The following is a 72,089-nucleotide window of genomic DNA, read 5'->3' on the forward strand; positions in this document are numbered from 1 at the left end:
CAGCTGAGCAAACCTGCTTCCTAAGAAGCTCATGAAATACATCCAACTTTGCTCTAACTTCGCCCATCTGCCCCGTCCCTAGGGATGCAATAGACTTCTTCCTTTCAAAGTCAATGTTCTTGGTGTTGCTGCTGTTTGCTAGATTTTCTATCAGTCTTATAGCTTCCACCGGATTTCTGGTGTTGAAGTTTCCCTCACTAGCTGTATAAAGAACCATCTGATACCTCAAGGCGATACCTCTGAAGAAAGTGCTCAGCAGTTGCACTTCATTGAATCCGTGGTGTGGACAGTCTCGCTGGAAGAACTTGAATCTGATCCACGCATCTTTGAAAGACTCTCCAGTCTCCTGCGCGAATGTAGCAATTTTGCTCCTCAAGTCTTCAGCGTGTGCCTCATCAAAAAATTTTCGCAAGAAAGCATTGTTGATGTCGGCCCATGATGTTAGAGATCCTGTGGGTAGATGCCTAAGCCAGTGCAGCGCTTCTCCAGTCAGTGTATATTTGAAGAGCTTGCACAATAGGTAGTCCTTAGGGATTCCATCCATACGAATAGCAGCGATAAGATCCTCGAACCTCTCCAGATGGTTCATAGGATGCTCGTGCGGTAACCCAGAGTAGGGTAGCTGTGACACGAGTGTGTAGTACTGAAGCTTCAGCTCGAAGTTCTGCTTCTGAATCTCTGGAAGTCGAATAGCTGATCTGTTGGCGTAGTACTCATCTGGACGATTGTAGTCAGCCAGTGCCTTTGGTTGAGCAGTCTCTTCTACAGGCTGAGCAGCTCCTGTAGCATCAGCATCAGGGATTACATTACCCTGAGCGTCTAGTTTCTGACTTGTTGCATTACGCAAATGACCATCCTGGTCATACAGGTCTCCATTTTTATCTTGTCTGAGAATAACAATCGCAACAATGTTTCGCGACTGAGGATCGATCAATGTACGCGGTGTAGTATCGATCGATGTTGAACGATGTAGATCGGTCGACGATGAAGTTCGGGTGTCGGTCGACGGTTGGGTGCGAGAATCAGTCGACGTGAAAGCTGTTGCGTCGAGCGATGTGGAACGTTGGTCTTTGCGGATCGTGCGTTCCAAGTGAACAGGATCTTCTGAGGATAGCAAGCATTTATCGTTGTTCCGTCTGGTACTGTTGGACATGTACCTGAAAAGACAAGAAAAAAAGTTTTGTGTCATAATGGGGGTAGAGAAAAGAATAAGAATCAATAACACTAAATCTAAAGGCGATCAAAGCTCCAACGGCGCCAAATTTGATACCACTCAAATTACCCTAAGAAGTGAATTACTCTCTCAAATAAGAGGTTCAATTGTAGTACTTAGGGATCGAATCCACAAGGAGCTAGGGAACCTATTAAAAGTGTTTGTTGTTTTATGGGTTTAAAAGTAAATGGCAATCCTAATTGAGCAAGTCTATTGCTCGACTAACAAGATGATTGGGGGTGTAACTTATTGGAAAGGTATTATATGCAGGTTTTCTATTCAGGTGTTTGAGATTATAATCCTATAGATGCATATAAGTTGCATGCACGATATATTGGAGCTTAACTCCTTAATCACAGTGATCAGCGATGGCAATTTTTTACTGGTTAACTAACTAGATCTTGGATCTCAACGGTTTGTCTTTTGATCGCAAGAAAGTGTCGATCGATGATCCTATATGGATATCGATCGATACACCTTTCGCAATGTCGATCTATTGTTAGAAGACAATAACGATCGATGCTTCTAGCTAAGCCCTAGGCGCAGGTTGATAATGCTCACTAGATTTCTAGATCAGCGGTTAGCCTTTTTCTACCAGTCCTATTATGATAGACTAAATTCAGGACAAGATGGTCAAGGATGCTTGACTCATGCAAATTTCTAGGTTCAATTTCTAGTTAGCAATGCTAAAACAAGCAGTAAGAACAATCAGTCAATGAATACCACAACTTAGCAAATCTATAGTTGAGGCTAATCCTTCTAACCTATTTGAACCCTGAATCTAACAAGTAAACTACTCAGACATAGCTAAGCAATTCATAACTCAAAATATAGATAAAAACTGCATAGAATAAAATAGATGAATCAATAGAGTTCCAATCACAAATCTCTCTATGATCTTCTCTCCTAAGAATACAATAGTAAAACTCTGATAAAAACTGTCTCTCCCTTGCCTCATAACACTTAGGTAAGTATATAACTATTAGGTTAAAAACTTGTCAGGAGTAATCTTGTAATTTGGTGACCCAGTCGGCTGGAACCAAGTCGCGCGCTCCGCGTCTCGACAACGATCGATGGTACAGGATGTACATCGATCGATTTCATCTTCTTCGTATTGACCTCTTATGGCCAGCCCGGATGAAATCTCTTTTAAGATCCTAAATGCTCCATAATCATCACTTTACTCCAAGATACTTTTGAATCTGAAAATATACCTAATAGTATAGAATATATAGTATATAGATAATAAAATACTTATATACGATGGGTGAAAATGGGTCAAATCCATGGTATATTATTTCTCTTAGTTAGGATAGAAGGGAGGAACATGTTCAGAGTCCTCCTGGAAATCCATTGGCTTTGTTTTCTATATCTATTGCAATTTTATATCTATTCATCTATGAATTCTTTGACAAACTTCATGCTTGAATAGATCCACCTATTAGGTTTAGGGTTCAAATAAGTATGGGAGATTAGCCCCAACTATAGATTGCTAGTTGTGATATTCATCATTAGGATTGTCATTAATGCATGTTTCTAGTTTAGCAAGCTAGAACTTGACCTAGGAATTGTAGACTCAATTTATCACTTGCATCTCACTCTGAATCCGTCCTAATTGAACTTATATTGCTAGAGTAAAGAGAAAGGTGATCTAGGAAGCCTAGTGGGCATTATTCAACCTATGCGTAAATCTTGACTAACGCTCGTCGGAATAATCAATCGACGATGCAATAGGTGAATCGATCGATATTCCTCTAGAATCATCGATCGACACATCATCTAGTCAATCGACAAACCTAGTGTATATCTAGTCGGAGTTATGGTGATAAATAAATCATAAGTACTTAATTTAACAAGTGAACGATTTACTTGACCAGATTAAATGTCGATCGATGGGAAGGAGTTACATTGGTCATTGCAAGTAATGTACTGTCGATCGATATCAACATGCTCTCATCGGTCGATATGATGGGCATTCGTCTACTCTGATCTCTTTTTTTCTGATATAGCTAACTAAAACACAATATTAGTAGAACCTTTCCTAGATTTAAACAACACTGTGACCAGTGTTATATAGTCTAAGATTGATGGGAAAATAAATCATAAGGACAATATTAACAAGTTTCACGAATATACATGCCATTGATGCGAGTATCGATCAATACAGTTAAGTGGCGATCGATACTTGTGATGCTCTGTCGAGCGACACCGGCCGGTTGTCTATCAATGATGGTGCAGAACTAGTCTTCGTCGTATCTATTTCCTTTTACCTAACATAAATAAAACACTAAGAGATAGTAATATATAAATAATAAACCAATTATCTAAAAAAAAGTTTCTCGATGAACAGTGACTGCTATCGTATCATAACTACAATAACTCCCGATTTTCTGCTACAGTGTCTGTCGATATTCTTGCTATAATGTCGCTTTTTTTTCTTGCTACAGTGTCGCTCGGTGCTGCTACAGTACTGCCTTTACTATTCACCTTTTTTTTGTTTTTTTACCTGCATAAAAATAAAAACAAAAATCAGTAACAATCTAACATAAACTGAATTAAATTACCTAATAGTGGTTTGCCTCCTACTCAGCGCTTTGTTATAGTCATTTAGCTTGATTTTGGAGATCTGATTTAGTCCGGATGAAAATTCGTCTCGGGTCTAGCTCGGCTGTTTGCCGAACTGGACTGGTTCAGCTCGGCGAACAACCAAGCTGATATCGTGCTGGGTACAGCTCGGCGAACGGCCGAGCTGAATCTGGGGTGGGTCCAGCTGGCGAACGGCCGAGCTGAATCCGTGTTCGTTGATCGAGTTTGTTTGTTCCGACGAACTGATCTTTAGACCTTTGATCATTTTTTTCCATTGTCTCCCGACCTCATTTTTTCATGAAGAGAAAGTTTTCTTAGACGTCTTTTCTGACGTTGATTTCGTCGTAACCGATTTTGACCCCAACAATCGCTAGTACTGTCATACGCTTTTATGCTCAGAAAGGAGAACTTCCTAGGCATCTCGATCAGTTGATCTCATCTGTGAAAGAGTGTCAGCGTAGGAGTCGGGGTTGCTTTTTCGGATAGGGGGAGCTACCCCTGGGAGCCTTTCCACCATAGATTGCATGGCGTCGAGCCTTTTGGAGAATAACTGCTCTAGGTAAGCGGCCAAATGGGACTCCGTGTTTGCTACTCCCTCGGGTGTTTCCTTGTCGGGTTTCGGCTCATATCCGCTGTCTTCTACATCGTAGATCTGAGCACCCTTAGTCTGAAAGGTGTATCGATCGACAGATCGTTGATAGCGTCGATCGACACTTTCTAAAGATCAATATGCGAGAGTTGAGATCTTAGATCTAATAATATATAAACTAAACATGCGAAATTTGATAGATTATTCCTTAGTTTGAGTTTTAGAATATCCAACCTTAGTCTCTATACAACTATAATCATGATTGCCTGAATAGAAACCCTAAGTCTAGCAAACTATCCTTCCATCAAATCCCAATCAATCAATCGAGCAATTAACTTGCTCACAAACCTGTCTTTTACATTGAAAACCATAAAATCAACCTAGCTAAATCAATCTAACTAGATTTAGTTCCCTAGCTCCCTGTGAGTTCGATCCATAAGTACTACAACTCGACCTCTTATTTGAGAGAGTATAAATCATTCCTTAGAGTAATTTGAATGATATCAAATCTGATACCGTTGCCGGGGAGCTTTGATCGCCATTAGATCTTGTTTAGTTAGATTTAGTCTAGGTTTTACTATTGTTCTAAAAAACTGATAAAAAATTTTCTTCTGTTTCAGTTACATACATCTTAGTACCAGGAACAACAATGAAGAGAGGATTTCTAGGTCCTTCAAAGAAGGAGCCTGCTGATTCGCTCACGATCCGTAAGTCTACGAGGGAAGCATCAATCGACACCCTCCAAAGAACAGCGATCGACAGCGTGAACCAGAAATCGATCGACAGCAACACAATGCCATCGATCGACATTACTTGCGAGAAGGTAGAGAAGGTTGAGGTACTGATGCCAAGTATTGCTGAGAGGGAACCTATATACATAACTATTATAGAACAGCGTCCCTTTCATGGCTATTCTCACGAACAACCAATGGATCATATCAACATGTTTGAGGAATTGGTATTTGATACCACTCAAATTACCCTAAGGAGTGTTACTCTCATCAAAAGAGGTTCAGATGTAGTACTTAGGGATCAAATCCACAAGGAGCTAGGGAATAATTAAATCTAGTGTTTATTAATTCTAAGAGTTGTAAATGTTTAAATGAAATAGCAATAGTAACAAGCGAAGTAAATAGTAAATGTAACTTGGTTGGAAATGATATTAGATGCAGGGCCACTATTCAGGTGTTGGAGATTATAATACCTATAGATACCTAATTGTTGCATGCATGATATGATAGAGCTCAACCGCTTAACTCAGTGATCAGCTGTCGCATGTTTCACTAGTTAACAGGCTAGATCTCGTGTCTCAACGGTTAGTATGTTGACAACGAAAGAGTGTCGATCGATGGTCCTATTGGGACGTCGACCGATACACCTTTGCCTACGTCGACCGATAGTCAGTTGAGGACATCGATCGACGGGTTCTAGCCAGGCCTATGCGCGAGTATGATATGCCCTATTAAGATACTAAATTGGCGGTTAGCCCTCTCTAGCAGTCCTAATATGATAGATAGATGTCAGGATGGGATAACAAGGGTGCTTGAGTATGCAATCCTATGATCAAAATCTAGTTAGCAAGGCTAAAACAAGCAATGAATACAAATCTATCATGAATATCACAACAAGGTAGATCTATAGTTTGGAGCTAATCCCACAAACCTATCTGAACCCTGGATCTAATAAATGAACTACTCAGACATAGCAAAGCAATTCATAACAATGAAGAAATGGAAATTCATAGTATATATGAAAAGAGATGAAAACAAGGAGTTCTAATCACAAGGGATCTTCTCTCCAAAACTCTCTCTTCTCTCTCAAAGTGAAACTGTAACCAAAAAACTCTCCTCTGCCGTCAAAACACTTAGGCAGTATATAGTCTACTAAGTTAAAAACTCTTCAGGGTATTTTCGTAATTTGGGTTGGCCTTGGGTTTTAAGTCCGCTGGATCCAAAATGTCGCGTGTCCAATGTCTCGACATCGATCGATGGTACTTGCGTACATCGATCGATATTAATCTTCTTCTGTCGAGGCATCTCTTGGTGTCGATCGACAGCACTGGATGCGCATCGATCGATTGTTCTTCCTCTCGTCGACCTCTACATGGTCAGCTCGGGTGAAATGTCTTTTAAGCTCCAAAATGCTCCAAAGTCATAGCTTTACTCCGAAATGTACCTGAACCTGAAAACATACCTAGAAGAGTAGAAAACATAGATATATATATAGTAAAACACATATATACCATGGATGAAAACGGGTCAAATCCAAGGTATATCAACTCCCCCAGACTTACCCTTTTGCTTGTCCTCAAGCAAAACATACATGCAGTCTTTCTGAAAGAGGTTTGAAAATATTAGGGACTTCAGATTTTAAACCATAGAAATCTTTTCCTCAACAATTTTGCAACCACATTTAAAAAGTCCTAATTAATCATAGAAGCACACTATGCAATATCCTAGCTTAGCAACCATTTCTAACATAACACAACTCAGCAATTCACGTCTGACATCCCCTCTACTGACTTCATTTCTTAGCATAAATATAAAGTGAATGCTTTACCTTGGGAGTATCGATCATAGGATGCAAGGATTTCAGACAAGTATCTGGAGCTGCAGGTAAAAGTTAGTTCCTAGTTTCTCTCTCTCTAATTTTCTCTCTAGAGTCAAAGTCTGCTTCCATTGCAGGATCAGTGACAAAGATTGGACAGGCTTCCATGAATCAAAACTTAATGGTGGTTGCCACCAAGCTCTATTCACTTCTTTTTGACCTATATCCAAGAGTTCTTTGCGAAAGCGAGCTTTGAAGATTGCCGTCTCCAAGTCTTGTTTCGAACTCGTTTATTGGAGTCTTTATGAATCAAGCCTTAATGGTTTTAGCCACCAAGTCCTGTTCAGACTCATCCTAAGTAAACAATAGATCTTATTTTATTTTTTATTTTTTTTATAGTAAATCACTAACTATTCTAGGGTCGAAATTTAGAGAGAGAAAATGTGATAAATAATCTACACAAGGCGTTACCTTCCAGACCTGTCTGAAGAATCCGATCCCATGTACACCAAGCCCCAAGACAAGCGGTTATGTCAGGTTTAGTGTTGGAAATCAGCTTTGGTTACTTCATACGTTCAAGGCAAGTGTGTAGTTGATAGGTTGATCTGCTTTAGCATCTATAGTGCTATCTGCAATCAGTAAATCTAAAATGGTGCTAAAGATTGGTTAGATATTCAAGTTTAAATCAATATAAGATTATAGTCCCATTTTCAATAGCTAAGCATAATTTTCTAAAATTCCTTTTATAAGAATAAAATAAATAATATCAGTAAATCTCCCCCCAGACTTAAATTACACTGTCCCAGTGTAACTCAGCCGGAGTTATGATGGAATAGTTCATAGGTACGAAATGTAACAAGTAGGGAAGATACATCTGACCGGATTAGATATCGATTGATGGGAAAATGTTACATCGATCGTCGTGTGGTTGTCTATGTCGAGCGATGTCGACGTCTCGTCGGCGGTCGATATTCAGGTCCTCTTACTTGGGTCTCCTAAATCTGAAAGAAATAAAACGAAAGTAAATAAATGTTAGCTAATAAAACCAAAATAAAATACATAATAGTGGGTTGCCTCCCACTTAGCGCTTGGTTATAGTCATTTAGCTTGACTGTGGTAGTGATTGGCTATTTGGTGGAAAAACAGCTGCTTTTTGGAAAACAAGCATCCACGTCATCTCTGCACATTCTGGACCAAGATACAATGAAACTTCTTGTGGCCTCATCATTTCTTGTCCATTTGTCATCCATCTTTTCAAGTAGATTGGAGATGTTCTATAGCCTATCCTGAACGTTGTCAATGCTGACCTGGTGCCAGCCTATGTTGTCATAGGCGTATGCTGAAAGTTCTGTCAGTTCCTTGTGCATTGACTCTATCGTCTTGTGTATCAGCTGCACGCCGGCTGGTGTAGACTCGGCGTCGATCGATGCGATTATGTGTTCGTCGGTCGATCTCGGCGACTTACCATCGAGCGATTTCGCTCGCTTCCTGTCGATCGATGCTGATATCTGGTGCTGAGCTGCGAGTTGCCTCTGATTGGCTTTGACTTCTTTCTGTAGCCATTCTGCGTGGCTGTCTAGTCCACTGATTCAGTTGTCGAATGTAAAGTAGATGTCATCGCAGCGTTTGTCAAGTCGTTCCTCCATGGTGTCTATAGCAGTGTAGATCTTGGATGTGATCTTGTCAACCTCTGCTGCTGTGTAGGGAAGTAACTCCTCAGAATACTTACCATCGATTCAAGGCCCTCGTAGCCTGTCGATCGAAGACGAGTTTGCGTGCAAAAAAATTTGATTAGTAATGTTATCAATATCCCTTTGGGCATGAAGTATTTGACTAGACAATTTATTTAAATCTAGCATGACTGGTGATACGAAGCGGTCATGCATGATTTCGTAAGTCTGCAGCCTATTATCCATGGCTGAGATCTTCGCGTCGAGCGATGTGATGGTACAGACGTCGACCGATGTGGCTGGTTGTTGGTCCTTCTTACGAATGGTGTCCAGATCTTGCTTTAATAGCTCGATTTTAGTGCTCAGCCAGTCCACGTTGTTGTTGAGAGGGTAGTACACGTCGTTTATCCTCGTGTCGATGTATGAGATTTCTCATTCATCCTTGTATTCTGCTGAACATTGCGGTTCTGCAGGGATCTGGGCTTTAGGAAGACTGACGTCGATCGATGGTGCATGTGGTGCCTTGATCAATGCTGAGGTCGTGGCTTCCTTCTCAAGTTGCTGACGTAAACTCTCAATTTGTGTCCTCATTTCTACCATACTTCTGAAAAGCTCATTGTAGCCTCTATCCAAAGGTTGATGTATATCTTCTACCAATGATTTGAGCTCCTCTCCCAATTTTTCCTGAGCTCCACAAATACCAGTCACCATCTCGTTGATTTCATCTTTGGTGTAGAGTTCTGGTGCCAGTCTTGTGAGTGTGAAGGAAGTGGCATGTTCTGGAAGACAGATGTGGCTCTCTTCAAAAAGAGATGCTCTTTCCAGTATTTTCCTGATGTCATCCTTTGTGACATGTATCATCTCACCAGCTACGCCTCGTGCGTGTCCACACTCATCTCTGTAGACTGCATACTCGTTCCTTCGTTCCCAAGTGAACTTTCTGGCTCCATACATGTCAAAAGCGCGGTTTCCAAATTCATAACGTCTGTCGATCGACGTCGTGTAATCCTTATCGATCGACGTTGGTGTTACCCTGTCGATCGATGTCTCAGTTGTCCCGTCGATCGATGCTTGACCTTTTGGTTGGCATGATAGATCTGGATTGATTTCTGTTGCGGCGACTCCTACGTGTTTGTTTGGATCGGTTTGAATGACGTCTGGAGTGCCACGTTGCTGTGAGAATAGGTTGTCAGGTCCATTGGCCACTTGAAGGATATCTGCTATGTCCTCTCTGGAGACTTCTAAGATCCTTCCATCTATTGCACGTGCATTGCCATCTGGGTCCCTGAAAATACCAAATTCATCAGGTGTTAGAAAACCATAATCAATGTTTGCATTATCATTCAATTTAGAAAAAGAAAGATTAGGGTTAAGAGTGGTATCGATCGATGTTGATACAGATACATCGATCGAGTGCAGAATAATTTCTGCAGAACTTGTGTTCTTGAGATGATTGCTTTTCATGGATTTTCCTGTTGATGTAGATGGAAGAGAGTTCATCTTTTCTGCTTGTGTGTCTGCTCTGGTGTATAGAGGTGGTTTCAGGGGTGCAAAACGTTTTAAATAGGTATCTTTTAACCTAGTTGGAGAGGGAATATTCTCCTGCTCCTGGATTTTCGCTGCGGCGCGAATATCGATCGATGTTCCTGTATGGGTGTCGATCGATGTGAGCGGTTGTTTTGCTGGACGAGGGTGGGTATCGACCGATGTGGAGTGCACTTCGTCGAGCGATGTTGGAAACATGGTGGTGAACTTATGTGTTTCAAGACTTTCATCCTGCAAAGACATTTCTATTGCACGCTCTTTCCAATAATCCTCATCGTATTCCTCTGTATGTTCCTCGTTAGATGAAGTAATTACAGTGTCAACTGCAAAACTTTCATGGAAACTACTGTCTGCCCAACTGCCTATGGAATAATCATCACGTCCTCTCTTGCTTGGAGGTTGGAAGGCAAAGTGTGGGTAATAATGATTAGGTGGAGCGGAATGGTCAACCGGCTGATCAACGTCGAGCGACGTGTTGTTGCGGTCTTCGGTCACCGTTGACTCATTGGAATCGATCGATGGAAAAGTGGGGGTGTCGATTGATTCCGAGTACTCTGTTTCGTACTCCGATTCGTACTCTGCTCCACAATGGCATGCGCCAATGAAGCCAAGTTATTTCCCGTAATCCACATAATTAATAACCTTTCGTTTAGGTTGGATAAGGTCGTAGTTGATGTTGGGGTCTATCAGCGTCAGACACAATTTGTTTTTGTTCATGTCACATACAGCTCCTACTGTAGCTAGGAGAGATCTTCCAAGCAGAAGAGAAGAGTTCCAGTTAAGCTTGATGTCCAGGACATGAAAATCTACCGGGACAAGGGCATTACCAATCTGTACCTCCAGATCTCTTATGATACCTCCTGATCGTTTTTCTGAAAGATCCACGAAGGTGAAGGATTCTGTTGAAGGTTCGATGGTCAAACCAAGCTGGTCTGTGTTGGGGTCAAAAATGGTCGTGATGGAATTAACACCCGAAAATCCTCGGAAATCGTATTTCCAAAATGATAGTAAAAGAAAAATATGTTTTTCGTAAAAATTAACCAATACAAAGTTTTTACGAAAAAGTGTCCTTGAAGGCTTAAAGTGGACAAACCAAGCTCGGTCATTGCGCAACTACCGCACATGCACGCTATCCAGTCGCTACGTAGCAACCAAGTCCGAGCCAAGCTCGGTCGCTACGTAGTGACCAAGTGTTCATCCCGCTCGGTCGCTACATAGCGACCGAGCTCGAGCCAAAGCTTGGTCGCTACGTAGCGACCGAGCGTTCATCCCGCTCGGTCGCTACGTAGCGACCGGGCTCAAGCCAAATCTCGGTCGCTACGTAGCGACCGAGCTCTTCTGAAACGTCGATACGACACCAGTCCATGCATTCTTGTCGAACCTTCGATGCTATCTCCCGAAGACCGTAGCTAACTCAGTTCATGTTTTCCGCTATTCTAAATCATCGATCAAACTTTGCGGATTGAAATGGCGGAAAGTTTGTTCTTTATCGAAAGAAGTCGCAGTAAACGCTTCGAGTCGGATGACGGCCCAAAGAGACCTAAAATACGACTCGAGGCCCACTCTACGATTTCTTAACCAAAAAGCCCGTAAACCGTAGCACGGTTTACGTTTGGCGCGCAAGGAAGGATAAATGTCAAGTTTCCGCGGATAAATACGAAATTTTGAGGATAATTACGAAGATCGGAAAAAATGGAATATCTCCATTTTATGCTATAACGGGTTAAGGGCAGAAGAGTAAAAAGCGTAAACCGACCTTGGAGCGAGTATATAAGGAGTCCTAGGCGAGAGGCATGGAAAGGGACTTTTTCAGAGAAAACTTATCACTTAGAGCAATTAGGCAAGTTTCCGTTTTTGTTATTTCGAGCTGCGACTCAATTAGGTTTATCCGTCTTAGGGTTGCTAGAACTAGGAATCACGCCGACAGCTCTCGAGCCCAGGCTTGTACCTTGTTGTAAACGCTCATACGCAAATTTGGAATAAGACTTCTCTTTGCTCTCTTTTTACGATTTTTATACTTTGTCGTTGTAATCTTGTGTTCTGATTGCTTAGCGTGTGGTATTAGCAGATATCCGGGATCTCTGGGAAATTAGGGTTTTCCTAGTTTCCTTATTTAAACGGAAATCGACAGTGCGAATTTTGGTTCCCACAGTTTGGCGCTAGAAGGAGGGGGTATGGATCAATCTAACCCGCAAAAGCCACATCACGCTCAATCAGACATGTCAACTAACGACGCGGATAACGTGCAGACTCCTCTTAACGGAGGCAGCGGCACCGATCTCCACACTCCAGCAGCAGACGTATCCGCGGCCAACACACCAGCCAACACTGCGGCGCTCGAGGAGTTTAAAAAGATGTTCGCCACCTATGAAAAAAGGTCGGAAGAACAGGACAAGCTCGTGAGCACCTTAACCAAACAGGTTGAAACTTTAACGGCAAGGACTCGAGCAATCCGTCCACGCGGAACCACTAAAGTCCACGGGAAAAGACTCGACTTCGCTACCCCACTCGATAAATCTGGAGTTGCGCGGGAACGACCTTCGGGTCAAAACCTAGGGAGAAATCTCCCGTCGAAAAGGGGAACCCCGAAAGTCCTCCGCCTCCCGCAAAGGATTCGAAGGATAATGAAGCCGAACACATTGACCTGGATCCTAGCAATGTCTCCAACAACACCGATGAGGACGTCGACAGACATCCGAGAAGGACCAGAAGCCGATCTGCTCGGGAAAGCTCTCCGTTCGATAAACCAATGACGGAAGAGGAGGAATTCGTCTATTGGAACGAACAAGAAGAGCTGGCTGAAAAACAAACCGAGCTTATTCACAGTAAACGCCGACAGGCTCGGAAATCTACTGACGAGACGTCGGATATCCGCGATCTTCGCGAGTACATCACCAAGAATGCAGCAGAAGTAAGAGCCGTAAAGTCTCAAATCCATCACGCTACTAGACTCGACTTCGCTACCCCACTCGATAAATCTGGAGTGGCGCGGGAACGACCTTCGGGTCAAAACCTAGCGAGAAATCTCCCGTCGAAAAGGGGAACCCCGAAAGTCCTCCGCCTCCCGCAAAGGATTCGAAGGATAATGAAGCCGAACACATTGACCTGGATCCTAGCAAAGTCTCCAACAACACCGATGAGGACGTCGACAGACATCCAAGAAGGACCAGAAGCCGATCTGCTTGGGAAAGCTCTCCGTTCGATAAACCAATGACGGAAGAGGAGGAATTCGTCTATTGGAACGAACAAGAAGAGCTGGCTGAAAAGCAAACCGAGCTCACTCACAGTAAACGCCGACAGGCTCGGAAATCTACTGACGAGACGTCGTATATCCGCGATCTTCGCAACTACATCACCAAGACTGCAGCAGAAGTAAGAGCCGTAAAGTCTCAAATCCATCACGCTACTAGCGCTGCCCCCGAGATCGACAGGCTGCTGGAAGGGGCTTGGAAGACCCCCTTCACCACTCGCATCTCAGATATGAGGGTTTCCGATCCGGGAAAGATCAAAGTACCGAAGTATGACGGTACAACCAATCCAAAGGCGTACCTTCAGGCTTTCCACATTACGACGGGAAGAGCGAGACTGAAGGATGGCGAAAAAGAGGCCGGCTATTGCCGCCTGTTCGTTTAGAATCTGGAAGGAGCAGCCCTCGAATGGTTTGCACGCCTTAGCGAAACTCTATCGGGAGTTTCCGACAGCTCGCGTTGGAATTTCTCAAACAATACTCTATGTTCATAGATAGAGAAACTTCTGATGTCGATCTCTGGAGTCTATCCTAGAGGGAAGACGAACCCCTCCGCGAGTTTATCAGCCGATTCAAGCTGGTGATGTCCAGGGTCAGCGGGATAAGCGACAAAGTGGCCATCGACGCGCTCAGGAAAACGCTCTGGTACAAGTCAAAATTCAGAAAATAGATAACCCTCGACAAACCGCGGACGATCCAGGACGCCCTCCACAAGGCAACGGATTACATCATAATCGAGGAAGAAACGAAAGTTTTGTCGCAAAAACATAAGTCGGCAAGACCATCCTTGAAAGACGTAGATCCAAAAGCAAAAAAGAAGAACTCTCGTAACGACAAGTATGTCTACCACGAGGGGGAAGATCTTCAAGGAGCGCATAACTATGCGATCAATTCGGACCAAGGCCGAACCACGGGTAATACGTGGACCCGCAATCAAGGGTATGACGAAAACACCTTATGCGAGTTCCACCAGTCCCGAGGACACTCCACGACTAACTACAAAGTCTTGGGAGCAAGGCTGGCCGCAAAGCTACTCGCTGGAGAGCTCTCGGAAGTAACCAGCATCAAGGATCTCATCCTCGACTCCGATCGCCCTCCAAAGACGGACAGAGATCCGCCCGCTGAAAAATCCCCTCAACGAAACCAGCCCGGGGATAAATGCGGCAGGAGGCCGGACGACAAGGGGAATGATAACAATCGTCGCAGAGTTAACATGATCATCGGAGGATCACAATACTGCGGCGATACTGTTTCGGCCATCAAGGCTTACCAGCGGAAGGCAGAGTCGAGTGCAAACTGGCCTACATGGTTTCCTCCCCGAGATGGCCAAAATTGCTGGATCACCTTCACAAAGGAGGAAGCTGGCGGCATTGATCAACCTCACTGCGATCTGCTCGTCATAGATCTCATCATACGAGACTTAGAAATCGGAAGGGTACTCGTCGACACGGGAAGCACGGTCAATGTAATCTTCCGCGATACTCTTAATCGGATGAGCATCGAACTCGGAGAAGTAATCCCGACCCCGAAACCACTCACAGATTTTTCAGGCGAAGTATCGATGACCCTCGGATCAATCCAGTTGCCAGTCATGGCCAAGGAGATCAAGAAGATCATCGAGTTCGTGGTAGTCAATCATCCCGCTAACGTGATCATGGGAACCCCATGGCTCAACGCCATGCAGGCAGTTTCGTCAACCTACCACCTGGGTCTCAAATTTCCGACCCCAAGCGGAGTCGCGGCTATCTAGGGATACAAAAAACAGTCGCGGCTATGCTTCCTCGCAGAGCACAAGTTAAGGCAAATCACGACTTCTGCAACCGCAAATCGCAAACGCACGAAGATAGATCAATCTTCGGTCAAAAACGCCCAATGAAAGATGATTTAACATCGTCTGCCGAAGCAAACGCATCGCACGTCGAAACTCAACACGAGTCCGAAGCCGATGCTACAACTCAACTGGGACATCCGGAAAATAACGTTGACCCGGCCACGATCAACACGGTCAAGGCGGTCAGCATGGTGACTACCGCCGAGTAAAAAACGTCGCGGCATGAAACAGAACTACGAGATGGCTTGATCCTCGAAAGGGGTACGTAGGCAGCTCGTCGAAAGACGAAGTTCAGCTATCTCCCTCTCTAAAAAAGGGGGGGGGGAGTGGGTGCGTATACTCGAATACTCCTACTTAGGAAAAGATGCATTATTGTAATCGAGTTTTTAGAAACTTCAAAAACTTTTACTACAATCTACATTACTCCTTTTTATCAAAAACGTTTAAGCTTTAGTTAACGCAAAAACTTTCAGGACACGCCTGGAAACGTTAAGACTCTTGTATGTGGCCTCATCCGGCCCAAAATCGCAAAATTATCATCTTTCAACACTTGAAGATACACGTATAATCCTCGAAACAACTGCGAGACGTCGCAAAGTTAAAATTCGAAGATAATACGAACAAATTGTCCGAACGCGACCACTAAAACCTTACACCCCGTTCGTCGATTGGCCCCGACGAACACGCCAGCCGTCTTAAACAAACGCAACTTGATCACTCTTTTGATCTTCAAACGTCCAACACAAGGACGAAAGCGCGCTACAACAAAAATCCAAAATTTTGGTTTAGCCCTTCCAGTTGCCTTAAAAATTGCCTCTGAGAAGATGCTCGATTCGTACCATACAAGTCGTATAAGCCGAGAACCTATCGTGGACTTTAAATCGGTACAAGTCAGGAAGAAATCGCAACAGGAAAAACGATAGTCGGTTAGTCACCGCACAAATCTTAAATCGAAAGTAAACCTAGGTCTTGCCCTAAACCCAACGCTCTGGTCTCTAACATCTCAAGGCATGATATCTAAAAATTGATACGAGATCTTAAAACCATGTCTCCACGTTCGTTTCTAAAACGTTCACAAAAATTCTGCATCTTTTACGAACAGACGAAAGAACGCTACACTATGAGTTAGGTATGAGACGACAACTCATATTCTTTTCTCTCGACAATTTAAACGCATACGCAAACTAAAACTCTTCAAACATTCATAGTATATAAGCCGCAAAGCGATAGGGGATTCAAAGCCACTGACGGCCAGTCCCGGTAAATACAAATACGGCCATCTAGGCCTAAGCAAAAACCAAATTTAAAAGGCCACACTCAGCCGAAAACAGATAAAGGATCAGTCCATCCAATCACTACCTTCCCACCCACCAAAGACAGGATCCTCAACGGTCGGCTCTACATCATCCTCAGCGTCAAGCGGCCTTCGACCACTGATCTGTCCAGTGGCATAGACAGCAGGCGAGGAGGTATCTTCAAAAAACACCCCCATGTCATCATCAATCGACGAGCTGAAACGAGATCGATGGGCCTCAACCGCAGCACGGACCCTCTCGGGAGAGAAATGACCCCAAAACAGCGGACCATTGTTTAAGGTGAGTTTGGTCTCAGAAGAAGTAAACAATACTAAAAATGGGTCGAACAGAGGCGTTTATTAGATTTCGAGATGAGGTTACAAAGGTGGAGAAAGTAATGGCAAGCCGGAGCACGTGAGAGCTTAAACCGGAAAAGTACAAATAGCAGAGAGATGATTGTACGGACAATAAACCCTAATCTCGCCGCTAAGTTTGTGTAACTAAGTGTTGATGCCTTTCTCCTTTGCTTTCCTCTCCTTTTATAGTCTGTTTGCGATCGTCTTAACCTAATTCTCTTTTAATCGACTGGGCCTTGTCGGCCCTTCGGGCCTGATTGGTGAATGCTCGCCCTGAGCAGCTAAGTCGATCGCGCTCTGTCCGCACTCCGTTTCGACTAAAAGCAGTCCTTAGCTGAGTCGAAACCTCGAATATCGGCTTCCGAGCCGACGACAATCTGGCTTACCGGATTGGACCTTTTGTTCGATGGGCTTTGTGGATGGGTTCAATCCATCCCCAACAACCACCACGGAGAAGGTTTCGGACGACACACAGATCTTCCGGAAAAGGAGGATTGGGGTTGTGCACTGCATAATAGACATAGCTCAGATATAAAATAAAAACGGGTAGTAAGAAAACAACGAGTAATCATTCAACATGTTACCTCCTACCCCCCACAGTCGCCTAAACGAGGGAAGGCACTCCACGGCAACCGAGGCTTGGTCCAATCTAACATAAAAAAAGTAACTATTCCATCCACGATCGCCGTGGAAGAATCCTTTCAGGACTTCCATATAAGTACGCGGTCTAAAACCGTACAGATGATCGGTCCCAACTTGAGACAAGGTAAGGAAAGCTTCGAGATAATCAGCAGTGAGCTCCATGCCTCGCTCGTATCTTAAGACTAGCAACCCGACAAGGTGCCTTACACCACGGAGAGAAATCTGACTTATCGAAACTTCCAAACGGTTCAGAAACTCTACTATAACCGACGGAATGGGAAACCATAAGCGAGCACGCATCAGATGCTCCTCGTACAAAGTAAAAAAGCCTTCGGGAGGCTTGTCAGCCCTCTCCCCCTCGAGGGGTAATCAAAAATCCACGTTTTCCGGAACATGACAGAAGCTGCGTATGGTTCCAAGGAATGGGAGGGTACACCTGCTCGGTCTCCCAACGACCCTTTCCGAAAAAGGCCTCACGGGAACCCACGGCTCGGGAGGCGGTTCTTCCACATTGCACATAGCCACCCAATATGTGTCGGCCTCGGGAGGGTCAACGGAGTGTGCCACGAACTCGATCTCTTGGACAAACTCACCGCGTTGGTCACGGACAGTTTCGCGATTGAAGATAGTAGGCTGAGCGTTGTCTGAAATCCCTTAAGACATTCTCATAAGGGAGGGAAAGGATAATGAAGTGAAGAGCTAGAAGCAAATTACTCCATCTTTTTATAGGCATGAGAATTTACTATTCAAACTCGGACTTTCGGATATTAATTCCATCCAACACGCCTAACTTGCTAAACATGCCTAACCGCACGCTAGGACCCTACGATGTATGGTCCTAACGGGCTGGGGGCTAACTGTTGGGGTCAAAAACGGTCATGACGGAATTAACACCCGAAAATCCTCGGAAATTGTATTTTCGAAAAGATAGTATAAGAAAAATATGATTTTCGTAAAAATTAACCAATACGAAGTTTTTACGAAAACGTATCCTTGAAGGCTCAAAGTGGACAAACCAAGCTCGGTCATTGCAACTACCGCACATGCACGCTATCCGGTCACTACGTAGCAACCAAGTCCGAGCCAAGCTCGGTCGCAACGTAGCGACCGAGCGTCCGTCCCGCTCGGTCGCTACGTAGCAACCGAGCTCGAACCAAAGCTCGGTCGCTACGTAGCGACCGAGCTCGAGTCAAAGCTCGGTCGCTACGTAGTGACCGAGCGTCCGTCCTACTCGGCCGCTACGTAGCGACCGAGCTTGAGCCAAAGCTCGGTCGCGACGTAGCGACCGAGCGTCCGTCCCTATGTAGCGACCGAGCTCTTCCGAAACGTCGATACGACACCAGTCCATGCATTCTTGTCGAACCTTCGATGATATCTCCCGAAGACCATAGCGAACTCAGTTCATATTTTCCGCTATTCTAAATCATCGATCAAACTTTGCGGATTGAAACTGCGGAAAGTTCGTTCTTTAACGAAAGAAGTCGCAGTAAACGCTTCAAGTCGGAAGACGGCCCAAAGAGACCTAAAACCCGACTCGAGGTCCACTCTACGATTTTTTAACCAAAAAGCCCGTAAAACGTAGCACGGTTTACGTTTGGCGCGCAAGGAAGGATAAATGTCAAGTTTCCGCGGATAATTACGAAATTTGAGGATAATTACAAAGATCGGAAAAAATGGAATATCTCCATTTTATGCTATGGCGGCTTAAGGGCAGAAGAGTAAAAAGCGTAAACTGACCTTGGAGCGAGTATATAAGGAGTCCTAGGCGAGAGGCATGGAAATGGACTTTTTCAGAGAAAACTTAGCACTTAGAGCAATTAGGCAACTTTCCGTTTTTGTTATTTCGAGCTGCGACTCAATTAGGTTTAGCCGTCTTAGGGTTGCTAGAACTAGGAATCTCGCTGACAGCTCTCGAGCCCAGGCTAATACCTTGTTGTAAACGTTCATACGCAAATTCGGAATAAGACTTCTCTTTGCTCTCTTTTTACGATTTTTATACTTTGTCGTTGTTATCTCGTGTTCTGATTGCTTAGCGTGTGGTATTAGCAGATATCTGGGACCTCTGGGAAATTAGGGTTTTCCTAGTTTCCTTATTTAAACGGAAATCGATAGTGCGAATTTCGGTTCCCACAGTCTGCCATGATCCTAGGGAGGATATTGACTGATGCTCCTATGTCACACATTGAATGGGGAAATTCAACACCCTTGACTACGCATGGTATTGCAAACTTCCCAGGATCACTCTTATTCATCAATGTGATCCTGTGTTTCATCTTCTCGCTTACTTGATGAAACATTCTCCTAATGTCCTCTTCAGTTACCTTTGTTTCTCTGAAGAACATCCATAACCGGTGTGTGAAGTAAGCTTCATCAAAAGCTTTTTCGATTGGGATTCTGAGGACTCTTTTAGTGAAACCATCCATCTCCTTCCCGTTAGCTTCCCTCTTAAGGTTCTTATGAATTTTTTCCTTTATTTTCCTTAACCTTCTCCCTTCAGTTTCCTGATCTTCCTGAATTGGTTATGGTGAACTATTTAAAGGGTTGGGTTTTGGTTTGGGTGGGCTAGCTAATGGTTTAGGTGGTGGTCTGAATGCGTTGATATAGTCATTATCGATTGACTGTAACCGCACTCGGTATGTCAGAGGTGCCTGTCGATCGATGGGAGGTGTGGTGTGACGATCGACGTCGGACTCACTCTGTCGATCGATGGTTGGCTCAACTGATCGATCGATTATATCATAGAAAGGGGAGGGTGGGTGAGCATGCTTAGCTGCGATATCCTCATGAGTTAGAATTCGAAACGCATTGCATTCAGTCGATTTAGCGGACGGCGTCGATCGATGACTGGAGTAATCCGTCCATCGATCTTCGTCATGGTCTGTCGATCGATGCGAGTTCATCGACATCGGTTGACACCATTGGGATCCGCCGAGACTCATGGAGCTTTCGATTTTGAAGTCTCCTTTCTCAAGCTTTTCATGTCTCACCACTTGCCAGAAATCATCATCTATGATGGCATTTACGTGGTGTTTTCCTTTATCAGCTCCTGCCTCTCTAGCGAAAGCTTCTTGCCTCTTTATAGTCTTGCCAGTCTGAATTACTTGCGTTTCAAGTGTTCTCACCTGAGTCCCTAAGGTCTCGATTTTGGTGTTCATATTGTTGTAGGCGGAGTCTATTTTACCGTTGAAATCCACGGTGATTTGTTGTTGTCTCAACAGTACTCGATCAAGCATTTCTTCGATCTTGCTTTCCTGAGTCTGGGGTGGTGGATTCTGGTAGTAAGAGTTTGAGTAGCTTTTGCTGTTGTTGAAGGGTTTTTGAAATTGTGAACTCTGGTTACTTCTTTGACCATTTCCAAAGAAGGTTCTGTTTCCGCCCTGGTTTCCAAATTTCTGGAATCCAGTACCTCTGATGTAGTTCACATTTTCTTCTCCTTCCGTATCTGCTACTTCTCCTTCAGCTAAACATACTTGCTTCCTAAGAAGCTCGTGCACCACATCTAACTTAGCTCTTACTTCGTCCATCTGTTCCTTTCCGATAGAGGCTACAGACTTCTTCCGTTCAGAGTCAGTGTTTTTGGTGCTGCTGCTGTTAGCAAGGTTTTCGATAAGTCTCACAGCTTCCAACGGATTCCAAGTAGTGAAGTTTCCTTCACTTGCCATATCAAAAGCCATTTGATACTGTAAGGCGAGACCTCGGAAGAAAGTGTTTAGCAGCTGCACTTCGTTAAATCCGTGGTGTGGACAGTCTCGCTGGAAGAACCTAAATCTAATCCACGCATCTTTGAAAGACTCTCCAGCCTCCTGCGAGAATGTGGAAATTTTGTTCTGAAGTTCTTCAGCGCGCGCCTCATCGAAGAAGTTTCATAAGAAAGCATTCTTGATGTTGGCCCAGGATGTTAAGGATCCTGTGGGTTGCTGCCTAAGCCAGTGCATCGCTTCTCCATTCAGCGTGTATCTGAAGAGCTTGCACAGTAGGTAATCTTCGGGGACTCCTTCCATCCGAATATCAGCGATTAAATCCTCGAACCGTTCTAAATGGTCCAGAGTAGGGTATCTGCGACACGAGAGTGTAGTATTGAGGCTTCAGCTAGAAATTCTTCTTCTGGATCTCCGGAAGTCGAATAGCTGATCTGTTGGAATAGTACTCATCTGGGCGATTGTAGTCGGCCAGTAGTTTTGATCGAGCGTCCTCGTCTACAAGTTGAGCAGCTCCTGTAGCATCGGCATCAGGGATTACAGTCCCCTGAGCGTCTATTTTCTGACCTGTTGCATTACGCAGATGACCGTTCTGGTCATACAGGTTTCTGTTCTCGTCCTGTGTTAGAATAATAATGTTTACCATTTTTGACGACACGGTATCGATCGACGTATGCGGTGTAGTATCGATAGTTGTCGAACGATTAGGATCGATCGACGATGAAGGTCTGGTGTCAGTCGGTCGACGGTTGGTTGTGATTATCGATCAACGATGAAGTTGTTGCGTCGAGCGATGTGAAATGTTGACCTCTACGGATGGTGCGTTCCAAGTGAGCCGGATCGTCTGAGAACAGCAAGTCTTTCTCCTTGCTGCTTCTGGTACCGCTGGGCATGCACCTGAAAAGACAAGAAAAAGATTATGTTAGAAAGGGGGTAGAGAAAGAATAAGAATCAATAAAACTAAATCTAATGGTGATCAAAGCTCCCCGGCAACGGCGCCAAATTTGATACCACTCAAATTACCCTAAGGAGTGTTACTCTCATCAAAAGAGGTTCAGATGTAGTACTTAGGGATCGAATCCACAAGGAGCTAGGGAACAATTAAATCTAGTGTTTATTAATTCTAAGAGTTGTAAATGTTTAAATGAAATAGCAATAGTAACAAGCGAAGTAAATAGTAAATGTAACTTGGTTGGAAATGATATTAGATGCAGGGCCACTATTCAGGTGTTGGAGATTATAATACCTATATATGCCTAATTGTTGCATGCATGATATGTTAGAGCTCAACCGCTTAACTCAGTGATCAGCTGTCGCATGTTTCACTGGTTAACATGCTAGATCTCGTGTCTCAACGGTTAGTATGTTGACAACGAAAGAGTGTCGATCGATGGTCCTATTGGGACGTCGACCGATACACCTTTGCCTACATTGACCGATAGTCAGTTGAGGACATCGATCGACGGGTTCTAGCCAGGCCTATGCGCGAGTATGATATGCGCTATTAAGATACTAAATTGGCGGTTAGCCCTCTCTAGCAGTCGTAATATGATAGATAGATGTCAGGATGGGATAACAAGGGTGTTTGAGTATGCAACCCTATGATCAAGTTCTAGTTAGCAAGGCTAAAACAAGCAATGAATACAAATCTATCATGAATATCACAACAAGGCAGATCTATAGTTTGGGGCTAATCCCACAAACCTATCTGAACCCTGGATCTAATAAATGAACTACTCAGACATAGCAAAGCAATTCATAACAATGAAGAAATAGAAATTCATAGTATAGATGAAAAGAAATGAAAACAAGGAGTTCCAATCACAAGTGATCTTCTCTCCAAAACTCTCTCTTCTCTCTCAAAGTGAAACTTTAACCAAAAAACTCTTCTCTGCCATCAAAACACTTAGGCAGTATATAGTCTACTAGGTTAAAAACTCGTCAGGGTATTTTCGTAATTTGGCTTGGCCTTGGGCTTTAAGTCCGCTGGATCCAAAATGTCGTGTGTCCAATGTCTCGACATCGATCGATGGTACTTGTGTACATCGATTGATATTAATCTTCTTCTATCGAGGCATCTCTTGGTGTTGATCGACAGCACTGGATGCGCATCGATCGATTGTTCTTCCTCTCGTCGACCTCTACATTGTCAGCTCGGGTGAAATATCTTTTAAGCTCCAAAATGCTCTAAAGTCATAGCTTTACTCCGAAATGCACTTTAACCTGAAAACATACCTAGAAGAGTAGAAAACATAGATATATATATATATACCATGGATGAAAACGGTTAAATCCAAAGTATATTAGTATTGTTTATCTTCAATGAAGTCCCTAAGACCACAACTTCTGCAAACTCTTCCCATACACTCTAGCTGGAGAGGCAACTCACTGGTTCAAGAAGTTACCACCAAGATCTCTCACTACCTGGAATGACATGAGAGATGCCTTCCTCAACAAATTTATCTATGATGCTGCAGCAAATCTAGAGATTGAGATGGAATCTATATAGAGATATATTAATAGAAAATCTCCCAAGAAATGCACTGGAAGGTTGGTGAATGGATAAGCTTTGACCCAAAGATGGATTAAAGGAAAGGTGGATAGATGGTTCTTCAGTATAAGGCTGCGGAAGGCCATATACTTGTTGGGTTGGTCTTAGTCCGTGAGAGGCAGCCCCACTAGTGAACAAGACCGTGCTTACGGAGATCACTCTCGTAGCATTACGATGTTCCAAAGAACAAAGGATTCAACAAGACTGTTGACCGAATTTGGGAAATTGTGTTCGCAGAATTCCTTGGCTGGTCGCATCCTTTTGCATGATCGACTGTCTCTGAATTGCCGTCAGATTGATATATTATACGACATTGGCTTGTATTTTCTTGGTGGGCCTTTCTTATTTGGACTTCTTTTGATTTGCTTGTTGCTGAACAAGGTCACATCATCCCCTCCTCCTTCAAAAGGATTTGCCCTCAAATCCGACTTAATGTTTAGAACCTGTGACCGTGAGAGGCAGCCCCACTAGTGATCAAAACAGGTTGCTTTCGGAGAAGCAATCTCCTTGAGCCATTACGAGAGATGGAGGAGCAGTCTCGGTTTAACTTCAGATGGAATGATCTCTTGTTTTCTCATGGATCTTTTTTTTTGTAGAAGATGGAAAGATGAGAATGATGAATGACAGAAGTGAACACCAAACCCTCAAGTGTGCTCTGATACCAAATAATAGAAAATCTCCCAAGAAATGCACTCAAAGGTTGGTGAAAGGATAAGCTTTGACCCAAAGATGGATTAAAGGAAAGGTGGATCGATGGTTCTTCAGTATAAGGCTGCGGAAGGCCAGATACTTGCTGGGTTGGTCTTAGTCCGTGAGAGGCAGCCCCACTAGTGAACAAGACCGTGCTTACGGAGATCACTCTCGTAGCATTACGATGTTCCAAAGAACAAAGGATTCAACAAATTTAAAAAGTAGATTTTTATTAAAAGGGCTGAATGAATAAAAACAATACAAAGCAAGCCTTTATATGATAGGCAATCTGTAGAATTAAATAATCTAGTCAATCTTTGAAACTATAAAGCTCTTAAAACTATGAAGACTTGACTAGGAATATTGACTTGACCAAAGACCAAGACTGTGTTGACCGAATTTGGGAAATTGTGTTCGCAGAATTCCTTGGCTGGTCGCATCCTTTTGCATGATCGACGGTCTCTGAATTGCCGTCAGATTGATATATTATACGACATTGGCTTGTATTTTTTTGGTGGGCCTTTCTTCTGTGGACTTCTTTTGATTTTCTTGTTGCTGAACAAGGTCACATCATATATGGTAGAGGGTGTTGAACAACATGTATCTAAAGAGCTGAGCAGAGTAGAAGAAGCCGACATTTGTGGTACGACCTCAATGTCTACCGATGGCACGAATTCAACATCGCCAGATGGTACGAGCTCAACGTCTACCAATGGCACGAATTCAACTTCGCCAGACGGTACGACCTCAACGTCTACCGACGGCACGACTTCAACGTCGCCATACGGTACGACCTCAACGTCTACCGACAGCACAACTCCAACATCAACAGACGGTACGACCTTAACGTCGACCGATGCTACGACTTTAACGTCGATCGACGGTACAACCTCAATATCGACCAATGACACGACCTCAACGTCGATTGACGGTACGAACTCAGAAACGATCAACAACACCTCAGTAGAAATCGACACAGACTTTTGTCATCAATCGATAGCACTCGAAATCCCTTAAGGATCTAGTTGTCCTCAGGACATTGCAGACTCGACATTGAAGAGCATTGATATATCAAGTTGTGATCCTACCTCAGATGGAGACAGAGAAATCACCATGAAAGATTTCTTGGAGCTAGAAGAGTTATTGGACTTGGAGGATGGAGAAAAGCTTGAAGACTTGGATTCGAGTAGAGAAGTCACTATGGAAGACTTCTTAGAGCTGGAGGAATGACTTGAAGATATGGATCAGAACTCAAAGAAGAAGCTTGATGACGTTCATCATACTTCGAGAGGAGATCTGGAAACTTCACCAAAGGCTAGCATCGATCGACACCAACCTGATGAGATCAATCGACAACCACCCCACATCATCGATCAACACCCACACTCCATCATCGATTGACACACATGGTTGGATGAACTGCCAGGATACATAGTCGAGCTGGAAGAAGTTGAGGAAAGAATGTACATGTCTAAGGCCTCACACATTGTTGTCCCTAAACATCAGAGACCACCTATATGGACAGAAAAAGCTCCTGGGTTTCACAAAAGAGTGAAGAGGATACATGATCCTGTGAATATTGTGATTCCATGCGCTGTGGTTGAATTGAATTTCCTATCCCACCAGATAGAACCATGGATTTAAGTCCTTACATTGGGATACTTGATGATCCTCTACCTGCAGAAGCTTCTCAGAGAGGGTTGCGATTTAGAGATGAAGTCGATAAGGGCCCAGCAGAAGCAGGATCGATCGGCACCGACCGGATACCATCGAACGACACCAACAAACCAGCATCGATCGACGCTGCCACTTCTCCATCGATCGACACTGGATGCATATCAGAGCAGAAGGACTTCGATGTGTGTGGAGATATTAGGGATGGAGATACCACCACGCGATCAGACAAGTTTGGGGGAAAGAAGAGGAGGAATTGAAAGGAAGATAAAAGGGATCATGGTGATTCTTAGTTATCATTGATTCATCACTTCTCAGATGGTGTCATGGAATTCAAAGTGCGCAGCAGATGCTTCTCACAGCCATTTGCAAAGCTTCGAGCACTCCTTATTGCTAAGATGATAGACAAACGAGAAGAGTCTATGGAGGATGTAATATCCCATCTAGAAAAAAAAAAAAAGAAAGAGCCGTGTCAAGGAAGAAGAAGAGAAGGTGGTGGCTAATTTGATATTATGCACAAATGCATGCATACGTGTTAAAAAGAAAAAGGAAACAAGAAAAGAGTCAACTGATAACTCATTTTTAATGAGTATGTGGCCTGGTCATAGAAGAAACAGGTAATGCCTTGAAACATAGTCATTATCTAAACGTGGCTTGGAGAGAATGATGCACCAAGGCTTAGTCATATTATTTTTAATATGGCCAAATGGAGAGTGTGACAACTGTCACCATATTACACATCAAAGTTGGCTATAAAAGGAGATGGACTTTCTCCATTTCAGAAAACTGAACGTGACCAAGAGAGAGAAGGAAGCAAAGAAGAGGAGAGAGGTTAAATAAAAGAAAAGAAGAAAAAGAGAAAGAGAAAAAAAAAAAAATAAATTTAGAGAGTTGTTTAAAGAAGCAAGACATATTAAATTACAAGATTACGGGATTAACGGTACGGATTCAAGACGAAGATTTGGAGGGAATAAAAAGGGTTTGGTTAGCTTCCGGAATTAGAAAGTCAAGCCACATCGGTTAATCACTGTGAGTCACGGTTAATTGTTTGTTAACGAATTTTTAATGCAGGTTCCTGACATCGTAGACGGCTTCCGAGCTAGGATAGCCGGACCGATCTAGGTGTCAGTTTGTGGATCCGAGGCTTGAGACGATGTCTGGGCTAAGTGGATAGCAAGACTACTCTAAGCACCCGGATTATTGTGATATGTTGTTATAGTGTGTACCTCGTGTTGGTACTGTTGTGTAAGAACCTCGTGGTGGTTCTAGTATTAGGTTGCAGGTTGTTGCTTCCTCAAATGGTACCACTAAGCCGGTCGTGGTCCGGAAAGTGGTGGGCTCGGTTTAACTTGGCTTGATCACCAAGGCCGAGTGTCACACGTGGATGTGACAGCCCCCGGCGAGTCCGATAGAGGACCGGGGCACGGCGATTCCGACTGAGCACCGTGACCAGGCGATTCCCGAGCGCCTACACCTGTGTGGTGTAATAGTGAAGGGATTTCCGGTGTCCCTTATGTGGAGGAAGAATGATTCTGTTCGGCCCTAGGAGTGTATATAAATGGTCGATTGATGCGACACTCATAAAGAGTGTTTTGATTTATTATAGTTTAATGGTTTATTGCTTAAATCGGTCATGCTTTATTGATTGTTGAACTATCCATCTTGCTTGTGTTTGGGGTTGGGTTTAGAATGACGGGTAGTTGTATATGCTAGATAGGGAACCGTGGCTCACTGAGTGAAACTAGTTCACTCACTCCTCACATCCTTTTGCAGGTGACCAGTAGAAAAGACTGTAGCACTCACGGAACTGTAGGAGCTGGTGTAGATTGGACATCTTTTGTTAAAGACTCGTTTTCAAGATATTGTATGTTTTACTTTCGACTGCGTCCATGGACCCTATGTATAATATTTCGGGCTTGTGAACTTCATGTTTTATATATATATATATATATATAAATATATTTTATATTCATGTCGGGTTGAATGTGATATTAGGTTAGTCCAACCTAACACAACTCTATGATTCGGTACGGGTTGCAAAGCCTCAGACCGAAGATTAGAGGAAACGAGTTTTGAATGGATATTCTAGGTTACAGAATTATGTTTTGTGACTTGGAAAGTCTATTCTCAACCCGTCGTGACACTTCTGGACTTGGCAGAGGAAGGTCGTTCGGGCATGTTCTTGTTTGATTGTTGCCCGGCTGACTGACCGATGTCTAAAACGGTTCGGGGGTGTTACAGAGGTGGTATCAGAGCATGGTTTAGATCATGCGGTCAATCACGCATTTTCGTGTTTTATCGAGTCAAATGTGTCGCAAAAGATGTATTAGGAAACCAGCAGAGTTCCACTCTAATTATTATTCTAAATAGGAAATTTCCTGTTTGTGGATTGCAGATGTCAAGAAGGGGAAGGAGTGAAGGGGGACAGGATTGGATGCTGGGTACAGGAAGAATCTCAAGAAGAAGAGGGCTGGGATATGAATCCGACGTAAGAGTGCAAACACTAGCACACACCAACCAGGAGTTTAGCGAAGATAACATAGTGGGAAACGACAATCTGTTTGGGCACGACCAGTCGAGGCCACAAGAAGAACTCTTTCCACCGAACCGTAGTGTAAGGGAAAGACCAGAAACAGATGATAGTGAGTCAAGTGTCAAAGGACCAAGACCAATAAGGCGGAACAACCCGATTGAACAAGAAGTTCATGATCAATCACAACAAGGAATAGGAATGGAGCACACTCTGAAGATGCTTCATGACGTGATAGCAAGGTCATTGCAACAACCTCAAGTGCAACCTCAGCCACTCGTACCATCACAACCTACAGTGGCTACACCGATGTTACCATTGATAACTGCCATGAAGAACATGAAGACACCACATTTTGAAGGAGGGACAGATCCATTTGAAGCTGACTAGTGGCTTCGAACTATAGAGAAAAACTTTGAGACCGTGACGTGTTCCGAAGAGTCTAAGAAGAAGATGGCAGTATATTACTTAGACAAAGACGCAGCAGAATGGTGGGAAAGTAGGGATCGCCAAGTGGGACATCAGGTCACCACTTGGGCGGCATTCAAATAGGAATTTGAACGCAAGTATTTCACCCCAGAGTCCAAGCGAAGGCTTCAACGTCAATTTACTAACCTAGTACAAGGAGACAAGACAGTTAGAGAATATGAATCGGAGTTCATGCGACTGCGACGACACGTGCTGCGAGGACAAGATGATGAAGAAACCATGATATCCAACTTTATGTTTGGTTTAAAACCAGAGTTAGAAAATAGACTGGCAGTCGGGAACTACGAGAGTCTCACCGAGCTAGTGGAAAAGGCTGTGAATGTGGAGATCGGATTAGAAGCTGAGAAGGCGGCAAGTAAAAAGTCCAAGCAGCATCAAGAAGGAAAGTATGGTGGAAATCAAAGATCATTCAAGGGTAAAGATAAGGAAAGGGAATCAGGAGGGCCAAGTCGACGATCTCTGTTCATAGGAAAATGCTTTAATTGTGGCAAGATAGGCCATAAGTCAAGTGAATGCTTTGGAAAGAAACCTGGATCCTTTCAGTCAAACTCCTACAATCCTACATGCTACACGTGTGGAAAGAAAGGACACATCTCTACCCAGTGCAGTGTCAATCGTCCTATCCCAGCTACACTAATCACTGTTCATCCTCCCCCGGCTCCACCTGCAATCGCACCAGCGCCAAAAAGGCAAGCTATAGGAGGTAGAGTTTACGCTTTAGAACTAGAGGATACTAAACCTCCAGGCCCATCTAAGGGTCCCATCACAGGTATTTGGGTTCTTTAACCTTACTAGGTTGATTTTGTGTTGAGTGATTGCTTGTGATGGATTGATTAATTTCTGTTGGATAATTTTTATGTTGTTGATATATATTGATGTTGTGGAAGGAACATTACATGTTGCGGGGCGTCCCACACATGTATTGTTCGACCCGGGGACAACACATAGCTTTGTGACCCCTGAGGTAGCTGCCGAGTTTGTGGGATCATTTGTGATTGACAGGATGGATGTGGCTGTGATGATTCCCGTAGACCAAACCCTTCAAGCAAAAGAATGCCTCAGAAGAGTTCCATTAGTCATTTGCGAGAAGATGTTCTTGGCAGATTTGTTGGTGGTGCCTTTAAAAGGATATGAGGTTATTCTGGGCATGGATTGGTTATCAAGCTATTGGGCTCAATTAGATTGTGGAAAAGGTCGTATTTTGTTCAAGGAGAACGGGCAACGGCAAATAGTGTTTTACGGGATCAGTCCAAGCAAGTCAGTATCTTTAGTAGCTGCCTTGAGAGTGGAAGATTTGCTTAAGGATGGAGAAGCGTATCTGGTAACAGTGACTGCTAGTGAAGGACCCGCTAGCAATGAAGTTGAAATTACGGATATTGCGGTCGTACAAGAGTTTGAGGGTGTGTTTGCAGCGTTAAAAGAGTTACCTCCACCTCGGAGTAACCCTTTCACAATTAGCATGGAACCTTGAGCTAAGCCGATAGCAAAGGCTCCTTACCGCATGGCACCTGTAGAGTTAGCAGAGTTGAAGAAACAACTTGAAGATTTAATGGAGAAAGGTGTAATAAGACCTAGCTCTTCACCATGGGGAGCTCCGGTCTTATTTGTCAAGAAGAAGGATGGTAGCATGCGGCTTTGCATTGATTATCGAGGAATCAACAATATCACGATCAAAGACAAGTATCCTCTCCCAAGGATAGACGAGTTGTTGGATCAGTTAAGGGGAGCAAGTTGGTTTTCAAAGATCGACTTGGCATCGGGCTATCATCAGATTCCAATTTCAGAAGGTGATGTCATGAAGACTGCGTTTAGAACTCGATATGGACAATATGAGTTCGTAGTAATGCCTTTTGGCCTTACTAACGCACCGGCGGCCTTCATGAGATTGATGAATGAAGTCTTTCATGATTATCTCGACAAGTTCGTAATAATCTTCATCGATGACATTTTAATATATTCCAAGACAGAGGCAGAGCACAAAGCACATTTGAAGCTAGTGTTGAAACGGTTAAGAGACCAGAAGCTGTATGTCAAGTTTAGCAAGTGTTCTTTCTGGAAAAGAGAGATCGGATTCTTAGGACACCGAGTGTCTGGAGAAGGAGTTTCTGTAGATTCGGAAAAGGTGAAAGCCATCGAGGAATTGCAAAGGCCATCAACGGTAACTGAGGTAAGAAGTTTCCTCGGGTTAGCCGGGTATTATCGGAAGTTCGTCAAAGACTTTTCTTCGATCGCTAAGCCTCTGACGAAGTTGACCGGAAAAGGAGTTCCATTCATCTGGGGAAAAGAACCAGATGAAGCATTTCAGAGACTGAAGAAAGCTTTGACCACAACACCGGTATTGGCATTACCTGAACAAGGTAAACCTTACACTGTGTACGCAGATGCTTCTAGGGTTGGATTGGGTTGTGTGTTGATGCAGGAAGGCAAAGTAATTGCTTATGCATCAAGGCAACTCAGGAAGCATGAAGAGAACTACCCAACACATGACTTAGAAATGGCGGCAGTGGTGTTTGCGTTAAGGATTTGGAGATCCTACTTATATAGAGAAGTCGTGGAAGTATTCACAGATCATAAGAGTCTCAAGTACTTGTTCACACAGCCTGATATGAACCTCCGACAAAGGCGATGGATGAAGTTTGTGGCGGATTACGACTTGAAGATTCAATATCATCCAGGGAAAGCTAATGTTGTTGCAGATGCACTAAGTCGTAGAAAGTTGGCGTCCGATGTTGGAAAGGAAGTGGAAGCGTTATCAAATGAACTCAAGTTGATGACGTTACGGGTAATTGAAGGAGAACCAAGTGAGCCCTTAGGCATGCGCGCCGTAAACCAAGCAGGTTTACTCGCACGGATCAGAAAAGAACAAGAATGTGATGAAAAGCTAAAGATAATCATCGAAGAAGTCAAGAATCATGAAGGTGCAAACCTAAGTGGCTATCATGTGGCGCCAGATGGTACACTTTTACTTAATGGGAGGATATCAGTACCACAGGGAGAAGGGCTACGAGATGAGATTTTGAAGTTGGCGCATCACTCGTTACTCAGTATCCATCCCGGGAGTACGAAAATGTATCGAGATATCCGAAGGCATTATCATTGGCCAGGAATGAAGAAGTCAGTGGCGCGATGGGTGGCTCAATGTCAAACTTGTCAACAAGTCAAAGTCGAGCATCAGATTCCAGGAGGATTGTTACAAAGCTTACTAGTACCTCAGTGGAAATGGGATTCCATATCCATGGATTTCATCACTAGGTTACCGCCGGCTAGAGGAAGATCAAATAATGCAATATGGGTGATTGTAGACAGACTGACAAAGGTGGCACACTTGTTACCTATGAAGGAAACAGATAAGGTAGAAGTATTGGCAGAGATGTACGTGGATCAGATTGTAAAGTTGCATGGTGTGCCAACAGATATAGTCTCAGATCGAGATCCTAGATTCACCTCAAATTTTTGGAAGGCGTTACAAGAAGCAGTCGGAACTAAGTTGTTTATAAGCACCGCGTATCATCCCGAGACGGATGGCCAAACTGAAAGAACCATTCGAACCATAGAGGATATGATGCGGATGTGTATATTGGATTGGGCGGGAAGCTGGGAAAATCATTTACCATTAATCGAGTTCTCCTACAATAACAGCTTTCATTCTAGCATAGGTATGGCACCATATGAGGCACTTTATGGGAGGCCATGCAAAACACCTTTATGTTGGACCGAAGTTGGAGAAAGAAGAGAGTTTGGACCCGAAATTGTAGAAGAGACGATGAAAAAGTTGGAGATCATTCAAACCAATATGAAGAAAGCGCAGGATAGACAAAAGAAGTACGCCAATCAATCAAGGCGAGAAGTGGTGTTCAGTATTGGTGATTGGGTTTATCTGAAAGTGTCAGCTCAGAAAGGAAAAGATAGATTCGGAAAAGTCGGGAAACTTGCGGTAAGATTCATCGGGCCTTACCAGATTGAAGAACGAATCGGAGATGTTGCTTGCCGTCTCAACCTGCCCGAAGAAATGCGAATACATCCGGTGTTTCACGTATCAATGCTACGGAAGCATGTTTATGATCCCAAAGCTATTGAGACGGAGCAAATTGAAAACCTGCAAACAAACCTCACTTATCCAGAGGGACCAATCCGAATTGGTGAACGTCGAATACGAAAACTAAAGAACCGAGAGATTCCTCAAGTTCAAGTCTTCTGGGGTAAACGAAACCGTGTAATTGTGACCTGGGAGGATGAATCAAGATTCAAAGCTTCGCACCCAGAGTTCTTTTATGAAGATGTAGTGATGGAAGAAGGGGAATCATCGAAACCCTAGAGAATTCGAAGACAAATTCTTATATGAGGAGGAGGATGTAATATCCTATCTAGAAAAAAAAAAGAGACGTGTCAAGGAAGAAGAAGAGAAGGTGGTGGCTAATTTGATATTCATGCACAAATGCATGCATACGTGTTAAAAAAAAAAAGGAAACAAGAAAAGAGTCAACTGATAACTCATTTTTAATGAGTACGTGGCCTGGTCATAGAAGAAACAGGTAATGCCTTGAAACATAGTCATTATCTAAACGTGGCTTGGAGAGAATGATGCACCAAGGCTTAGTCATATTATTTTTAATATGGCCAAATGGAGAGTGTGACAACTGTCACCATATTACACATCAAAGTTGGCTATCAAAAGAGATGGACTTTCTCCATTTCAGAAAACTGAACGTGACCAAGAGAGAGAAGGAAACAAAGAAGAGGAGAGAAGTTAAATAAAAGAAAAGAAGAAAAAGAGAAAGAGAAAGAGAAAAAGAAAAAGAAAAAGAAAATAAATAAATTTAGAGAGTTGTTTGGAGAAGCAAGACATATTAAATTACAAGATTACGGAATTAACGGTACGGAATCAAGACAAAGATTTGGAGGGAATAAAAAGGGTTTGGTTAGCTTCCGGAATCAGAAAGTCAAGCCACATCGGTTAATCACTGTGAGTCACAGTTAATTGTTTGTTAACGAATTTTTAATGCAGGTTCCTGACATCGTAGACGGCTTCCGAGCTAGGATAGCCGGACCGATCTAGGTGTCAGTTTGTGGATCCGAGGCTTGAGACGATGTCTGGGCTAAGTGGATAGCAAGACTACTCTAAGCACCCGGATTATTGTAATATGTTGTTATATTGTGTACCTCGTGTTGGTACTGTTGTGTAAGAACCTCGTGGTGGTTCTAGTATTAGGTTGCAGGTCGTTGCTTCCTCAAATGGTACCACTAAGCTGGTCGTGGTCCGGAAAGTGGTGGGCTCGGTTTAACTTGGCTTGATCACCAAGGCCTAGTGTCACACGTGGATGTGACAGCCCCCGGCGAGTCCGATAGAGGACCGGAGCATGGCGATTCCTACTGAGGACCGTGACCAGGCGATTCCCGAGCGCCTACGCCTGTGTGGTGTAATAGTGAAGGGATTTCCGGTGTCCCTTATGTGGAGGAAGAATGATTCTGTTGGGCCCTAGGAGTGTATATAAATGGTCGATTGATGCGACACTCATAAAGAGTGTTTTGATTTATTATAGTCTAATGGTTTATTGCTTAAATCGGTCATGCTTTATTGATTGTTGAACTATCCGTCTTGCTTGTGTTTGGGGTTGGGTTTAGAATGACGGGTAGTTGTATATGCTAGATAGGGAACCGTGGCTCACTGAGTGAAACTAGTTCACTCACTCCTCACATCCTTTTGCAGGTGACCAGTAGAAAAGACCGTAGCACTCGCGGAACTATAGGAGCTGGTGTAGATTGGACATCTTTTGTTAAAGACTCGTTTTCAAGATATTGTATGTTTTACTTTCGACTGCGTCCATGGACCCTATGTATAATATTTCGGGCTTGTGAACTTCATGTTTTTTATATATATATATATAAATATATTTTATATTCGTGTCGGGTTGAATCTGATATTAGGTTAGTCCAACCTAACACAACTCTATGATTCGGTACGGGTTGCAAAGCCTCAGACCAAAAATTAGAGGAAACGAGTTTTGAATGGATATTCTAGGTTACAGAATTATGTTTTGTGACTTGGAAAGTCTATTCTCAACCCGTCGTGACACTTCTGGACTTTGCAGAGGAAGGTCGTTCGGGCATGTTCTTGTTTGATTGTTGCCTGGCTGACTGACCGATGTCTAAAACGGTTCGGAGGTGTTACAGAGGAGGCTTTCACACAAGAATGATAAAGCTTCAGAGAGTAGACATTGGGACTTGTTTTGGAGCAAGCTTTCATTTTCATCCGGACTAAATCAGATCTCCAAAAGTCAAGCTAATGGCTGAAAATAAGCGCTGAGTGGGAGACAACCCACTATTAGGTAATTTTTTTCAGTTTAGTTTAGATTGTTACTGATTAAAGTTTTTATTTATTGCAGGTAAAAAAAAGGTGAAAGTGACGACGACACTGTAGCATCAATCGACACTGTACCAGAAACGTCGATCGACATTGTAGCAGAGGTGCTGTTCATCGAAAAAAAAAGATCCAAGGTCCATGAGTTCTGCACCAGCATTGATCGACGGCTGGCCAGCGCATTGATTGATAGACCATAATAAGTATCGATCGCCACTTAACTGTGTTGATTGATACTCACATCCATGGAAGGTATACTAGCGAAACCTTGTTAAATTTAGTACTTATGGTTTATTTTCCCACCAATCGTAGACTTTATAACACTGGGAAAGTGTTATTTAAATCTGGGGGAGGTTCTACTAATATTGTGTTTTAGTTAGCTATTTAGAAAAAAAAAAAGAGAGGAGATCCGAGTAGACGATTCCTCCGCACATCGACCGATGAGAGCAGCTCGATATCGCGTCAACACTTCATATCCAACGATCGATTGTCTCTTCATTGTGTCGAATGCTTGCTCGAGTCATCGACCAATGAGACCATGCCGCATCAGTCGACATCACTTCATCAACACCGATCGATTATCACAGCATTGTGTCAATCGACACTGAGCAGGTCATCGTTCTTACTTGTTAAATTATGTACTTATGATTATTTATCACCGTAACTCTGACTAGATATACACTGAGGACAGTGTAATAAGTCTGGAGGGATGTTTACTGATATTAGTTTGTTCATGAGTCTTATCAAAATGTTTTCAAAAGAGATTTATTGAGTCAAGAAGGGGATAATGAACTTATTAGATTTTTGCTTGTTATCTTTTTTTTTTGACATCATTTTTTGCTTGTTATCTAACCACTCTTTAACACCGTTCTAGACTTACTGATTGCAGATAGTACTAAAAATACTAAAGTGGATCAACCTCTCAACTATCCACACTTGCTGAGAATGTTTGAAGGAACCAAAGCTGACTTGACCTCCAAGACTAAACATGACTCAACTGCTTGTTTTGGGGTTTGGTATAAATGGGATCGGATTCTTCAAACAAGTTTGGAAGGTAAAACCTTGTGTAGATTTATCACCCTCTCTCTCTCTCTCTATTTCGAAATTTAGATTACAAAAAAAAATAGAAGAAAAAAGCTAAAATAAAATAAAAATAATATATATATATATATATAATTGTAGATAATAATTTAGGAAAAGAATTCGAACATGATTTGGTTGCTATAACTATTAAGGCTTGATTCATAAAAAATATATAGGTAAAGAATTCGAACAGGACTTGGTGGCTACAATTTTTTAAAGTTTGATTCACAAATAATCCTAGGATATAGGTCAAAAAGAAGTGAACAGGATTTGGTGGCCAAAACCATTAAAGCTTGATTCATGGAAGCATGTCCAATCTTCGTCAATGATCTTGCAATAAAAGCAGATTTTGACTGAGAGAGAAATCAGTAGAGAGAGAGAGGAAAGAAACTCTTATTTACCTACAAGTCCAGATACTTGTTTGAGCATCCTTGCATCTTGTGATCGATACTCCCAAGGTAAATCCTGCACTTTTATTTATGTTAAGAAATGAGGTTGGTAGAGGGGAATGTCAGACATGATTTGCTAAGTTGTTGGCTAGGTGAATTTGGCTGCTAAGCTAAGATATGGTATAATGTGCTTTTGTGATTAAGACTTCTTAGATGTGGATTACAATATTGTAGAGGTGATGATTCTAAGCTTTAAATCATGTGAGTCCATGCTGTTTTCATATCTCTTTCACAAGACTACTCTATGTTTTGCTTGAGGACAAGCAAAAGGGTAAGTTTGGGGAAGTTGATATACCATGGATTTTACCCACTTTCAGCCATGGTATATAAGTGTTTTAAGATATAATTATTATGTTTTGGAGTATTTTTTATAGTATTATAGGTTCAGGTACGTTCTCAAGAAATATGGTGATTTTGGAGCCTTTTGAGGTACATAACTTCACAGACGGGTCAGATGTTTAGCTATGGATGGAGACCTTAGAGTGAGCCCATATTTTGACATAATATAGAGCTTTGCGTTAGCTTTCCAATGCCACCGGTTTGAGGTCCATCAGCATCTTGTAGCATAAGTTATGCCGTTTGACTGAAAATTGGTCAGTCTGCCTCGCAAGAGGAAGCTGTCAAGTAGATGAAGGATTGTCGAGCGATGAAACATCATTGGTGTTGACAGACAGTGATGCCAGAATATGGGCTGAGCATATTATATGACCGCTGAAGCCCAGAAGCAATCCCAAATTATCAGAATACCCTTGGACGACCAGAAACCATATTTATGTTATTTATAAGCCATTGTTGACGGCTACGCTATCTAAGCTGTGGTTTTAATATATATTGCTTTTTATATCTATTCATCTATGATTTTCTGTGACAACTTCATGTCTGAATAGATCCATCTGTTAGGTTTAGGGTTCATATAAGATGAGGGTTTAGCCCAAAAATATAGAATTGCTAAGTTTTTAGGATATTCATCAATTGAATTGAACTTACTGCTTGTGTTCTACAATAGCTAACTAGAATCAAGTTGTTAGGATAATTAGGCGCAAGCAAGAGCATGGTCTATTACTTGAACCATTCATATTGTGCTAGGATTGCTAGAGAAAGATGATAGTTGATCTAGCAACCTAGTGAACATAGTTCAAACCTAGTCGCTAAAGCTTGCTAGAAGGATCGTTGATCGACAACTCGGTAGTTGTATCGATCGACAGTCTGAAAAGTGTATTGATCGACAGCTTGTTGATAGCATCGATCAATACTTTCTCAAGATCAATATGCATTGAGATCTTAGATCTAGTAATAGTTAATCTAAACATGCGAAAGTTGATAGATTATTGCTTAGTTTGAGTTCTAGAATATCTAAAATTAGTCTCTATACTACTATAATCATGATTGCCTTAGTAGAAACCCTAATTCTAGCAAACTATCATTTCATCAAACCCCAATCAATCAATCAAGCAATTAACTTGTTCACAAACCTGTCTTTTACATTTAAAATCATAAAATCAACCTAGCTAAATCAATCTAATTAGATTTATTTGGTTCCCTAGCTCCCTGTGAATTCGATACTTAGGTAGTACAACTCGACCTCTTATTTGAGACAGTATAAATCACTCCTTAGGGTAATTTGAGTGATATCGAATTTGGAGACCTTCCCACCGTTGGATTGAGCCCATCTTCTACCACAAGATAGAGCGTTGAGTTAGATTTCCAATGCCACCGGTTTGAGGTCAATCCCCATCTTGTAGCAGAAGTTATGTCTGTTTTACTGAAGAGTGGTTAGTCTGCCTCGCAAGAGGAAGCTGTCAAGGAGATGAAGGACTATCGATCGATGAAACATCATTGTGTCGACCGACAGTGATGCCAGAATATGGGCTGAGAATTTTTTATGACCGCTGTAGCCCAGAAGCAACCCCAAGTTACCAGAATATCCTTGGACGACCAGAAATCCTATTTATGTTATTTGAAAAATCGCATAAAAAACCTTGAAAGTGTCACTTCTTAGCACTTTAAACCTTGAAGTTTTTTCACTAACAATTTTAACCTTTAAAGTGACATTTTATCATAAAAAACCTCCAAAGAAAAAAAATGAACGGCTGAACAGGTTAAAAACAATTTTTTCAAAAAATAATTATTTAATTAATAAAATAAACAAAAATAATTAATAAAAATCGAAAAATTTAACAAAAAACTCATAAATTAAAAAAATGAGAAAAATAAATAAAGATTTAAAAAATGAAATAAAAAAAATCAAAAAATCAAAAATAAATAAGATCAAATTAAAATAGAGAAAAATAAAAAAAAATCATAATTTCAAAAAAAAAAGTGAAAATTCAAAAAATAAATTCATTTTCAAAAATTTTTTTTGATCAACACTCAGTTTCAAATATAATGTCAGAAATTATCATTGGAGATATGCCAAAAACCGTTATTTTCGACATATCTCCAATGACGGTTTTTGGCATATCTCCAATGATAATTTCCAACATTATATTTGAAAATAAAAAAAAAACCTTTTTTGAATTTTCAATTTTTTGAAATTTATTATTATTTTTCTGTATTTTAATATGATCTTATTTATTTTTGAATTTTTAGTTATTTTTTATTTAATTTTCTAAATCTTTATTTTTTTCTCAATTTTTTTTTAATTTATAAGTTTTTTTGTTAAATTTTTTGATTTTTATTAAATATTTTGTTTATTTATTAATTAAATAATTATTTTTTAAAAAACAAAACTGTTTTTAACCTATTCAGCCGGTCATTTTTCTTCTTTGGAAGTTTTTTATGATAAAAATGTCACTTTGAAGGTTAAAAGTGTTAGTGAAAAAGTTTCAAGGTTTAAAGTGCTAGTAAGTGACACTTTTAAGGTTTTTTATGCGATTTTCCCTTATGTTATTTATAAGCTATTGTTGACGGCTACGCTATCTAAGCTTTCTTTAATTCATTGTTCTAGGTTAGGAAAGAAAGGAGGAGCTCCTTCAGAGTCCTCGTGGAACTCCATTGTCTTTAGTTTTAATATCTATTGCTTTTTATATTTATTCATCTATGATTTTTGTGACAACTTCATGTCTGAATAGATCCATCTGTTAGGTTTAGGGTTCAGATAGGATGAGGGATTAGCCCAAAATGTAGAATTGCTAAGTTGTTAGGATATCCATCAAGTGAATTGAACTTACTGCTTGTATTCTAGTGTAGCTAACTAGAATCATGTTGTTAGGATACTTAGGCGTAAGCGAGAGCATGGTCTATTACCTGAACCATTCATATTGTGCTAGGATTGCTAGAGAAAGACGATAGTTGATCTAGGAACCTAGTGAACATAGTTCAAACCTGGTCGCTAAAGCTTGCTAGAAGGATCGTCGATCGACAACTCGGTAGTTGTATAGATCGATAGTCTGAAAGCTGTATCGATCGACAGCTTGTTGATAGCGTCGAATGACACTTTCTCAAAATCAATATGCGAGAGTTGAGATCTTAGATCTAGTAATAGATAATCTAAACATGCGAAAGTTGATAGATTATTGCTTAGTTTGAGATCTAGAATATCCAAACCTTAGTCTCTATACTACTACAATCATGATTGCCTGAAGAGAAACCCTAAGTCTAGCAAACCATCCTTCCATCAAACGTCAATCAATCAATCGAGCAATTAACTTGCTCACAAACCTGTCTTTTACATTTAAAATAATAAAATCAACCTAGCTAAATCAATCTAATTAGATTTATTTGGTTCCCTAGCTCCTTGTGAATTCGACCCCTAAGTACTACAACTCGACCTCTTATTTGAGAGAGTATAAATCACTCCTTAGGGTAATTTGAGTGATATCAGCTCTGTGCAGCTCGGTTACTTGACTTTGTAGACCATAGAGTTGCCTTTGGAGCTCGGCTTCTCTCTGAGTATCCTCGGGTAGCTCGGTTTGCTCATCCATCGCTATTATCACATAGTTTAGATTACTCCCCTTCGTCTCGCACCAAACTGTTAGGAGATTTTTGTGTAGGATCTTTGTGAATGCCACAGAATGATGGGCACAGCTTTTATTTCGTATTGATTTGCAAGTAATAAGGTAGAAAGAGCATTTTATTAGATCAAAGAGCTGGAACTACAATAGATTGGTGTATGAACCCTTGTTCTAGCCCTAACTTTAATCTCTAAGTCTCCAAGTGTCGATCCCTTGTTCTAGAGCTTGGGCTCCCCTTATATAGTCGTTTACAAGTCGGTCTTAGCCAGCCAATAGGGTTAAACTCTTCCATATTCGAAAATATGGAAGGATCGTAGCGGGGACCCGGGGTGTCTCTTAGCGGGGACCCAGAGGCCGCTGTCCTGCCTGGGGTCTGGAGGAATTCAATACCTGAGGTTTTTTCCCCAACAGTTGATGCTTGTGGTCGACGAGCGATGTATCTCTGAATCCATACCATCTCCCTATGTATTTCTTCTATCTGAGAAGTCAAAGAACTGATGTTTAGGTCCATTGGGAAATAGATGTCATCACATCTCCTATCAAGCCTCTGTTCTGCTGATTCTAGAGTTTTGTAGATCTCTTCTACCAAATGATCAATCTCGGCTCTGGTGTAAGAGTCCGGTTGAGAGTTCATCGGATTTGAATGTTTGAGGTCGTCGTCGATTGTTGTTGAGAGGTGTATGTCGATCTATGCTTGTGCAGTTTCTTTGGCCGCACGTTGTGTCTGTATTCTGGCTATGTCTTGCCTCATCTCCTCCATGCATGTACTCAACCAACTGATGATATCATTTAGTGGGTTGTAGACACCATCAAGCTTCATCTGGAAGTCACCTTCATTCTTTACTTGGGTTGCACAAACTCCATAAGATATCTCATTGATCTCATCCTTGGTGTAGATCTCTGGTACTAGCTTGGTTTGTGTGAATGATCTAGCATGTTCTGGAAGACATAGGTAACTGTGCTCATCCATTGAGGCTCTTTCCATTAGCTTTCTGATATCATCCTTGGACACATGGATGATGTGTCCATCTACATCTCTGGCCTGTCCATGATCATCTATGTAGACTCCATACTCATCCTTCTCCTCCCAGTGGAATCTCCTAGTGCCATCACGGTCATAGGATCTTTTTCCAAACTTCAGGCGTCTGTCGATCAATGTTAGGACGTCAATGTCGAGACGGTCGGGTAGCTCTCGTGGAAAAGTGGCAAAAATGTGTTCCTTCCCCACAAGCTTCTGCTCGATGTTGATCTACTTTATAAGATTCTCCCATGTTTAGAAATTTCTCAGAAGTGAAACCCTCATGAAGCTCGTCTGCGTGTGGTTGAGATATTGCAGTAACTACTGCAAATCTCTCAAGATAGTGATCAATCTGCCCAACTTCCAATTGAGTAATCTCCTTCTCGTGCACGGTCGACTCCAGTGTCGATCGATGGGTAGTAGGCAATGTCGGTCGATGCTCGTTTGAAGCATGTCTGATGAAGACGAGTGTCGGTCGATGTTTGGACGGTTCTGTCGATCGATGTTGCATTCCTTTTCCAAGAGGAATGGTGGAGAAGTCTATCTTCATCAGCAAGGATGGCTCTGTACTTTATAGCTCGTTCTTTCTCGTAATCCTTATCATACTTCTCTGTATGCAGGGTATCAGTGTGCATCGCCACGGTGGGATTGTAGTAGGCATTCTCCCAATCGTCTGGACTACTGTCGATCGATTCTTCCTTGTAAAAGTCGATCAATTTCTGAGAACTGTCGATCGATGTTGTGGTGTGAGTTTTGATCGACGCAGAATACTCTCTCGTACTCTGCTCCACAGTGGCATGTTGCTATCAGTCCTAGATCATCAATTCTTCTAGAGGACGTCTGTGGCTTCAACATTGGAATAGGATCATAGTAGACATGGGGGTCTATGAGCGTCAGGCACAACTGGTTGATTTGCATATTGCACACTGCTCCTACTGTTGACAAGAAGGCTCTCCCAAGTAACATAGAAGAGTTCCAGTTTAGCTTGATATCCAAGACATGGAAATCAACTAGAACTAGGGCATTACCAATCTGCACCTCAAGGTCTCTTACAATTCCTCTTGAGCTTCTCTGAAAACATTCCACAAAAGTAAACGATTCCTTGGAAGGCTCCACCGTTCTAGCCATAGGTCGAACCACCGTGATGTGACCTTGTTCAGCAACAAGCCAATGTCGTATAATATATCAATCTGACGGCAATTCAGAGACCGTCGATCATGCAAAAAGATACAACCAGCCAAGAAATTCTGCGAACACAATTTCCCAAATTTGGTCAACAGTCTTGGTCTTTAGTCAAGTCAATATTCCTAGTCAAGTCTTCATAGTTTTAAAAGCTTTATAGTTTCAAGGATTGACTAGATTATTTAATTCTACAGATTGCCTATTATATAAAGGCTTGCTTTGTATTGTTTTATTTCATTCAACCCTTTTAATAAAAATCTACTTTTTAAATTTGTTGAATCCTTTGTTCTTTGGAACATCGTAATGCTACGAGAGTGATCTCCGTAAGCACGGTCTTGTTCACTAGTGGGGCTGCCTCTCACGGACTAAGACCAACCAACAAGTATTTGGCCTTCCGCAGCCTTATACTGAAGAACCATCGATCCACCTTTCCTTTGATCCATCTTTGGGTCAAAGCTTATCTTTTTCACCAACCTTTGAGTGCATTTCTTGGGAGATTTTCTATTATTTGGTATCAGAGCACACTTGAGGGTTCGGTGTTCACTTCTGTCATTCATCATTCTCATCTTTCCATCTTCTACAAAAAAAAAAAAAAAAAAATCCACGAAAAAACAAGAGATCATTCCATCTGAAGTTAAACCGAGACTGCTCCTCCATCTCTCGTAATGGCTCTAGGAGATTGCTTCTCCAAAAGCAACCTGTTTTGATCACTAGTGGGGCTGCCTCTCACGGTCACAGGTTCTAAACATTATGTCGGATTTGAGGGCAAATCCTTTGAAGGAGGAGGGGATGATGTGACCTTGTTCAGCAACAAGCCAATGTCGTATAATATATCAATCTGACGGCAATTCAGAGACCGTCGATCATGCAAAAAGATACAACCAGCCAAGAAATTCTGCGAACACAATTTCCCAAATTTGGTCAACAGTCTTGGTCTTTGGTCAAGTCAATATTCCTAGTCAAGTCTTCATAGTTTTAAAAGCTTTATAGTTTCAAGGATTGACTAGATTATTTAATTCTACAGATTGCCTATTATATAAAGGCTTGCTTTGTATTGTTTTATTTCATTAAACCCTTTTAATAAAAATCTACTTTTTAAATTTGTTGAATCCTTTGTTCTTTGGAACATCGTAATGCTACGAGAGTGATCTCCGTAAGCACGGTCTTGTTCACTAGTGGGGCTGCCTCTCACGGACTAAGACCAACCAACAAGTATTTGGCCTTCCGCAGCCTTATACTGAAGAACCATCGATCCACCTTTCCTTTGATCCATCTTTGGGTCAAAGCTTATCTTTTTCACCAACCTTTGAGTGCATTTCTTGGGAGATTTTCTATTACACCGGCCAACAATCAAACAAGAACATGACCGATGGGCCAACCGTCTACCAAGGTTTGGGAGCCCTACATGACGGGTTAATGGGCGATCCGGTTAAGATCTCAAAAAGTGCAATTCGTGACTAGGCCATTCCGTCCACTAACACGTCCTGTCATATCAAAGCCTAAGGTTTCTTAACCCGTACCCCAATCTGACGTTGTGTTAGCTCGGACAAGCTAGTATCAGAAACAACCAGGCATTTCCCCAAAACGTCGATTTTATTTATCTTATATAGTTTCTGGTTCACAACACACAAAATATTATACAAGTAGTGGCATGCCAAGCGAGAAAAAATACATACTTAAAATCTGAAAGCGTCTTAAGCAAAAAGATGCAAATCTACACCAGCCGGCCTAGCTTCCTGCGACCTCTACAAGCTCACTACTAGTCACCTGAAACAACAACGAGTGAGGAATGAGTAATCTAGCATTACTAAGCGAGTTACAATTCCCAACTAACAAATACAACCCCTCGATATCCCACCCCAAACAATCTAAAGCGAGAGGTTCACCAAATAGCACAATTCAATAACATAAGCAATTTCAGAAATATGCAGCGGTAAATGATAGCAAGATAACTAGCATATGCTAATTACTAGCTCATTACCAAACTCAACCTCAACTTAAACTAGTGTTTAACAACCCAAAACATGATATAATATATATAACTAAATCGGGCCCCGGTGACGTTTGGTTCCTCCTTCACTATCGGTAATATTCTATCTCCCTACCACAAAGGCCAGAAGAAGAAACTTTCAACCGACCGCGGCCCACAGCCCTTCGGATCACCGCGCGACAGCCCACAGTCCTTCGGGTCACTGCCACATTACACCGTCGTATAAAACTCAGCCATAGGACATGACCCCGTTCTTCTGAGTCTTCCCGATCCAGCGAATAAGGGGTTTCCTTGAACCCGTTGGGTACGAGGTTTGAAGGAACACTAACTCACCCCAATATGCCTAGCATTGTGGGTTACACAAATGTTGTCGGCCAATATATGATTAATACTAAACCCGGTAAAAAAATAACATAAGGTTCCTAGTATTAATCGCAAATAACACAATCAAACACATTCCAGAATCTAGCATAAAGACTAATTCCAGAATACCTAACTATCCACAACTTAGCGATATCATCTAAGCATTCAGCATTTGCTAACTAACCAATCAACCTAACCATTACCATGCTACTATGGTTCTCAAGCAATAACTAAGCATGCTATCAACTCAATCAACCAAACCTCAACTATTAACTAATCAAACAGTACTCAGTTAGACCCGGCCTCCTTCCATGATCCAACTTCTAAGTAACGGGAACCTGAATAAAAACAACTAAGCAATCAATCGATTATAACTCACTGTTCTTTGGCTGAACGTGGCCTTGACCCCAAACCCGACTTCTGCGATCTGACTTGTCCGACCTTCACAAGTAGACCCACGTCTGGACTGATCTCTACTTGAAATGATCCTTCTCCAGGTGCTGACTCAAAATCGGCAGAGTAACTGTTCTCGATAACCCTCAAAAACTGCCTAAAATGCTCGAAAACAATCGGAACTCGAACTTTCTTTATTTGCTTTCTCTCTCACGTTTTAAAATAGGTTTGATGTATTCTGGATGTGTTAACATGAGAGGGGGTCGTGGGCTATTTATAGGAATCAGAAACAAGCCATGTGGCAGCCCGTGTGTCGCTTCGCATGGCTCCGGACACATGTTCGGCGGCACCTCGTGCTCCACTTGTCTTTCAGCATGGCCTGCTCTCATGCAAGGTGACACCACGTCCTCCACATGTCTGACCGCATGCTTGGGTTGCATCCATCGCGACATCTCGTGCTTGGCCGTTCCACCTCGTGCTTCTATGTGTCACTCCGCATGTTGTGACTATTTGTAGTGCAACACCTCGTGCTTCCCTTGCCACTTACCATTCAAGGCAGTTGCCACCAAGTCCTGATCTCATAGATCGAGCCACCTCGAGCTTCTCGGGCCATTCGCCCGGTTTTGGCCTTTCCAGCGATTTTTCGACCCGCAATCAATTCCGAATATTTTTCAACACCCGTTCTGATGATCTGAGTATTTTTAAATAACTCCAAATGAATCCTGACCTGACGGAAAAATATTTCCCAAACCTCTGGCTTCCCCAAAAAATTCGTAATACCGAAATTTAGGGTTTCCTCCCTTCGGGTTTTCTCGTCGTGCTTCGATCCCATCCTGCTTACTCCCCGTCCTACTTGAATCATGTCCTGCTTCCGACTTGTTATGTTCCCAACATAAGATCTTATTGATACAAAGTTTTAAAAAAACTTTGCGCTTAAGAAACATCTTGCTGCTGAAACATCGAGCTTCTAAAATGTCGTGCTCCAAAAATGTTATGCTTCCAAAACGTCCGTCTTATCAATCTAAGACATCTGCTAACTGTGGTCAAGCAGTTTATTCGGCTCATAGTTCACTTACGATGAATTATTCGACCACATCGTACTTCGAAACTTCCGATCGATATGATCGCCCGCGACTGGACCACAAAAAAGATGCTCGACCATTTTTTTAAGGGTTTTTACATTCTCCCCCGGTTAACAGAATTCGTCCTCAAATTCTAAGGTTCTAAGGGGCCTCCTTCTTCCATGACAATGTCCTCTCGGAATTGTTAGAAAAAGTATGCAGAACGCAGTTGACAAGAATTGTGCAGAGTAAAGAATTTGGTTATCTTGAAAGTGGCTGCTCAGAAAAGAAAGGATCGGTTTGGGGAATCAAGGGATCAACCATGAGTTGTTTTGATATGGGAAGATTAAGATAAGGTAAAAGCTAATATCCAGAACTCCTTTCAGAGACTGTTCAGTAAAAAGTGTACAATTACGTTTTCAGAATTCAGGGACGAATTCTTTTGAGGGGGGAAGAATGTAATAACCCTCACGAGCAGATATAATTTTGGTCGACAAAATTCTTTACGATTAGTTTGAAGATTGATCGATCAGAATTTAAATAAAAATCGACACGGTGAATTAATCTCGACGGGGCTGTCTTTTGGTCGAAAAACCATCTCTTGATGGTTCTGGTCGAGTGTTAATTGTTATTGTCGATTTTTATTCATGCTGGGCGAGTTTATTCAGAACAGGACGAGATTCGAATGATAAAAAATATTTAGTCGTAACAGTCCGAAAAATATCGACAAAACTCTTAAAATTATTTCTGAACAGTAATTAGGTCACATGACCTGCACCTACTTGCTTGCCTGCTTGCTCATTAATTCAGTCACATGATTGTCACCAGCTGCTTGCAGCTTTCTTCTTGGGAGGGAAAGGACAGAAGCTTGCTGTTGGAAGTGCTGAAGCTGCTCTCCACATGTCCTTTCTCAGCCTTGCTTTGTGCTGAGTGAAACCCTCACCTGAAGCAACTTCTTATGTTATAAAACACCCTCTTCTCTCCTCTGGACGTTCATAACCTGCAAGAAAAACCAGAGAAAAATTCAGAGAGAAAGAGAGAAAGAAGAGAGAAAAAAATTTGTGAGAAAAACTAGTTGAAAAATTCAGAGAAGAGAATTGAGCATGGACAAACCTTTCTCACCATCCTGTGACTTTATCCAGTGTGTTATGGTGTGGTTAAGAGCTGAAGGTTTGGTGTCCAGGAGTTTAGAATCACCCATGTTCTTCAGCCTTTGATTTTGATCGGTAAGATGGTTGTGGATCAGTTTCTGTGAGAAGTTTTGTTGGTTTGCCTACACTGGAGATAAATTCTGAATAAATCCAACCATGGATTCTTGTGGTGTTGATCAGGTTAATTCGTGGTTAGCTTGACGAGAGACAACCAGTCAAGTTTAATTAGTTGAGTAAAACCGGTAAGCTTCAGCTTCTTGATTCAGCCATGTTTTGATGAGAACCAATTGCTGTATGTTGGTTAACCTGTCAGGATCAGTTGTCTAAGGTCTTGTTCTCTTCAGTCTTGGTTGGTTTATGATTTAATCAGTCTCATAGAACCAGTAGATGAACTGATAAGAATTAGGGGAATTAAACCGAACTGATTTGATCTTGTTTAGTACTGAATTGAGCTGAGTATGTTCTGATCTGATATGAGCCGAGCTGTCTATGGTCTGAAATTGTCTTGAACTGATGTCGTCTGAGTATAACCGAGTTAAGCTGTTGGGAACTGATTAGAACCGGAGTTAGCTGAGCATGAACTAAGCTGATATGAACCGAGTTAAATTGTTAAAGCTTGAACCGAGATGAACATGGTATCAATCTGTCTTGAACCGAACTGATATGAGAAAACTGAACTGAAATGTTATGAACTGAGTTGAGTTTCTTCTTGAACCAGACTAGTGAACCTTATGTTCCAACTGTTATGTTTTGAATTCAGATGGCCAAGGAGAGTATTCGGATCAGCCGGATCCTTGTGATGGTTCTGAACTGAGAGTGATCCAGAAGTGAAGTGTGATTAACTTGAGCTCGAGTCTAGTCTTCCTTAGCCAATCTCATGGATTTAAAGGTGAGTCTAGATAGATGATGAATGAATTATGAATGAGTTTGCATGATTGCATATTGAATATGGTTGATTAATTAAGAATTAATCATGAATTACTTAAGGGATAATCATTGATTAATTGAGGATTAATCATGGATTAATTAAGGAGTAATTATGGTTGATTGATTAAGTATTATCCTTTGATCTATATTTATATATGAAGTATTTATCTAGTTTAAATACTTAAGAATTAATAAGAATAATTCTTTGAGGTTATCCCGAGCCTTAGTACTTGTTCTCAAGTACGAATCTATAAGTATTCTATTAATAAGCAGGAATCATGTGAAGTCTTATTGTATACTCACTCTCCCGAAAGTCCCGCATTTCCGTGAATTGGTCCTGCGATATGGATCAAGGTCATGAAGACACGATGATGGGGTCGCACCCTGGAGGCCGTGTAACTGCATGCAGCGTTGGATGTTCTATCTTGGAATATCTGATGGAGATGATGGTTATATTTATTCCCCATTAGGCTCGGTTAGCCTTGGTGGTTTTCCGAGTTTAGCATATATATATATTAAGAGTATGAGTGATTGGCGGGTATCGTGGAGGTGATGTTTAAGATAGATTCACATGGATGCATTGAGAGGCCTTATAATTATATTAATTATGGAATATAATTCCACTGCATTCAAATGGTGTCGCTTGCTCGGGATACTATTGATATGTGTTTGGGTGTGGGATTAGACTCACTGAGTAAACTAGTTACTCATGACTCATTTGTGATGCAGGTAACCAATAGGCAGGAGACCTTTACTCTAGGACGGGAAGGAACGGCATTAGCCAGCGGTAGTTTTATTATCCTTGCAGTCGTTTTGATATACTTTATGTATAAGGTTTGTTGACCGAAAACCTCGAGGTTAATCTATAAGATTTTGTAAGATTCTTGTAAATGAATAAGTATATAGTGTATAAATAATGTTTTTAAAGTACGGGTTCCAAATGATATTAGTCCTTGTCCGGACGAACTAACTATCGGGTATTGCTTTTTCGGGTTGAAAAGCCTAGAGTGATATCTGATAGGAGCGTTGGTGTTCTTTGATTGTTGGTCTAAGGCGATCAGAAGTATTCTGAAAAGCCTAGAGTGATATCTAGAATACACATCCAAAGCATGTCCTCGATGGTCCGAATGGTTCTCTCCGTTTGGCCATCTGTTTCTGGATGGAACGCCGTGCTTCTAAACAGTTTAGTTCCCAAGGCTTCTTGTAGTGCTTCCCAGAATGATGTCTGAAGGTACACCATGTAACTTCACGATTTGGTCGATGTACAGCTAGGCCAACACTTCAACTTTATCAGTGTCCTGCATAGGCAACAAGTGTGTAACCTTGGTTAACCTATCCACAATCACCCATATCGAGTTGTTCGATCTACCTGGAGCAGTGGGTAATCCAGTTATGAAATCCATAGAAATCAAATCCCATTACCATTGAGGTATTGGAAGATTCTGCAATAATCCTCTTGAAACTTGATGTTCGACCTTGACTTTTTGACAAGTTGCACATTGAGTAACCCATTTTGCTACTGATCTCTTCATGTCCGGCCAATGATAGTATCTTCTCACGTCTCGGTACATCTTCGAACTTCCAGGATGGATACTAACTATAGAATGATGTGCAATCTTTAGTATCTCATCTCTCAGCCCTTGTCCTTTAGGAATCGTGGTCCTCCCATTAATTAGCAAGGTTCCATCCTTTGCTAAGTAATATCCCGCATTATTGGGCCCGGGTTGTCCTTTGAGTTCCTCAGCGATCTTCAATAGCTTCTCATCCCTAAGTTGTTCCTCTTGAATTCTCTGCATCAAGCTGGCCTGATTCACCGCTTGAAGTCCCAATGGCTCGTTCGCTTGCACTTCCAAAACAACCAACTTCACTTGTTTCAACTCTTGGTTCAACAGCTCCACTTCTTTTTCTAAATCTGTGTCCAACTTTCTTCGACTTAAGGCGTCCGCAACAACATTCGCTTTACCAGGATGGTAGTGAATCCTTATGTCGTAGTCTGCCACAAACTCCATCAACCTACGCTAGCGCAGGTTAAGATCTGGCTGAGTGAAGAGGTATTTAAGATTTTGATTGTTCGTGTATACCTCCACTTCTTTTCCATACAAGTACGATCTCTAAATTTGCAAAGCGAACACCACGACCATTAACTCCAAGTCATGTGTACTGTAGTTATCCTCATGCTTCCGTAGTTATCGTGAGGAATACTTAAGGACTCGTCAAATCTTACAAAAGAATACAGCCTAATCCAACTCGTGAAGCAACCGTGTAAACCGTGTTAGGTTTACCTTGCTCGAGCAAAGCTAACACAGGTCCGGTTGTGAGAGCTTCCTTCAACTTCTTAAATGCCTTCTCGGTTTCTTCCACCCATAAGAAAGGAACTCCTTTACCGGTAAGTTTAGTTAAAGGCTTTGCAAGGGAGGACAAATCCTTAACAAACTTCTGATAATAGGCCGCAAGTCTGAGAAAACTTCTCACTTTTGTCACAATGGTAGGTCGAGGCCATTTCCGTATGGCTTCGACCTTTTCTGAATCATCAGCCACGCCTTCTTCTGATACAATATGACCAAGAAATTGTTGGGGTCAAAAATGGTTGCGACAAAGTTAACACTCGAAACATCCGAAGAAGAAAATAAGAACTAACTTCGACAAATACTTTTTTGGAAAAGATTCATTCTTACAAAAAAATTTGCAGAGGAAACACGAGACATCAGAGAAAAGCCCGAATAAGGTCGCACGGTCGCTACATAGCGACCGAACGCACGTCCCGCTCGGTCGCTACGTAGGGACTGAGCGTCCGTTCTGTTCAGTCGCTACGTAGCGACCGAGCTCTTCCGAAACGTCGATAAGACACAAGTCCATGCATTCTCGTCTACCCTTCGATGCTATCTCCCGAAGACCGTAGCAAAACCCATTTCATGTTTTCCGCCATTCGAAGTCATCGATCAAACTTTACGGAAAAACCGTGGAAAGTTCGTTCTTTATCGAAAGAAGCCGTAATAAACGCTTCGAGTCAAAAGACGGCCAAAAGGGACCTAAGACATGACTCAAGGCCCAACTTACGATTTCTTACCCAACAGCCCGTAAGCCACGTGACGGTTTACGCTTGGTTCGCAAGGAAAGATAAATGTCAAGTTTCTGCGGATAAATACGAAATTTTGAAGATAATTACGAAGATCGTAAAAAATGGAAGTATATAAGGAGTCCTAGGCGAAAGGGCAGAAGGGGAAAAGAGTAAACCAACCTAGGAGCGAGTATATAAGGAGTCCTAGGCAAAAGGCATGGAGGGAGATTTTTTCAGAGCAAACTTAGCAATTAGAGCGATTTAGGCATATTTCCGTTTTTGTTATTTCGAGCTGCGACTCAATTAGATTTAGCCGTCTTAGGGTTGCTAGAACTAGGAATCTCGCCGACAGCTCTCGAGCCCAGGCTTATACCTTGTTGTAACGCTCAAACACATATTCAGAATAAGATCTATCTTGCTCTCTTTTTCGATTCCTTATTTTATTAATGTTCTCGTTTCATGTTCTAATTGCTTGAAGTGTGGTATTAGCAGATATCCGGGACCTCTGGGAAATTAGGGTTTTCCTAGTTTCCTTATTTAGACGGACATCGACAGTGCAAATTTCGGTTCCCAAAGAAATCCCATCTCTCTCTTCCAAAACGAATATTTGCTGAACTTGGCAAATAGCTTCTAATTTCATAACCTCTCCATAACCAATCTCAGATGCTCACTATGATCCTCCTTACTTCTCCAGTACACCAGGATGTCATCAATGAAAATGATCACGAACTTGTCGAGGTAGTTGTGAAACACTTCATTCATCAAACGCATGAAAGCCACAGGTGCGTTTGTGAGACCAAAGGACATACCTACAAACTCGTACTGTCCATACCACGTCCGAAACGCCGTTTTCATGATGTCTGACTTGGCAATAGGAATTTGGTGATACCCTGATGCCAAATCAATTTTCGAAAACCAACTAGCTCCCTTTAGTTGGTCTAGGAACTCGTCTATCCTCGGAAGATGATACTTATCTTTTATCGTGATGTTGTTCATACCACGATAATCAATACACAGCCTTATGCTTCCGTCCTTCTTCTTCACAAATAGCACAGGAGCTCCCCAAGGTGAAGAGCTCAACCGAATCCTTTTCCAATAGATCTTCCAATTGCTTATTTAAATCAGCCAACTCCGCATGTGCCATCCGATATGGTGCCTTAGCTAGAAGTTTTGCTTCAGGCTCCAAGTTGATCGTAAATGATTACTCTGAGGTGGGTAATTTCTTTAGTGGTGCAAATGTATCCCCAAACTCCTGGACCACTTCTATGTCTTCGACCTTAACTTCATTATCAGTGGCTCCACCCCACCAACCGATAAAGTTACCAAATACACTTCCCCATCTTGGAACAAATCTTGTACTCTCATTGCTGCTACCAAAGACACAGTCATACTAGGACTGATTCTATAGTATACCATCTCTGGTCATTTACCTCTGCCAGAAAAAAACCTTCCGTTTCCACAGTCAATCTGAACTCCGTAGCTTGATAACCAATCCATTCCAACGATTAGTTCGTACCCTTCCAAAGGCACGACTAACAAATCTGCCACAAACTCTTTGCCTTGAAGGACCAATGGAATATTCTTGATACACTGATATGCTTGAAGGGTTCGGTCTGCGGAGGTCAAGACGGCCACGTTTATCATGTTAACCACAAAACATTCCCAAACGGGGCAGCTACTTCAGGGGTCAGAAAACTATGTGTTGCCCCCGAGTCGAACAATACTTGTGTGAGTTTACCAGAAACATGTATAGTTCCTGCCACAGTAACTCAATCAACATATCTCAATCACAAAAAATACTAATCAAAATTCACACAACTATCAATCCTAATCGAAATATTTCTAAATGCGCAACCTAGCGATCAAGCAATCTATACCTAGCCAGAAGACTAACTAGATTCCAACAACTAATTCCATTCAATAAAAAGAGAAGGTTAAGCAGCCAATACATGTGATGGGACCGATTGACGGTCCTACACTGTCTGGGTTTTCTACAGCTAAGGCATAAACCCTACCTCCTAGGTTTTGCTTCTTTGGTGCTGGCTCAATTGCTGGACAGCTAGGAGCAGCTCGGATCGCGAGAGGGGTCACAGGGATTGGCTTGTTTGGACATGACGATGCATGATGACCTTTCCTCCCACAGAAGAAACAAGTGACATCTTCCATCGTCAACAATGAATAACTTTGCTGGTTACTCCGTTGTCTGTTAGACAAAACTTATAAATGTGTCCCGGTTGATCACATATGTAACATACCCCGCTGTTACTGCGATAATTGGTTTGGCCTCCGAATCTTCACCCTATGGCTTTGTTAGAACTTGGACCTTTGCTGAAATTCGGTCTTTCTCCTTGGCTAAAGTTGGTGTGGCCACCAGAATGCGGCATGTTCTTCCTTTCAGCCGCCAATACAGTCTCAACATTAACAGACTTCTCCACCAGATCCGATAAGCTGCTAAAGTTGCTTCCAACTAAACGACTTCCAAGCTCTGGCTTCAATCTGTACATAAAGTTACGGACCATAGTTGCTTCATCTTCGTGCCCATCAAAGACATGTCCCCTCAACATTTTGAATTCTGACTCATAACTCCTTACCGGCCTATCTCCTTGAACAAGGTTCATGAACTGGCGCTCCAACCGATGCTTCGCTTCTGGAGGAAAGTACTTCCTCTCAAACTCCCTTTTGAAAGACGGCCACTTTGTGATAGTACGTCCATGCTGCCTGTCTATGCTGCCCCACCATCATGTTGCGTCTCCTTCCAGATAGTACACATCAATCTTCTTCTTGTATTCCTCCGGACACTCCATGGCTTCAAAATTCATCTCCATCATAGTAATCCACTTGTCGTTTTCAATAGGATCAGATCCTCTCTTGAACTTGTAGGATCAAATGTTCTTCATGGTAGATAACAAATTGGAAACTTCAGGGGTATGAGTACGCATGCCTTGGTTACCAAGTGACTCGGTCATCACGTCATGTAAAAGCTTCAGGGTGTTTTTGGTTCCTTAATCTTGTGGTCGTTCGGTGGCCTAGGGTTTGATTGAGCAGATTGATCATGTTGATGTCTCCGGTCCCAATTACGACTTGGGCCAATACTCGCCAAGCTGTCTTCCCTCACTCTAATCCTGTTACCGTAAATAGGAAAAGATCTTGTTCTCTGCAGAGGGCTCCTATCTTGTCCAAACATTTCACTAATGCCATTTCCATCATCCTGATCTGATCTGTAACCAAATCCTCCGCTTGTCCAATCTATACCCTCTCCCCATATCCGATCTCGTTCATCATAACATGTCCCGCGATTAGCCATCTGCACAAAATTAAAAGGGTAAGTCTTTTTCCTATTAAACCTACTACAGGAAGCGGCTGGTTTCCAAAACATCTTTTTGAGACTCCTTTGACTCGATAAAATCGTTAAAAAGCACGTGTGTCACGCATGGATGAAACCATGCTCTGATACCACCTCTGTAACACCCTCGAACCGTTCTAGGCATAGGTCGAACCACCGCCCAACAATCAAACTAGAACATGACCGACGGGCCGACCGTCGACCAAGATTCGGGAGGGCTACATGACGGGTTAACGGGTGATCCGGCCAAGATCTCAAAAAGTGCAATTTGTGACTAGGCCATTCCGCCCACTAACATGTCCCGTCAGATCAAAGCCTAAGGCTTCTCAACCCGTACCCTAATATGATGTTGTGTAAGCTCGGACAAGCTAATATCAGAAACAACAAGGCATTTCCACAAAACGTCGATTTTATTTATCTTATATAGTATCTGGTTCACAACACACAAAATATTATACAAGTAGTGGCATGCCAAGCGAGAAAAAGAACATACTTATAATCTGAAAGCGTCTTAAGCAAAAAGATGCAAATCTACGTGATATACCTTGGATTTGACCCGTTTTCATCCATGATATATAGGTGTTTTACTATATATATATATATCTATGATTTCTACTCTTCTAGGTATGTTTTCAGGTTCAGGTGCATTTCGGAGTAAAGCTATGACTTTGGAGCATTTTGGAGCTTAAAGGACACTTCATCCGAGCTGACCATGTAGAGGTCAACGAGAGGAAGAACAATCGATCGATGCACATCCAGTGTTGTCGATCGACACCATGAGATGCCTCGACAAATGAAGATTAATATCGATAGATGTACACAAGTACCATCGATCGATGTAGAGACATTGGACATGCGACATTTTGGATCCAGCGGATTTGAAGCCCAAGTCCAAGCCAAATTACGAAAATGCCCTGACGAGTTTTTAACCTAGTAGATTATATACTGCCTAAGTGTTTTGACGGTAGAGAGAGCTTTTGTTGCAGTTTTACTTTGAGAGAGAGAGAGAGAGAGAGAGAGAGAGAGAGAGAGAGAGAGAGAGAGAGAGAGAGAGAGAGAGAGAGAGAGAGAGAGAGAGAGTTTTGGAGAGAAGATCACTTGTGATTGGAACTCCTTGTTTTCATTTCTTTTCATCTATACTATGAATTCCCATTTCTTCATTGTCATGAATTGCTTTGCTATGTCTGAGTAATTCATTTATTAGATCCAGGGTTCAGATAGGTTTGTGGGATTAGCCCCAAACTATAGATCTGCCTTGTTGTGATATTCATGATAGATTTGTATTCATTGCTTGTTTTAGCCTTACTAACTAGAACATGATCATACGATTGCATACTCAAGCACCCTTGTTATCCCATCCTGACATCTATCTATCATATTAGGACTGCTAGAGAGAGCTAACCGCCAATTTAGTATCTTAATAGGGCACATCATACTCGCGCATAGGCGTGGCTAGAACCCGTCGATCGATGTCCTCAACTGACTATCGGTCGACGTAGGTAAAGGTGTATCGGTCGACGTCCCTATAGGACCATCGATCGACACTTTTTCGTTGTCAACATACTAACCGTTGAGAAACGAGATCTAGTTTGTTAACCAGTGAAAAATGCGACAGCTGATCACTGAGTTAAGCGATTGAGCTCTAACATATCATGCATGCAACAAATAGGCATCTATAGATATTATAATCTCCAACACCTAAATAGTGGCCCTGCATCTAATATCATTTCCAACCGAGCTACATTTACTATTTACTTCACTTGTTACTATTGCTATTTCATTTAAACATTTACAACTCTTAGAATTTATAAACACTAGATTTAATTGTTTCCTAGCTCCTTGTGGATTCGATCCCTAAGTACAACATCTGAACCTCTTTTGATGAGAGTAACACTCCTTAGGGTAATTTGAGTGGTATCAAATTTGGTGCTGTTGCCGGGGAGCTTTGATCGCCATTAGATTTAATTTTATTGATTCTTATTCTCTTCTCTACCCCCTTTCTAACATAATTTTTTTCTTGTCTTTTCAGGTGCATGCCCAGCGGTACCAGAAGCAACAAGGAGAAAGACTTGCTGTTCTCAGACGATCCTGCTCATTTGGAACGCACCATCCGTAGAGGTCAACGTTCCACATCGCTCGACGCAACAACTTCATCGTCGATCGATACTCATAATCAACCGTCTATCGACACCAGAACTTCATCGTCGATCGATCCTAATCGTTCGACAACGATCGATATTACACCGCATACGTCGATCGATACCTTGTCGTCAAAAATGGTAAACGTTATTATTCTAACACAGGACGAGAACGAAAACCTGTATGACCAGGACGGTCATCTGCGTAATGCAACAGGTCAGAAAATAGACGCTCAGGAAACTGTAATCCCTGATGCTGATGCTACATGAGCTGCTCAACCTGTACACGAGGACCCTCGATCGAAACCACAGGCCGACTACAATCGCCCCGATGAGTACTATTCCAACAGATCAGCTATTCGACTTCTGGAGATCCAGAAGCAGAATTTCGAGCTGAAGCCTCAATACTACACTCTCGTGTTGCAGATACCCTACTCTGGGTTACCGCACGAGCATCCTATGGACCATCTAGAACGGTTCGACGATTTAATCGCTGCTATTCGGATGGAAGGAGACCCCAAAGATTACCTGCTGTGCAAGCTCTTCAGATACACACTGAATGGAGAAGCGATGCACTGGCTTAGGCAGCTACCCACAGGATCCTTAACATCCTAGGCCGACATCAAAAATGCTTTCTTACGAAACTTCTTCGATGAGGCTCAGGCTGAAGAACTTCGAAACAAAATTTCCACATTCTCGCAGGAGGCCGGAGAATCCTTCAAAGATGCGTGGATTAGATTTAGGTTCTTCCAGCGAAACTGTCCACACCACGGATTTAACGAAGTGCAGCTACTAAGCACTTTCTTCCGAGGTCTCGCCTTACAGTATCAAATGGCTCTTGATACGGCGAGTGAAGGAAACTTCACTACTCGGAATCCGTTAGGAGCTGTGAAACTTATCGAAAACCTTGCTAACAACAGCAGCACCAAAAACACTGACTCTGAACGGAAGAAGTCTGTAGCCTCTATCGGGAAGGAACATATGGACGAAGTAAGAGCTAAGTTAGATGTGGTGCACGAGCTTCTTAGGAAGCAATTTTGTTTAGCTGAAGGAAAGTAGCAGAAACGGAAGGAGAAGAAAATGTGAACTACATCGGAGGTACCGGATTCTAGAAATTTGGAAACCAGGGCGGAAACAGAAACTTCTTTGGAAATTGTTAAAGAAGTAACCAGAGTTCACAATTTCAAAAACCCTTCAACAACAGCAAAAGCTACTCGAACTCCTAGTACCAGAATCCACCACCCCAGACTCAGGAAAGCAAGATCGAAGAGATGCTTGATCGAGTACTGTTGGGACAACAACAAATCACTGTGGATTTCAACGGTAAAATAGACTCCGCCTACAACAATCTGAACACCAAAATCGAGACCTTAGGGACTCAGGTGAGAAAACTTGAAACGCAAGTGATTCAGACTGGCGAAACTATAAAGAGGCAAGAAGCTTTCGCTAGAGAGGCAGGAGCTGACAAAGGAAAACACCACGTAAATGCCATCATAGATGACGATTTCTGGCAAGTGGTGAGACACGAAAAGCCTGAGGAAGGAGACTTCAAAATCGAAAGCTCCATGAGTCTCGGCGGATCCCAATGGTGTCGACCGATGTCGATGAACTCGCATCGGTCGACAGACCATGACGAAGATCGATGGACGGATTATTCCAGTCATCGATCGACGTCGTCCGCTAAATCGACTGAATGCAATGCAGTTTGAATTCTAACTCATGAGGAATTCGCTGCTAAGCATCCTCACCCACCCTCCCCTTTCTATGATAAAATCGATCGATCGGTTGATCCAACCACCGATCGACAGAGTGAGTCCGACGTCGATCGTCACAACACCCCTCCCATCGATCGACAGGCACCTCTGACATACTGAGTGCGGTTACCCTCAATCGATAATGACTATATCAACGCACTCAAACCACCACCGAAACCATTAGCTAGCCCACCCGATCCAAAACCCAACCCTTTAAATAGTTCACCAGAACCAGTTCAAGAAGATCAGGAAACTGGAGGGAGAAGGTTAAGGAAAAGAAAGGAGAAAATTCCTAAGAACCTTAAGAGGGAAGCTAACAATAAGGAGATGGATGGGTTCACTAAAAGAATCCTCAGAATCCCAATCGAAAAAGCTTTTGATGAAGCTTACTTCACACATCGGTTGAGAGAAACAAAGGTAACTGAGGAGGACATTAGGAGAATGTTTCATCAAGTCAGAGAGAAGATGAGACACAGGATCACATTGTCGAAGAAGAGTGATCCTGGGAAGTTTGCAATACCATGCGTAGTCAAGGGTGATGAATTTCCCAATTCAATATGTGACACAGGAGCATCAGTTAGTATCCTCCCTAGGATCATGGCAGACCATCTTGGTTTGACCATCGAACCTTCAACAGAATCCTTCACCTTCGTGGATCTTTCAGAAAAACGATCAGGAGGTATCATAAGAGATTTGGAGGTACAGATTGGTAATGGCCTTGTCCCGGTAGATTTTCATGTTCTGGACATGAAGCTTAACGGGAACTCTTCACTTCTGCTTGGAAGATCTTTCCTAGCTATAGTAGGAGCTGTATGTGACATGAACAAAAACAAATTGTGTCTGACGCTGATAGACCCCAACATCCACTACGACCCTATCCGACCTTAGAGAAAATTATTAATTCTATGGATTACGGGAAAGAACTTGGCTTCATTGGCGCATGCCATTGTGGAGCAGAGTACGAAACAAAGTACTCGGAATCGATCGACACCCACATCTTTCCATCGATCGATTCCAATTAGTCAACGGTGGCTGATGACCGCAACAACACATCGCTCGACGTTGATCAGCCGGTTGACCATTTCGCTCTACCTAATCATTGTTACCCACACTTTGCCTTCCAACCTCCAAGCATGAGAGGACGTGATGATTATTCCATAGGCAGTTGGGCAGACAGTGGTTTCCATGAAAGTTTTGCAGTTGACACTGTAATTACTTCACCTAACGAGGAACATACAGAGGAATACGATGAGGATTATTGGAAGGAACGTGCAATAGAAATGTCTTTGCATGATGAAAGATTTGAAACACATAAGTTCACCAACACGTTTCCAACATCGTTCGACGAAGTGCACTCCACATCGGTCGATACCCACCCTCGTCCAGCAAAACGACCGTTCACATCGATCGACACCCATACAGAAACATCGATCGATATTCGCGCTGCAGCGAAAATCCAGGAGCAGGAGAATATTCTCTCTCCAACTAGGTTTATAGATACCTATTTTAAACGTTTTGCACCCTAGAAACCACCTCCACACACCAGAGCAGACACACAAGCAGAAAAGATGAACACTCTTCCGTCTACACCAACAGGAAAATCCATGAAGAGCAATCACCTCAAGAACACAAGTTCTGCAGAAATTATTCTGCCCTCGATCGATGCATCTGTATCAACATCGATCGATACTACTCTTAAACCTAATCTTTCTATTTCTAAATTGAATGATAATGCAAACATTGATTACGATTTTCTAACACCTGATGAATTTGGTATTTTCAAGGACCCAGATGGCAACGCACGTGCAATAGATGGAAGGATCTTACAAGTGTCCTGAGAGGACATAGCAGATATCCTTCAAGTGGCCAATGGACCTGACAACCTATTCTCACAGCAACATGGCACTCCAGACGTCATTCAAACCGATCCAAACAAACGCGTAGGAGTCACTGCAACCGAAATCTATCCAGCTATATCATGCCAATCAAAAGGCCAAGCATCGATCGACGGGACAACTCAGACATCGATCGACAGGATAACACCAACATCGACCGATAAGGATGAACCGACATCGATCGACAGACGTTATGAATTTGGATACCACGCTTTTGACATGTACGGAGCCAGAAAGTTCACTTGGGAACGAAGGAACGAGTATGGAGTCTACAGAGATGAGTGTGGACACGCACGAGGCGTAGCTGGTGAGATGATACCTGTCACAAAGGACGACATCAGGAAATTACTGGAAAGAGCATCTCTTTTTGAAGAGAGCCACATCTGTCTTCCAGAACATGCCACTTCCTTCACACTCACAAGACTGGCATCAAAACTCTACACCAAATATGAAATCAACGAGATGGTGACTGGTATTTGTGGAGCTCAGGAAAAACTGGGAGAGGAGCTCAAATCATTGGTAGAAGATACACATCAACCTTTGGATAGAGGCTACAATGAGCTTTTCAGAAGTATGGTAGAAATGAGGACAGAAATTGAGAGTTTACGACAGCAACTTGAGAAGGAAGCCACGACCTCAGCATCGATCGACGCACCACATGCACTATCGATCGGCGTCAGTCTTCCGACAGCCCAGATCCCTTCAGAACCGCAATGTTCAGCAGAACACAAGGATGAATGGGAAGTCTCATACATCAACACGAGGATAAACGACGTGTACTACCCTCTCAACAACAACATGGACTGGCTGAACACTAAAATCGAGCTACTACAGCAAGATCTGGACATCATTCGCAAGAAGGACCAACAACCAGCCACATCGATAGACGTGTGTACCATCACATCGCTCGACGCTAAGATCTCAGCCATGGATGATAGGCTGTAGACTTACGAGGATATGCATGACCGCTTCGTATCACCAGTCATGCTATATTTAAACAAATTGTCTAGTCAAATACTTCATGCCCAAAGGGATTTTGATAAAATTACTAATCAAAATTTTTTGCAGGCAAACTCATCTTCGATCGACAGGCTACGAGGGCCATGGATCGATGGCAAGAATCTTGTGAAGTTACTTACCTACACAGCAGCAGAGGTTGACAAGATCACATCCAAGATCTACACTGCTATAGGCACCATGGAGGAACGACTTGACAAACGCTGCGATGACATCTACTTTCCATTCGACAACAGAATCGGTGGACTAGACAGCCACGCAGAATGGCTACAAAAAGAAGTCAAAGCCATTCAGAGGCAACTCGTAGCTCAACACCAGATATCAGCATCGATCGACAGGAAGCGAGCAAAATCGCTCGATGGTAAGTCGCCGAGATTGATCGACGAACACTTAATCGCATCAATCGACGCCGAGTCTACACCAGCCGGCGAGCAGCTGATACACAAAAGAATAGAGTCAATGCATGAGGAACTGACATAACTTTCAGCATACGCCTATGACAACACAGGCTGGCACCAGGTCAGCATTGACAACGTTCAAGATAGGCTACAGAACATCTCCAATGCACTTAAGAAGATGGATGACAAATGGACAAGAAATGATGAGGCCACAAGAAGTTTCATTGCATCTTGGTCCAGAATGTGCAGAGATGACGTGGATGCTTGTTTTCCAACAAGCAGCTGTTTATCCACCAAATAGCCAATCACTACCACAGTCAAGCTAAATGACTATAACCAAGCGCTGAGTGGGAGGCAACCTACTATTAGGTATTTTATTTTGATTTTATTAACTAGCATTTATTTACTTTCGTTTTATTTCTTTCAGATTTAGGAGACCCAAGTAGGAGGACCTGAATATCGACCGCCGAAGAGACGTCGACATCGCTCGACATAGACAAACACACGACAATCGATGCAACATTTTCCCATCGATCGATATCTAATCCGGTCAGATATATCTTCCTTACTTGTTACATTTCGTACCTATGAATTATTCCATCATAACTCCGGCTGAGTTACACTGGGACAGTGTAGTTTAAGTCTAGGGAGAGATTTACTGATATAATTTATTTTATTCTTATATAAAAGGAATTTTAATAAATTATGCTTAGCTATTGAAAATGGAACTATAAACTTATATTGATTTAAATTTGAATATCTAACCAATCTTTAGCACCATTTTAGATTTACTGATTGCAGATAGCACTATAGATGCTAAAGCAGATCAACCTATCAACTACACACTTGCCTTGACCGCATAAAGTAACCAAAGCTGATTTCTAACACTAAAACTGACATAAACGCTTGTCTTGGGGTTGGTATACATGGGATCGGATTCTTCAGACAGGTCTAGAAGGTAACGCCTTGTGTAGATTATTTATCACATTTTCTCTCTCCAAATTTCGACCCTATAATAGTTAGTGATTTATATTTCAGTTCTAAAAAAAAAAGAAAAAAAAAGATATTGTTTACTTAGGATGAGTCTGAACAGGACTTGGTGGCTAAAACCATTAAGGCTTGATTCATAAAGACTCCAAAAAAAAGAGTTCAAAACGGCACTTGGAGGCGGCAATCTTCAAGACTCGCTTTCACAAAGAATTCTTGGATATATGTCAAAAAGAAGTGAACAGAGCTTGGTGGCAACCACCATTAAGTTTTGATTCATGGAAGCCTATCCAATCTTGGTCACTGATCCTGCAATGGAAGCAGACTTTGACTCAAGAGAGAAAATTAGAGAGAGAAAAATTAGGAACTAACTTTTACCTGCAGTTCCAGATACTTGTCTGAAATCCTTGCATCCTATGTTCGATACTCCCAAGGTAAAACATTCATATTATATTTATGCTAAGAAATGAAGTCAGTAGAGGGGATGTCAGACGTGAATTGCTGAGTTGTGTTATGTTAGAAATGGTTGTTAAGCTAGGATATTGCATAGTGTGCTTCTGTGATTAGGACTTTTTAGATGTGGTTGCAAAATTGTTGAGGAAAAGATTTTTCTGCTTTAAAATCTGTAGTCCCTAATATTTTCAAACCTTTTTCAGAGAGACTGCCTGTATGTTTTGCTTGAGGACAAGCAAAAGGGTAAGTCTGAGGGAGTTGATATACCTTGGATTTGACCCGTTTTCATCCACGTATATAAGTATTTTGCTATATATATATCTATGATTTCTACTCTTCTAGGTATGTTTTCAGGTTCAGGTGCATTTCGGAGTAAAGCTATGACTTTGGAGAATTTTGGGGCTTAAAGGACACTTCATCCAAGCTGACCATGTAGAGGTCGACGAGAGGAAGAACAATCGATCGATGCACATCCAGTGCTGTCGATCGACACCATGAGATGCCTTGACAAATGAAGATTAATATCGATCGATGTACACAAGTACCATCAATCGATGTCGAGACATTGGACATGCGACATTTTGGATCCAGCGGATTTGAAGCTCAAGTCCAAGCCAAATTACGAAAATGCCCCGACGATTTTTTAACCTAGTAGATTATATACTGCCTAAGTGTTTTGACGGCACAGAGAGCTTTTGTTACAGTTTTACTTTGAGAGAGAGAGAGAGAGAGAGAGTTTTGGAGAGAAGATCACTTGTGATTGGAACTCCTTGTTTTCATTTCTTTTCATCTATACTATGAATTCCCATTTCTTCATTGTCATGAATTGCTTTGCTATGTGTGAGTAGTTCATTTATTAGATCCAGGGTTCGGATAGGTTTGTGGGATTAGCCCCCAACTATAGATCTGCCTTGTTGTGATATTCATGATAGATTTGTATTCATTGCTTGTTTTAGCCTTGCTAACTAGAACATGATCATAGGATTGCATACTCAAGCACCATTGTTATCCCATAATGACATCTATATATCATATTAGGACTGCTAGAGAGGGCTAACCGCCAATTTAGTATCTTAATAGGGCACATCATACTCGCGCATAGGCCTGGCTAGAACCCGTCGATCGATGTCCTCAACTGACTATCGGTCGACATAGGTAAAGGTGTATCAGTCGACGTCCCTATAGGACCATCGATCGACACTCTTTCGTTGTCAACATACTAACCGTTATGACACGAGATCTAGTTTGTTAACAAGTGAAACATGCGACAGCTGATCACTGAGTTAAGCGATTGAGCTCTAACATATCATGCATGCAACAAATAGGCATCTATAGATATTATAATCTCCAACACCTGAATAGTGGCCCTGCATCTAATTTCATTTCCAACCAAGCTACATTTACTATTTACTTCACTTGTTACTATTGCTATTTCATTTAAACATTTACAACTCTTAGAATTAATAAACACTAAATTAATTGTTCCCTAGCTCCTTGTGGATTCGATCCCTAAGTACTATATCTGAACCTCTTTTGATGAGAGTAACACTCCTTTGGGTAATTTTAGTGGTATCACTACGCCAGCCGGCCTAGCTTCCTGCAACCTCTAGAAGCTCACTACTAGTCACCTGACACAACAACGAGTGAAGAGTGAGCAATCTAGCATTACTCAGCGAGTTACAATCCCCAACTAACAAATACAACCCCTCCCTATCCTACCCCGAACAATCTAAAGCGAGAGGTTCACCTAATAGCACAATTCAATAACATAAGCAATATCAGAAATACGCAGCGGTAAATGATAGCAAGATAACTAGCATTATGCTAATTATTAGCTCATTACCAAACTCAACCTCAACTTAAACCAGGGCCCCGGTGACGTTAGGTTCCTCCTTCACTATCGGTAATATCATATCTCCCTACCACAAAGACCAGAAGAAGGAACTTTCAACCGACCGCGGCCCACAGTCCTTCGGGTCACCACGCGACATCCCACAGTCCTTCGGGTCACTGCCACGTTACACCGTCGTGTAATACTCAGCCATTGGACATGACCCCATTCGTCTGAGTCTTCCCGATCCAACGAATAAGGGGTTTCCTTGAACCCGCTGGATAAGAGGTCTGAAGGAACACTAACTCACCTCAATATGCCTAGCATTGTGGGTTACACAAATGCTGCCGGCCAATATATGATTAATACTAAACCCGGTAAAAAAATAACACAAAGTTCCTAGTATTAATCGCAAATAACACAATCAAACACATTCCAGAATCTAGCATAAAGACTAACGCCAGAGTACCTAACTATCCACAACTTAGCGATATCATCTAAGCATTCAACATTCACTAACTAACCAATCAACCTAACCATTAGCATGCTACTATGGTTCCCAAGCAATAACTAAGCATGCTATAAACTCAATCAACCAAACCTAAACAATTAACTAATCAAACAGTTACTCACTTAGACCCGGCATCCTTCCATTATCCAACTTCCAAGTAACGGGAACCTACATGAAAACAACTCAGCAATCAATCGACTATAACTCACTGTTCTTTGCCTGAACGTGGCCTTGACCCCAAACCTGACTTCTGTGATCCGAACCCTTGTACGAACTTGACAAGTAGACCCACGTCTGGACTGATCTCCACTTGAACTGATCCATCTCCAGGGGCTGACTCAAAATCGGCAGAGTAACTGTTCTAGAAAACCCTTAAAAACTGCCTATAAAGCTCGAAAACGATCGGAACTCGAACTTTCTTTCTCTCTCACGTTTTAGAGTAGGTTTGATGTGTTCTGGATGTGTTGAAATGAGAGGGGTTCGTGGGCTATTTATAGGAATCAACAACCAATCAGAAACAAGCCGTGTGGCAGCCCGTGTGTCGCTTCGCATGGCTTCGGAGGCATGTGCGGCGGCACCTCGTGCTCCACTTGTCTTTCAGCATGGCCTGCTCACATGCAAGGTGACACCACTTCCTCCACATGTCTGACCGCATGCTTGGGTTTCATCCATCGCGACATCTCGTGCTTGGCCGTTCCACCTCGTGCTTCTATGTGTCACTCCGCATGTTGTGACTATTTGCAGTGCAACACCTCGTGCTTCCCTTGCCACATACCATTCCAGGCAGTTGCCACCACGTCCTGATCTCATAGATCGAGCCACCTCGAGCTTCTCGGGCCATTCGCCCGATTTCAGTCTTTCCAGCGATTTTTCGACCCGCAATCAATTCTGAATATTTTTCAACGCCCGTTCTGATGATCTGAGTATTTTTAAATAACTCCAAATGAATCCTGACCTGATGGAAAAATATTTTCCGAGCCTCTGGCTTCCCCGGAAAAATCGTAATACCGAAATTTAGGGTTTTCACCCAACTTCGGGTTTTTCTGTTGTGCTTCAATCCCGTCCTGTTTAATTCCCGTCCTGCTTGACTCACATCCTGCTTCCGACTTATTATGTTCCCAACATAATATTTTACTGATACAAAGTTTTGAAGAAAACTTCGTGCTTAAGAAACATCTTGCTGCTGAGACGTCGAGCTTCTAAAACGTCGTGCTCCAAAAATGTTATGCTTCCAAAACGTCTGTCTGATCAATCTAAGACATCTTCTAACTGTGGTCGAGCAGCTTATTCGGCTCATAGTTCACTCACGATGAATTCTTCGACCACATCGTACTTCGAAACTTCTGATCGCCCGCGATTGGACCACAAAAAGATGCTCGACCATTCTTTTTTTTAATGGTTTCTTCACAGATAGTTTACCATAACCCTAGGTAGGATATTGACTTATGCGCCTGTGTCACACAGTGCATATGGGAACTCAATACCCTTCACCGTACATGGTATTGCAAACTTCTCAGGATCACTCTTCTTCTTTAGTGTAATCATATTCTTCATATTTTCTCTGGCCTTATAGAACATTCTCCTAATGTCCTCTTTTGTCTCTCTGAAGTTCATCCACAATCTGTAGGTAAAATAGGGCTCTTCGAATTGTTTTTCTAGTGGAATACTGAAGACTCTCTTTTGAAAACTTTCCTTCTCCTTCTCATCAGCTCCCCTTTGCAGATGCTTAGCAACATTTCCTTTTCTCTTCTTGAAGGTTCTCCCCATAGGAGCCTTATCAACTTCCATAGGCTCTGCTGGATCATCTGAATGTGTACTGGTGGTCTCTGGAGGGTTAGCTGAAGGTTTGGGTTGTAGCTGGAGTGCATTGAGACGAGTGATGTCTATCTTTGGCATCTGCACTCGGTATGTGAGAGGTGCGCGTCGATCGATGGGCGCTCGATGTTGTCGATCGATGGTGGTCTTTCTCTGTCGATCGATGGCATGATCAGTTTACATAAATGTGGGAACCAAAATTTGCACTGTCGATTTCCGTTTAAATAAGGAAAGTAGGAGAACCCTAGTTTCCCAGAGGTCCCGGATATCTGCTAATACCACACGCTTAGCAATCAGAACACGAGATAACAACGACAAAGTATAAAAATCGTAAAAAGAGAGCTAAGAGAAGTCTTATTCCGAATCTGCGTATGAGCGTTTACAACAAGGTATAAGCTTGGGCTCGAGAGCTGTCGGCGAGATTCCTAGTTCTAACAACCCTAAGACTACTAAACCTAATTGAGTCGCAGCCCGAAATAACAAAAACAGAAAGTTGCCTAATGGCTCTAAGTGCTAAGTTTGCTTTGAGAAAGTCTCCCTCCATGCCTCTCGCCTAGGACTCCTTATATACTCGCTCTTAGGTCGGTTTACGCTTTTTCTCTTCTTCCCTTAAGCCGTCATAGCCTAAAAATGGAGATATTCCATTTTTTCTGATTTTCGTAGTTATCTTCAAACTTTCGTATTTATCCGCGGAAACTTGACATTTATCTTTCCTTGCGAACCAAGCGTAAACCGTCATGCTGCTTACGGGCTGTTGGTTAAGAAATCGTAAGTTGGGCGTCGAGTCATGTGTTAGGTCTCTTTGGGCCGTCTTTTGACTCTAAGCGTTTATTACGGTTTCTTTCGATAAAGAATAAACTTTCCGCGGTTTTTCCGCAAAGTTTGATCGATGACTTCGAATGACGGAAAACATGAAATGGGTTTGCTACGGTCTTCGGGAGATAGCATCGAAGGGTAGACGAGAATGCATGGACTAGTGTCGTATCGACGTTTCGGAAGAGCTCGGTCGCTACATAGCGACCGAGTAGGACGGATGCTCGGTCGCTACGTAGCGACTGAGCTTGGCCGAGCTCGGTCGCTACGTAGCGACCGGACAGTGTGCATGTGCGGTAGTTGCGTAATGACCGAGCTTGGTTTGTCCGTGTTCCGATCGTCATTCTCGAACCTATCCGTAGCTGGTTTGGGTATGTTTCCGATGACTTATGTTTGATCTAAATAGAATTTGAACGAAGCTTTATCTTAGGAACATATGTTGTGATGTTTTCTTGACCGAGCACGATTTGTTGTGGAAAGACTTTATTGTATTTTGCAGAGATTTGGACATTAACTTCGTCGTAACTGTTTTCGACCCCAACAATAAACATGGCTTGGCGGATGTGGGGTGTCTTGCTGCGAACTCCTCGTGACTCATGATCCTCACGGCATTGCAAGATGTGGTCGACTCTGTAGGTGTCGTTGATCAATGCTCTGGAGAGGCTGTCAATCGGTTTTGGTTGTCGTTTATCGATCGATATTCAAAATTTGTCGACACCGATGCGATCCGGTGAAACTCATTGAATCTCTACTTCGAAATCTCCTTCTTGCTGCTTCTCCTGCTTCACCACTTGCCAGAAATCATCATCTATGATGGCATTCACGTGATGCTTCATCACATCATCTCCTACCCCTCTTGTTAAGGCTTCTTGCCTATTAACAACTTCTCATGTCTGAACAACCTGCATCTCCAGCTTCTTTACATGAGTGCTCAAAGTTTCAAACTTTGTTTTCAGGTTGTTGTAGACAGAGTCAATCTTCCCATTGAAGTCCACCGTCATGCTCTGCTGTCCCTCAAGAACCCTATCAAGCATCGCCTCAATCTTGCTTTCTTGAGTAGGTGGTGGTGGCTTCTAGTAAGATGAGTTTCCATAACTCATGTTGCTGCTGTAGTTGTTGTTGTAGGGTTTATGGTACAGCGAACTCTGGTTGAAATTACTCTTCTGTCGAGACCTCTGAAATCCAATTCCACCAATGAAGTTCACATCTTCCTCTACTCTACTAAACAAGCCTGCTTCCTGAGAAGCTTGTGAACACTATCCAGCTTTGCTTTGACCTCATCCATCTGGTCATTCCCAAGGATGGCTGTAGATCTCGTCCTCTCAAAATCAGTGTCCTTGGTGCTGTTGCTGGATGCCAAGTTCTCAATAACTGTCATAGCCTCCTCTGGATTCCTAGTGTTGAAGTTCCCATCACTGGAAGCATCAAGAGCCATATGATACTTCACTGTGATGCCTCTGAAGAAAGTATTGAGCAGCTGCACCTCATTGAATCCATGGTGTGGAAAAAACCTCTGATAAGACTTGAATCTGATCCATGAGCTTTTGAAAGACTCTGTAGACTCATGCGCGAATGTAGCAATCTTGCTCCTCAAATCTTCAGCACGCGCCTCATCAAAGAAGTTGCATAGGAATGCATTCTTGATGTCGGCCCATGATGTGAGAGATCCTGGTGGTAACTGCTTAAGCCAATGTGAAGCCTCTCCATCAAGTGAGTACTTGAAGAGCTTGCAAAGTAGGTAGTCTTCAGAGACTCCCTTAACTTGAATAGCATATATAAGATCCTCAAACCTCTCCAGATGGTAGATAGGATGCTCGTGAGATAACCCACAGTAGGGTGTCTGTCCCACGAGTGTGTAGTACTGCGGCTTCAACTCCAAATTGCCTCTCTGGATAGCTGGAGGACGAATAGCTGATCACGGTTGGAATCAGCCAACGTTCTGAGTCGAGCAGCCTCATCTACAGATAGAGTAGCTAGCTCATGTAGCATCAGTATCGGACTCAGGGATAGCAGCCTCCTGAGCATCTATCCTCTGACCTGCTGCATTACGCAGATGAATCTCCTGGTCATGCAGGCCTCCCTTCTCATCACGTACAAGAATCAAAGTTGCAACCAAGTCCCAGTCGATGTTTGAACTGAAGTATCTATTGATGTCGATGGAGAATCTCGGTCGACGGAAGAGTGTTTTCGGTTGACGGTTGTGAGCGAGTGTCAGTTGACGAGACTGGTGTGTGGGTCAACAGTGGTTGACGAGAATCGAGCGACGAACTAGTGTTGTTGTCGATAGATGGGGAGTGTCTTCCTTTGGGGATCGAACGTTCCAAACTTGCAGGAACTGATGAGAATATCAGTTGAATTTCCTTGTTGCTGATCTGGACGGTTGTAATCAGCCAACGTTTTGGGTCTAGCAGCCTCATCTATAGGTAGAGTAGCTAGCTCATGTAGCATCAGTATCGGACTCAGGGATTGCAGCCCCCTGAGCATCTATCCTATGACCTGCTGCATAACGCAGATGACCCTCCTTGTCATGTAGGTCTCCCTTCTCATCATGTACAAGAGTCAAAGTCGCAACCATGTCTCGATCGATGTTCGGACTGAAGTATCGATTCATGTCAAATGGAGAATATCGGTCGACGGAAGAGTGTTTTTGGAGAATATCTGTCTCCCTTCTCATCACTTACAAGAATCAAAGTCGCAACCATGTCTCGATCGATATTCGGACTGAAGTATCGATTGATGTCGTATGGAGAATATAAGTTGACGGAAGAGTGTTTTTGGTCGACGGTGGTGAGCGAGTGTCAGTTGACGAGACTGGTGTCTAGGTCGACAGTGGTTGACGAGAATCGAGCGACGAACTAATGTTGTTGTCGATCGATGGGGAGAGTCTTCCTTTGCGGATCGAACGTTCAAAACTTGCAGAATCTGATGAGAATATCAGTTGAATTTCCTTGTTGCTTCTGGTACTACTGGGCATGCATCAGAAAAGACAAGAATT

The 72,089-nt window shown here is 42.4% G+C and overlaps 2 protein-coding genes and 3 non-coding genes across 5 annotated transcripts; 4 read left to right on the forward strand and 1 right to left on the reverse strand.

Annotated features, from left to right (window-relative positions):
- Positions 1–272: 272 nt before the first annotated feature.
- LOC125607771 lies at positions 273–380 on the forward strand. The gene has a single exon (XR_007338841.1). It is a non-coding gene; the product is annotated as a small nucleolar RNA R71 (small nucleolar RNA).
- Positions 381–21,250: 20,870 nt separating this feature from the next.
- Positions 21,251–21,356, forward strand: LOC125607779. The gene has a single exon (XR_007338849.1). It is a non-coding gene; the product is annotated as a small nucleolar RNA R71 (small nucleolar RNA).
- Positions 21,357–25,036: 3,680 nt separating this feature from the next.
- On the forward strand, positions 25,037–25,690 carry LOC125607257 (cell wall integrity and stress response component 3-like). The gene is made up of 2 exons (XM_048777152.1): positions 25,037–25,391; positions 25,506–25,690. Exons 1-2 carry the CDS (start codon positions 25,037–25,039, stop codon positions 25,688–25,690), a joined length of 540 nt encoding a protein of 179 aa, XP_048633109.1.
- A 3,682-nt stretch (positions 25,691–29,372) lies between these two features.
- Positions 29,373–30,624, forward strand: LOC111202906. The gene is made up of 2 exons (XM_022696075.1): positions 29,373–29,922; positions 30,041–30,624. The coding sequence occupies exons 1-2, from the start codon at positions 29,373–29,375 to the stop codon at positions 30,622–30,624; spliced, it is 1,134 nt and encodes a 377-aa protein (XP_022551796.1).
- A 27,665-nt stretch (positions 30,625–58,289) lies between these two features.
- On the reverse strand, positions 58,290–58,396 carry LOC125607763. Its single transcript, XR_007338833.1, has one exon. It is a non-coding gene; the product is annotated as a small nucleolar RNA R71 (small nucleolar RNA).
- Between the last annotated feature and the right edge of the window lie 13,693 nt (positions 58,397–72,089).

The sequence above is a fragment of the Brassica napus genome, chromosome A3 (assembly GCF_020379485.1).
Source record: "Brassica napus cultivar Da-Ae chromosome A3, Da-Ae, whole genome shotgun sequence".
NCBI lineage: Eukaryota > Viridiplantae > Streptophyta > Magnoliopsida > Brassicales > Brassicaceae > Brassica > Brassica napus.

Excerpts from the sequence above, each read along its gene's own strand:
- LOC111202906 (XM_022696075.1), top strand. The coding sequence starts at position 29,373 with ATGATATCCAACTTTATGTTTGGTTTAAAACCAGAGTTAGAAAATAGA. Across the intron at positions 29,923-30,040 it reads ATCTAAGGGTCCCATCACAG|GAACATTACATGTTGCGGGG; the intron begins GTATTTGGGTTC and ends ATGTTGTGGAAG.
- LOC125607257 (XM_048777152.1), top strand. The coding sequence starts at position 25,037 with ATGGTAGAGGGTGTTGAACAACATGTATCTAAAGAGCTGAGCAGAGTA. Across the intron at positions 25,392-25,505 it reads GACCTCAACGTCGATTGACG|ACTCGACATTGAAGAGCATT; the intron begins GTACGAACTCAG and ends AGGACATTGCAG.